Source organism: Tachysurus vachellii, chromosome 16 (assembly GCF_030014155.1).
Source record: "Tachysurus vachellii isolate PV-2020 chromosome 16, HZAU_Pvac_v1, whole genome shotgun sequence".
NCBI lineage: Eukaryota > Metazoa > Chordata > Actinopteri > Siluriformes > Bagridae > Tachysurus > Tachysurus vachellii.
Window position 1 is genome coordinate 4318065 of NC_083475.1, and position 72089 is coordinate 4390153.

Here is a 72089-nt window from a genome sequence, read left to right on the forward strand (position 1 = left end):
ACAGTAAAAATTACACACATGTATTGACCTCAACAAAATAAATGATTAGATACCTGAAAATGGCTTTGTTGAAATGAAAAGCAAAACTGTCAAAAAATCACCTTTTGAGTCAATTGTCTAATTACAGTTGTTCAATTTGTCTCTTGAATAGCAAAAATAACAAGCATTATCAAATATATGTGATATTTGTTCAATGATCTGCTATGGTCTCCATATGATGGCTTGTGCACAGCACAAGCTCTACCAGAAACTGATCCACTAATGCTTGCATGAGATAAGTTAGAGTGATCTAGATGTGTACCAGACTGGTGAATTTGTTATTTGGAGATAACAAATTTCTCTGCAAGGTTTTGGGCAACAGAATGAATAAAGTTTTAGAACAAGTCACTTAACCTGATCAGACAGATTGTGTCCCAGGAAGATGGATTTTGGATCATATTTCTGTTATCAGGGATATTTTGGATATCAGTAAGAGTCTTAACCTAGATTTTGGTCTAGAGTCAGTAGACCTAGAAAAGACTTTTGACCGAGTTTAGGGAATGTGCTTTTGGTTAGTAACATTTGGTTTTAGTCCTGATTGTGTTTCCATAATAAAGGTTTTATTTATAGTTTCTTGAGCCCTGCACTGAAACAGAATATTTTGCTCATCATACACACTTAAAAGTAAACCAAGTTGAGTTAAAAGTAAAGTTGATTGTCCATATAAAGACTGTAACTTTCAGAGCAGTGTATACTCCACTTTCAATGCACACAAAAGTAAGTGTAACCAGCCTAACTCTGGCTACTGCTATGTCTGCCTTGTGTAACAGAAGACACGGAAGAACTGGAACTGCTGCTGAACTGAAACACAGAAAAACAAAGGTCTCCAGGTCACATCCACAGGTGTGTGTGTGTGTGTGTGTGTGTGTGTGTCTCCTGCAGTGCTTGTCTTCAGCCTCCTGACATTTCATCTGTGCTTTCTCTAATCGGTTCTCCAACATGCGCATGTTCTGAACACACATGCACACAAACATGCATACACACACGCACACAATACACATCAACAAAGAAATACATTTCTGTCAGGACCACTTTGGCAAATGAGAATTTATTAGATGACAGCATACAGTTAGTGTTGGCGGTATGGTTCTGTTCTGGGCAGGAATCCACGCAGCGGGGAGAGCAGCAACTAGAAAATAGAATAGACCCCCCCATAACAGAACCATTAATAATGCATAGAGTTTTTTTTTTTTTTTTTGGCAAATGAAAAAAAAATGAATAAATGGATAAATAAATAATTAGAGAGAGAGAGACAGAGAAAAATATGGAGATTTAAGACGTAAACTGGTACAGGTTCCGGCAATGGTGGAGTTGGGGTTGGAGGAGAGAGTTTAAGTCGCAGCACCAGCGACACGCTAGAAAGCGGCTCAATGAATGGGAATTTAAATGGTCGGGTAATACGGATGTCGTAACCGGATTCGTGCGCGTCATGGACAGCTGATGAACGGCTGATGCACACTTGACGTCGTAGCCTGCCAGAACTGATGCGATACTTGATTTCTGTCAGGACCACTTTGTCAAATGAGAATTTATTAGATGATAGCATACAGTTAGTGTTGGCGGATTGGTTCTGTTCTGGGCAGGAATTCAATGTCCAGAGGAAAGAAAACGATGTTGCAGTATGAAGAAGACTCTGTAGAAGACTCTGGTTGCTCGTGGAGCTTGGTATTTGAACACGCTTTTGAAAGCTAGTACGTCCAGGGCTAATCAACAATCAGAGGAAGCATCACCCTGGCTGAGCAGATGGTGGCATATTTGCGATGAGTTTGTAGCTGTAGAAGATGAGGCTGGGTGTGAAGCATAACAGGGAAGCAGAATACACCCCGCAGCAGTAATATGACGACGGCATGTAGTATATACGCTAAGCTAGTGATAACAGGTAGGGGAAGCATGCGCCCTGTGGAAGACTCTAGTACATCTGGGGCTAGTCAGTAATCAGGGGAAGCATCACTCTGGGCTGAGCAGAAGGCGGCATATTTGCGAGAAGCATGTTGCTGTAGTAAGTTGAAGCCAAGTGTGCAGCGTAAAGGGGGAAGCATAATACGCCCCTGCAGCGGCAATATGCAACCTGCATGTTGTATACGCTATGCTATAGCGATAATAGGTATGGGAAGCATACGCTCTGTAGACGACTCAGGTTGTTCATGAAGCTTGATGTTCGAACATACTTTTGAAGCTAGTAAATCCGGGGCTAGTACACAATCGGGGGAAGCATCACCCTCGGTTGAGCAGATGGCGGCATATTTGCAACGAGCATGATGCTGTAGTGAGTTGTTTTTATTTCTTATTATACAACAAGCATGTTGTATATCCACTCAGCTATAGTGGAGGCGGCAAGGGAAGCATCACCCTGAGCTGAGCATATTTGCAACAAGCATGTTGCTGCAGTAAGTTGAGGCCAGGTGTGCAGCGTATGGGGGAAGCAGAATACACCCCTGCAGCAGCAATATAACAACAAGCATGTTGTATATACGCTAAGCTATAGTGATAACGGGTAGGGGAAGCATGCACCCTGTAGAGGAGCTGACATGATTGGAAGTTTCATATTCAGGCTTTCCTTTCAGCTCGAATATATGGAGTATAATGGAGTTTAAATCGCGTGGCAGCATCGATGGAGTTAAAGTCACAGCAGCAGCGACGCGCTAGAAAGCGGCTCAATGAATGGGAATTTAAATGGTCGGGTAATATGGATGTCGTAACCGGATTGTTGCGCATCATGGACAGCTGATGAACGGCTGATGCACGCTTGACGTCGTAGCCTGCCAGAACTGACGCGATACTTGATTTTTACTGACAAGATAAATATTATCAGTAAGGGGGGCATTTCAGGTGGGATGATTGACAGGGGGTGGAGCAAAAATTGTGACCTTTTGGGGCTCCACATAAATCGAAGTCCACTTCATTCTGTGGATGAGGAACACATTACTGTTACTGAACACATTCAATTTATATATTTGTATGAGTGTGATGTGTGTATGTTAGTGTGCTTTCCTTACTGTGGTGACCCCATCAGTCAGCAGGTTAATTAGTAAGTATTGTAGAAAGAAATACAATCTGGTTTTATCCAAACCTTCCTGTCTATCTGAGCCCAGTGTTTCTCTAATATCTTTTCCTCCATATTCAGAGTTGATGCTACTTAGAACTCAGCCTGGTGAGAATGAACTAAAACACATAACAGTAAAACTGTACACTGACATTCACTCATTATTAGTTTATCACAGGCATTACAACTACACCATATTATTAATGGTAACGATTTAACAGGTTAAGACTGCGGGTTAGAAGGTTTTTATTTGTAGGAGAAAAGCAGTGTCATTACATCTGAACACCAAGGGTTCACCTGAAAGTATTTCTACAGTGTAATTCTATGTGAAACCAATGAGAAATGCTCCTGATGTGGCAGAAGAAAGAGACACTTGAGACAAATATGTGTTGAACAAAAATAAAGATAATTTCCTGATTGTTTAGCAGCAATAATAAACTGTACATTTATTCCAGATAATATAATGGACCTGCCTTAGCTACATACAATTGAAATGACTTGACTTTGTACCATCTAGTCAGGAAAGTAGTGCCTGTATACAGCTGTTTGAAATCCATTTTTGCTCATAGGAATGAATAGACAAATATTTCAAAGGATATGCAGACCAAACCACACATACCACAAACCTGAATCTTCACAAGTACATACAGTAGTACTCACCCCATAGAGATGATCATAAACGTCTTAATAGTTGAACTATTTAAACCACATTTTATTTGCTTCCGACGCCCATGAAAACTTCATCACTTCCTTCCACATTGCTGTGTTTTCTTTATCTAGGAAACTCTTCACCATTTTGATTCTTAAGCTTTTCATTCTTATTAAAGAGTCTAAAAGTCCTAGTCCTCCTTCTTTCCTCCTTCCTATTAATGTATCATATGCTATTTTTGCTCTCACATTACCCCATAAAAAATTCTAAACAATCTGTTTGATTATTTTGTATATTACCAAAGGCAATGGTGCTACACTCAAGACATACAGTACATTTTTTGAAACATTAACACATTTATTGACTGATGTTTTTAAAGGGTTTATGCTTTTTCTTAATGGTGTATTTGCTTTTTCTTAATATGCTTTTTCTTAATATGTTCCTGTGTGTCCTTCAATTCAAGGGGACTGTTGGACTTGAATACTTGAACAATAATAATTGAACAGGTGAAAGACAAATATACAAAAGCGAGGACATCATTGAACTGCAAGAAAAAAACTGGAGAAAATGTAATGGATGAGAGATGAGATGGATGACAATTAGACGCATAAGGGACAGGTGTGCAGAGGCGGGAAGGAACAGACAAGGGCGGGGCAGACACATGACACACAATGTAAACAAAAGGCACATGGCCAAAGTCCGGGCCAGATCCTGACAGAGGGATTTTGTATAATAATGGAGCTGTGAAGTGGGGGAGAGGAGGGGCTTTACTGATGAGGGAGAATATTTTTAAAATGAGTAAAACTGCTCTATAAAGATAACAAAGGGAAATGTATGGTGTAGAAATAAATTATGAGGGCAGAAATTTGGTTTTAGTAAATGTACATGACCCAACAGATGAAAAAGAAAAGAAAGAATTATTTAATCATTTAAGAAGTATTTTAAAGAAGTATAAAGAAATAATAATGATGGAGGACTTTAACAGTGTTTTCAGTAAACTCTATATGGCATGGTATATACTCTATATGGGATGGTTTTTAAATCAAATACAGAGAGTAAAGAACTAAAGGATCCAATGTGTGAAAACAATGTGATAGACATGTGGAGAGAAAGAAACAGAGGAAGAAACACATTTTCGAGAAGGAATATAGTGGAAAACTCTGTATGCAGGACAAGAATTGACTTTATTTTATTTTTAAGAAATGAAGAAAGCTTTATAGACAAAATCAGAAATGAAGAAACAAGTTTGAGTATCATAAGTTTCTTTTCGAGGGAACTCGACGCTGGGAACGATTCTGTGAGGAAGTTGTGTCTGAAACTCTGTGCACACACGCCAATTTAATGACTCGGAAAGGACACGTGACGGAGTGATTACCTGCCAGTAAGTCCATATAAGGGCGTCTACGTCACATTACTCCAGCTTCTTTGTCTTCAGGAAGTGCTCTGTGTATGTATGTCAATTGTTTGTCCTTTCTGTCAAGTGCATTTTAGGGAAAGCTAAGCGAGAAAACAATGATATGTTGCAATCTAAGCATTTTAAGAGATGCGTGTATCCGTACCCCCACTTTATCATGGGGGACGACACCCACTCTCTTTTTTTGTTTAGGAGAGGCGCATGCCCGGTCGGCTTTCGAGGGAGCCAGCTGTGTGCATTGTGAGGGATTCCCTCTACGTACTCTCCGATCTTGCCTGACTGTATTCTCAGCTTCGGCTGTGCCTCGTGGTTCGGGTCATGAGGCGGCGCGGCGGCTTCGATCTTGGGGTTCGCAGGTTGAGTTGGCTGAAACGGAGCAAGAGACAGGTTTTTCACTTTCTCTGTCCCTCTCCCCTAACTCCGTTTGCTCGGTTTCAGGAACTCACGCTGCGATTTCTCCCGACCCGTAAGAGAGCATGCTGCTTTCCGTTTCGGGATCTGAGGAGCTCGATGTGGGCGGGGAGGGGCTTCCCCCTCTGAACAGCTGACACAATCAGCGGCCTTCGAGGAACTCCTCGAGGCGGTGACACGCGCTGAGTCTAGGTTAAAATTAGATTGGCCTGAAGAGGAAGTTAGTGGGTGAAACGACTGGAACAACAAAACAAGTGGCTACGAGACTTGATAGAGACCTGTGACTCTCTCACTAAGCTCGAGCTGCGGTTAATCAGATTAAAGGCGGACGAGGGCGAGAGAGAGACTTGTTGGAAGTGGGGTTAAGGCGGCGGCGGGGTAGCATCAACTGTGCTGAGACTGGAGAGGATGGAAGCAGGTAGTATGGATGATGAAGATGATTCTTCAGTAATTGATAGTGAGGGATGGTCACAGATTACGGATTCAACAAACAAAAGGAAAACTCGAGATTCTGAGTCAGATGACAACAATACACAAATAAACAATAAACAAAGTAAGGAAAATTGACAGAATACAAAGTAATGGTTGCATTTTCTGGAACAGTTGAAAACATTAATAATCCAATGAAACTTACAAAAATAATCAAAAAATCAATTGGATATATTAAATCAGCAAGATATCTGTCAAATAACCGTATCCTCCTTTTTTGTGTTGACAAAAAGCAGCAAGAGATTGCACTGAAGATCAAAGAGCTTGGAGGTAAAGCAGTCAACTGTTATGTACCGGGGGAACTTAAAGGAGTGATTATGGGGTACCTGTATCCTTATCTGATGACGTTTTAAAGGCACAGATTGCAAACGAAATGGTGACAGATGTGAAGTGTCTGCTTTCTAGCAGAAATGGTAAAAAAGAGGGAAGTACTACTGTTGTACTAACTTTCAGTTGTAAAAACTTACCGGAACGTGTTAAACTTGGATATGTGTGTTATTCGGTACGACCATTTGTTAGACCAGCATTGAAATGTTTTAATTGCCAAAGATTGGGGCATGTTGCTTCTGTCTGTAAGGGGAAAAAAAAGATGTTGCAGATGTGGCGGAGAACATGATTATGGAAAATGTGGAGAAGGGGTTGAACCTAAATGTTGTAGAGGGCCACACAGTGCAGTGTTTATAGGCTGTAAAGCCCAAAAACAAGCAACGGAAGCAATGAAACTTAAAACAGTACAGAATATATCATATGCTCAACCAGTCAAGCAAGTGCAAGTGACAAATGGAAATCTTGAGGGAAAATATAGTAAATCAGTTTAAAGACACCTGCAGTCATAAATGTCTTGGGGATGGAAACTTGCTTGTGGTAAACAAAATTAATTTTGTGGCATTTATAGCCAAAGTCATTAATTGCTCAGCTCAAACAGACAAAAGAACTGAAAAGCTGAAAATTGTTATAGCTGCAGCGGCTCGGCATCTTGGTATTACTGAAGTGTCAGTGGAACAGATGCAAACGATACTAGGACAAACTGAAGGAACAGCAGGGAAGGGTGATCCTGTGGGTAGTCAGAGTAGTAAAAGTAAGATATGAAAATATTAGTGGAATGCGCGAAGTTTGATTGCGAATGGGCAAGAACTTAAAAGATTTGTCTACCAGCTAGCAGTTTTACCAGACATTATATGTATTCAGGAGACTTGGCTTCATCTGCAGTTGAACTTTTGTATTCCGGGCTACAAATTGGTTAGAAAGGATAGAGTTGGTACAAATGGAGGAGGATGTGGGACATTTATTAAAGATGGGGTGACTTGTAGAGAAATAATAATAGATGTCTTAGGGGAATGTGTTGTTGTAGAGGTGTGGACTCAGGGAGGGGGATTAAAGGTGGTAAACTTTTATAATCCTTGTAATCAATTAACTCTAGAGGATTTAAATATGATAAGAATCAAAGCTGGAGGAAATTTGATATGGTGTGGTGATTTTAATGCACATAATTCACTCTGGGGTAGTACTTGCACTGATAAAAATGGTAGGGTAGTAGAAGAGTTTATGAAGGAACATGCTTTAGTCTGTTTACGGGAAGGGTACTAGATTCAAAATAAGGGATTCTTCAATGTCATGTATTGATCTGACAATAGTCTCTGAAACTATAGCTTTAGAATGTAAATGGGAAGTACTAGAGCAATCTACGTTGGGAAGTGATCATTATCCAATTTTATGCAATGTGGGATTGGAAATTTATCAACAAAGTAAAACAATGCCAAGTAGATGGAGATTTGGTAAAGCCGATTGGGATAAATTTAATAGGTTATGCATTGATGGAATGGTGAATCATAGCTTAGATGATGATATAGATGTGTGCTCTGATCAATTAACTTCGATTATTATAAATGCAGCTGAAGAATCCATTCCTAAAGCGAAAGGTAAGGTAAGACTGAAAATTGTTCCATGGTGGAATGATGAATGCACTAAAGCTGTTAAAGATAGAAATAAGGCTTTTAGAGAGCTTAAGAAAACCTTAATACCTATAACTTTAATTAGTTATCAGAAGAAACGGGCTCGGGCAAGGAAGATAAAGCAAGCTAAAAGGAAGTATTGGCAATCATTCTGCTCCACAATAGGAAGGGAAACCCTAATAGGAGAGGTATGGGGTATCCTCAAAAAAATGGTTGGGGTTTACAGAACTCAGAATATACCAGTACTAGTAGATGAAGGGAAAACAGCAGTGACGCAAGAAGATAAAGCCGAAATGTTAGCTTCCACCTTTCAAAAGGCACATAGCTCAGATATCCTAGGAATAAACTATAAGAGACAGAGAGAAGAAATAATTAAGCAAAATGGAGATATTTATAATAAAAAACGGCCAGTAAAACAGCTTTGGATGCTGCTTTTAATTTATGGGAACTTAAAAGAGTTTTAATGAGGGTTAGAAGTACTGCTCCCGGGAAAGATAGAATCTGCTATATTATGATAGAATCTGCTATATTATGATTAAACAGATGGATGATGTAATACTTAAGGTACTATTAGCTCTGTTTAACAAAATTTGGAGGAAAGGACATTTACCGCTATCTTGGAAACAAGCAATGGTAATTCCGATTCACAAACCAGGGAAAGATGCTACTATAGCAGGAAATTATAGACCGATAGCTCTGACATCTAACCTCTGTAAAATAATGGAAAAAATGATTGTTAATGGACTATATTATGTGTTAGAAAGCAAAGGATTAATGGCTCCTTATCAGTATGGCTTTCGACCAGGTAGATCCACCCTAGATGCACTAATTAGATTAGAAACTGATGTTAAAAAGGCGCTGGCAATGAAAGAGGTGTTAGTGGCAGTATACTTTGACATCGAAAAAGCATACGATATGATGTGGAGAGAAGGAGTGCTGTTAAAGTTGCAAAGAATGGGAATTGAAGGAAGATTTTATAACTGGGTGTTAAGTTTCTTATTCGGACGATCAATGCAAGTCAAGGTAGGAAATACAGTTTCTGAAATGGTGGAGGTTTTATACAGCTTTATACGCAGATGATGGAGCAATGTGGAAGAGGGGAAGAAATGTGAAATATGTAGTGGAAAAAATTCAAGAAGCAATTGAGATAGTAGAGAAGTGGTCATTGGAATGGGGATTCAGATTTTCTATATCCAAAACATGTTGTCAGTTTTTTACTAAAAAGAGGATTGCAGAAAAAATGAAACTTTATTTGTATAAACAGCCACTAGAAAGAGAATCAAATTTTAAATATTTAGGTTTATGGTTTGACTCCAAATTAACATGGAAAATTCATGTCAAATATATTGAAGAGAAATGCAGCAAAGTACTGAATTTAATGAGATGTATAGTAGGCCAGGAATGGGGAACTGACAAACAATCTATAATTAACATATATTGTACTCTCTTAAGATCCGTTTTGGATTATGGATGCATGATATATGGATCTGCATCAGATAGTATGCTTAAAAGGTTAGACTTAATTCAGGCACGAGCACTGAGATGTATTACTGTTACGGTGCAGGACAAAGGCGAGTGAGGATCCAAATGCAGTTTAGAGTTTAATAGTCCAAAACACAAGAAACAGATGAACAGACAGGCAGACAGAACAAGGCAGCAAACAGGGCTAACAGGACACAGGAACAGGCACACCAACATCCAACATCAGACAACGACCAACACCAGGGAAGTGAACAAACAGAGTATAAATAAGAGACAAGAACCAATCACACAGCAGAACTAATTAAAGACAAAGACAAGACACCTGAAGGAGAGAAGGAGTACAATTAATGTCCATGGAAACCAAAGAGTGGGCGGAGCAAACAATTAACCACAGGAAAAGACAGCAGACAGAAACACAGACAGACTCATTACAGAGCCCCCCCCCAGGAGTGGATTCCAGACACTCCAACGCAGAACCGGAGGGTGGTGGAGGAGCAGGGGCGGAACAGGGGGCGGGAAGGTGGGCCAGGTCCAGGTGGCGGTAAAGGGCAGGGCAGAGCCGGCGAAGCTGGAGGCCAGGGCGGAGCCGGCAGAGCAGGAGGCCAGGGCGGAGCCGGCAGAGCCAGCGACCAGAGCAGGACCGGAGACCAGGGTGGCGAGCAGGACCGGAAACCAGGGTGGCGCCGCAGGCAGAGCCAGCGACCAGAGCAGGACCGGAGACCAGGGTGGCGCCGCAGGCAGAGCCAGCGACCAGAGCAGGACCGGAGGCCAGGTTCATGCGCTTCAGCAGGTTCATGCGCTTCAGCGGGTTCATGCGCTTCAGCAGGTTCGGGCGTTTCAGCAGGTTCAGGCGTTTCAGCAGGTTCGGGAACCTCAACAGGTTCATGTGCTTCAGCAGGCTCGGGCGTTTCAGCAGGTTCGGGCGTTTCGGCAGGTTCAGGCGCTTCAGCAGGTTCATGTGCTTCAGCAGGTTCATGTGCTTCAGCAGGTTCAGGCGCGTCGGCGGGTTCAAGCTCTTCAGCAGGTTCGGGTGCTTCAGCAGGTTCATGTGCTTCAGCAGGTTCGGGCGCTTCAGCAGGTTCGGGCGCTTCAGCAGGTTCGGGCGCTTCAGCAGGTTCGGGTGCTTCAACAGGTTCAGGCGCTTCAGCAGGTTCATGTGCCTTAGGTGCTCCAGCCGGTGCCGTAGGGATGCCGGCCGCCCGAACCGGCACCATCGTGGTGTCCTCCAGCTTGGCGATCAGCCGGTTCCCCCGGACCTCGCCCGAGCTTTCCGGTCTGGCCCCCATGTGGACGGGTTCGGTCACCGGCGTACACAGGCCTGGGTCGGGCCGAGGTACCGTAGGGGCCTCGGGCGTCTGTGGCTGGTCTGGCTCCGCAGCCAGGGGACCCTGATGCCTACTGCCCCCCCCCAAAAAAATATTTAGGGCCGGTGTCCGACTCTGTCCTGTGCACGGTTAGGGAGGACCCGCCCAGGAGCAACGCTACGTTGGCCAGGTCCGAGAAAGGCCCCACCTCTCGGCCCAATGGCACTAGGTAGCGACGCCCGTCCTTCAAACCATGCCTGAACAGGTCCTTGAGGGCCCTCTCCCCAAAATCCACCTGATTGGACAAGTCCAGGAATACCTCCGTATATTCCTCAATAGGGGAATCCCCCTGACACAAACAAAACAAAATTTCTGCTGGATCCATGTGGTTGGTCGTTCTGTTACGGTGCAGGACAAAGGCGAGTGAGGATCCAAATGCAGTTTAGAGTTTAATAGTCCAAAACACAAGAAACAGATGAACAGACAGGCAGACAGAACAAGGCAGCAAACAGGGCTAACAGGACACAGGAACAGGCACACCAACATCCAACATCAGACAACGACCAACACCAGGGAAGTGAACAAACAGAGTATAAATAAGAGACAAGAACCAATCACACAGCAGAACTAATTAAAGACAAAGACAAGACACCTGAAGGAGAGAAGGAGTACAATTAATGTCCATGGAAACCAAAGAGTGGGCGGAGCAAACAATTAACCACAGGAAAAGACAGCAGACAGAAACAGGACAGAAACACAGACAGACTCATTACAATTACAGGAGCAAGTAAAACAACTCCAATCTCAGCATTGCAAGTGGAAACAGGAGAGTACCCGTTAGAATTAAGACGCCAAAAATTAGCTGTCACTTACTGGATCAGTTTACAAGGGCATAAACACGAACATTATACTAAGGCAATTATTGAGGGGAGTTGGGAGACTATAAACCTAACAGGAAATGGTTTTGCTTGGAAAGCAAAGGAGTGGGCTTCAGGAATGTCGCTAGATAACATACCATTTTCATTAACGGCAACTATTTCCCCAATACCCCCGTGGTTTTTAGCCAACCGGAAGTTGATTTGTTAATTCATGAGCGTGTTAAAAAAGGAAATATTGATATTAAGAACTATACAATTGAATATATTAGAACAGTCTATTATACATTTCTTCCAATTTACACAGATGGATCAAGATACCCAGAGATAGGTCGTACTGGATCAGCATTTTATGTTTCTGAATTTAAAATAGGCAAATATGGGAGATTGACTGATGGGACCTCAGTATATACTGCTGAACTGATGGCAATTCAGATGACACAGTTGGGTGGAAGAGGTGACGCCAAACAAAGTTGTGATTTGTTCAGATTCAATGGCTTCACTTATAAGCCTACTAACTTATCAAACAGCTAGATCTGATATTTATGTAGAAATATTGAATATTTTGTATAGACTAAAGCAAATTGGAGTAATAATTAAATTTGTGTGGGTACTGGCTCATGTAGATATACCAGGAAATGAAAGATCGGATAGAATGGCAAAGGAATCACTTAAACTGAACTTCCCCAATATTACTGTAGCATTAAGTAGGACGGAAGGGAAAAGTATCATTAAAGAAGCTTGTAACCAGATATGGCAAATGAATTGAAATGAGTGTAAAACGGGAAGGCGTTTATATAATATACATAAAACCGTAAGACAAAGTAATATGATACTAAATTTAAGTAGAGAGGATCAGGTTATTTTATCAAGACTAAGGATGGGACACATTAAACTCAATTCTACACTTTACATTATAGGGAAACATGGTACGGGACTATGTGAATTATGTCAAGTAAAGGAAACAGTTGAACATGTGCTGGTTTTCTGCCCCAAGTATGATCTGGTAAGGAATGAGTTAGTAAGAGAGCTACAGGGAATAGGTTGCAAAGTATTTACAATCAATAGCCTTTTAAACATAAAGCCTGGAACCGGGAAAATTATAAGGCTAGTTTTAAAATACATTAAGCATAGTGGTCTTAGAAATAGAATATAGACATCTTGTGACGTACTGCTAGACTGAAATCACTTCACACTCCAGCACAGGTGGTGGCAGTATGCACCATAAAGTTGGTATGCGACCCGCCAATAAATCCAAAGAAGAAGAAGAAGAGGAAGTTAGTGTCGTCTGTTCTAAGCTAGACGACCGCTTTATAACTTCAGGACGCAGGCCACCTTCACGCGGGCGGCTGCCATTTTTCCCAGACCTCCATGCCGAGGTGTTGAGGTCTTGGAGAAATCCATTTTCAGCGCGAATTTTTTCTCCTGCCATGTCTGACTATTCAGCCATTTTAGGGCTTGAAAGCCATGGTATGGGGCGATGTCTGGGATTGAAGAGATGCTTACGGGCTATCTCTCACCTACATTGCCCGTATGGAGGAAACCTGCCTTCCATCCAAGCCTTGTAGGACTACTTGCCCTTGTGGGTAAGGCCTACATGGCAGCAGGCCTACCAGGCTGACCTGCTGACAGAGTTAAAAAAAAAAAAAAAAGCCCTCCTAGCTCACTCAGGGCAGTAAGGAGGGTTAGTGTGGCTGCCCGTGCCCCCCCACCCCCACCCCGTAACTTCTCTTGCTCCTGAGGAAAGGGGCCATAGAGCATGTTCCCCTCCAAGAGCAGGACTCCGCCTTTACAGCCGATATTTAATTTTTCCCAAGAAGAACGGGGGGCTGCGTCCAAAGACGATCGACCCTACACTGGATTGTAAAATATAGTGAGAAGTGAGAAGTGAGAAGTTGTAGCTGAGAGGATAAAAGGATGTGATCTAAGGCTGTAGCTATCGAATATTTTAGTAATCGAATATTCTACCGAAAATTTCATTGATTAATCGAGTAATCGGATAAAATGTATTTTTGTTTAATTAAAGAGTAATATTAAATATACAAGAGAAGATAAGATGGGAAGCGGTAGAAGATGGATGGATGGAAGATAAGATGGGTCTCTTAAAATGAACAACTAATTGGTTTTCTTTTTTAGAAAAATCAAGCATTGTGTTAGTTCAGGCAGGCCACGTCCTCAAGCATGCATCAGCTGATAATCAGCTGTTCATGACGCTCACCAATCCGGTTATAACATCCATATTATCCGACCCTTTAAACTCCCATTCATTGAGCGTCTTTCTAGCGCATCGCTGCTGCCGCGATTTAAACTCCCTCCTCCACTTAGCCGGAACACGTTGTTCGTGTATCAGTTTACGTTATAATTCTTCATCATGTATTTGTTTTTTCTTCTCTCTCTCCTGCTTTTTCTCTATTTATTTATTTATTTGTTTGTTTGTTTGTTTTTCAAAACATGTAAGTGAGCATATTTAATACTGTGCATGATTAATGGTTCTGCTGTTATACGGGGGGTCTATTTTATTTTCTATTTGCTGCTCTCCCCGCGCTGTCCACGCATGCCCACGGATGGGCACATGGATTTTTGCCCAGAACAGAACCATACCGTCAACACTAACTGTATGCTATCATCTAATAAATCCTCATTTGACAAAGTGGTTCTGACTGAAATGAACTTTTATTATTTAAATGCATAGTATGCAATGCATACAACAATATTTTCTATCAAAAATAAACATTTAGATATTACCCATTGTTTCTCTGACTGTACTTGTACTGTGAACAATGACAAAGTTGACTGAGAAGAATTAAGTACATTTAAGTGCCAAACATTCTGGGTTTTATATGAACCCTTTTCTGAGATGCAAAAACAAAAAATTAAATTACTTTCAAATTACTTTTTTAAAGTATCAAAACTAAGGCATACATTAAAATAAATAATAATAATAATAATAATAATAATAATAATAATAATAATACAAAAATACTGCCAAGTCATGCAACTTAACTTTCAGAACTAAAAGATTCAAAATCTACAGCTCAGGCACAACATAAGCCTTTGCTGTCTTCTTGGGATGCTTTGAGGTATTTAAGAGACAAAAAACATGGACAGGAACTTGGACCTAGAGTCCATGCATGGTTTCACACAGAGTGCTTTAAGCATATACGTATATATATTAATCAGAATATAAAAGTCCTCTCTCTCTTTCTCTCAACGTGTGTGTGCTTTAAAAGTCTTTAAAGTGATGTGAAGTCTTCAATGTGATTGCAATGAAGAAAGGTAAGAATATCAACATGCTCAGAACTGAGTCTTGCCCTGCGCTTTGAAGCAATGTTTCCTTTGGACATTTTCCGTCGTTGTCTCCTGTTTGTTCTTTCTCTTTGCTCATTGCCATTGTTATCCATTCCATTTTGCAGCCCAAGAACATGGTGTGAGCTTTAAAATGAATTAAAAGAGGCTTCGAGGCAGATGAATTTGCGTCGAATAATTTTTGTAATCAAGTTACTTGAATTACTCGAGGAATCGTTTCAGCCCTAATGTGATCAGTCAGTTATTGTTATGGATCTTCTACATCTGAATATGAATGATTCAGCTCCCAAACTGCTGGAAATGTGGGACGTGTTCTAATGCTTCACCACCATAACTGATTTATCCTGGAAAAAAGGTCTGAGGAGAGACTCCTGTCATACACCAGACGTGGTGAGTTTATTATCCTTAATGCTGAAAAACACAACAGGACAGAATTACAGACAAATTTAAACACATTGCTTATGAACAACAGAAGCATAAATACACACATTAGATAACATTTTACAGCACACAGTGAATATTACTCAATATCATACAGTAAAGAGACAGTAAGTCAGTAACTCACTGTAGTGTCTTCAGTTTATAGTGTGGATCCTTCAGTAGGTCAGAAAGCAGATTCACTCCTGATTCTCCTGGATAATTATTGTTCAGATCCAGTTCTCTCAGGTGTGATGAGGAGTTTGACCTCAGAGCTGAAGCCAGAGCAGCACAGCCTTTATCTGTAATACTGCAGTAACGCATCCTACAAGAAAGAAAACCTTCTTACACTTAACACACTCAGTTTTAGTACTGAAAACATGAACTACACAAAATCTTTATATACAGTACATTTACTCTCCATCTCACACACACAACAATGACAATATATCAGATCACTACAATTACAGTTACTAGAGAGGAGAACTGGATGTTGTAGTGTTTATTAAAACTGTGTGTGTGTGTGTGTGTGTGTGCCTCAGTATCTCCAGTGTACAGTGTGGATCCTTCAGTCCATCAGAGAGCAGCTTCACTCCAGAATCATGCAGTAAATTGATACTCAGGTCCAGTTCTCTCAGACTGGAGGAGTTTGAGCTGAGAACTAAGGACAGAACTCTACAGCTTTCCTCTGTCAGGTTACACTCCCATAGACTGGAAGACAAATGAAATATCAGAACACTGATCTCAAACACACAAACACAGCCATAATCCAGCTAAAGTTGAAGATGTAACAGAAATGTCAGTGTGTTTGTGTCACACACACAAATCAAAGGACAGGACACCACATCAGCACATTTACAGGAGCAGGGACGTCTTTCTGCACTCCACAATCTCTCAGCTACAATTTATTATAACACCATTAGGTCATGTACATAACACACACATGTGAGAGCGAGCAGCCTACAAACACTCTGATCTGTGTTCAAGTTTCTACAACCAACACTGCAGATACAGTGCATTTTATTACAGAAAATAAAGTATTATAGAAATTATTCCAAATTATTCACCCAAATATTTATAAATGAAAATCATGGAAATTGCCAGGAGTTCCTAAACCTTTGCATACAACTTTTTTGAGTTAATTTTTAACTCCATGTTCAGCATCAAGTGCTATATTCATGGCAGGAGCAAAAGAATAAACAATAAATAAACAAAAATGCACAAATCAATAAACATGTAAATGAATATGAGTTGCACAAAAAAAAAAGGATATTCTTAAAAAATAAAAAAAGTCAAATATTTCACCTTGAGCAAGATGAGCATCTTTATGAATGTTTTTAATTAATCTGTGCTAAACATTTTTAAGCTCAAATGATACTTATTTGTTATAAATGTTATACATTTCTCTAAAGTCATTAAAAGAAGATCAGTTCAACAAAAAGTGTTTTAGAGTATGCAGAGTTCTACATGACTGTCTAATCTTATTTCCTGAAGGTTTTGTAATTTAACAGATTTAGCATTACACAGATTATGGAGTCTTTAACTACATCCCATAATAACCTACAGTCCTCCACCATGTTGCTGTTAAAGCTAATAAATTCCTCAAATTCAGTCATAAACTTTAATAAATATGCTTTTTTCAGCAAGGAGGAGTTATATGTCTATCTGGTGTCTTACTTAGACAAACTGTTTAAAGAGGCAGAAGAAAGAAGTTGTGGAGAGGAGAAAAGAATATCACTTCTCAAGATCTGTGATTAGCTGAAATGAAAGTGTACACACACCTCAGAGAAACCTGGTTACACACAATCTGGGCTAATAACAGAGAATATAACAGAAAACACACAAAAAACACCTGTAATGAACACGGAACAGAGCGGACCCAAACGCAGGATAGCATAAATAAACAGGGTTTAATGACAGAACACAAAACAGGAACACAGACTCGAGACGGGACTAAACAGAACTAAGACCACAGTAGATGCCGCGCTGCACGAGGCAACGCGGCACAATTAAATACAAAAAAGGACAATGACACAATAAGGATCAGGTGTGAAGACAGGGAGGAGCAGACGAAGGCGGGGCAGACACGTGATGAGAAACGTAAACAAACGCATGTGGCCAGAGTCCGGGCAGAGTCCTTACAACACCAATAACTTTCACCCAAACTGTGTATTATACAACAAACCACTAAACAGATGAAATAAACCCACAGCACCAATCTTTCTTTAAATGAGACAGTGCTTTTAAACAATATATAAGGTGAGTGGATCCACTACTCAACATAACTGAGGAAGCTGCTGTTCCTCACTAAACAACACACACAAACACAAACACTAAAGACAAGTCAGAACATGAAAAACACAAACAACAACAAAAATGTAAACTAAATAATAACCCGAGACTGGACTGTGACCAATATGGACCACTCAAGAAGATTCCAGTCCAACAATGTAAACTAACCAATAACTTGTAAGATAGATCGACCTGTGGAATAAACCTACATACTGTACAGTGAAATACAGTACAATGGAATGACCAAAATAAACAAGCTTCCTTAACAGTAGCATTCAAGGTTTAGCTGAGGCCTGCTTTCTAAAGTTACATGGAGCTGAGCATTCAAGTTCAATAAAAAGTCAGTTCACTGTAGTGTTTATAAGAAGGTGGTCAGTTTTCTTCTCTGTAGTTACCACAGCTAGCCTTAGCAAGTCCAGTAAAGCACAGTCAGCCCAGTGTGCCAGAACCAGCTAGGCCTATAATGAACATTTATAGATGAGTGTATCAAGCATTCTTATTGTAGCAGGCCAAAGCTAGGAATTAACCTACTGTATAGCCTGCCTGAACTACGTTATGAATAATAAAAAAAAAGTTAATTCACTACACTATGAGGTATGAGACCTGGCTAGTTTAAAGTCCATTCATTCATTCATCTTCTACCGCTTATCCGAACTACCTCGGGTCACGGGGAGCCCGTGACTATCTCAGGCATCATTGGGCATCAAGGCAGGATATACCCTGGACAGAGTGCCAACCCATCGCAGGGAACACACACACACACATTCACTCAATCACACACTAGGGACAATTTTCCAGAGATGCCAATCAACCTACCATGCATGTCTTTGGACCTGGGGGAGGAAACCGGAGTACCCGGAGGAAACCCCCGAGGCACGGGGAGAACATGCAAACTCCACACACACAAGGTGGAGGCGGGAATCGAATCCCAACCCTGGAGGTGTGAGGCGAACGTGCTAACCATTAAGCCACCGTGCGCCCCTCAGTTTAAAGTCCAGTATGGACCAAATTTTGAAAAAGGCTGCAGCTCCACACTCAAAGCACTGTTAGCCGAGCGGTCCATGGTTAGCTTGGCAGTCGATGCTCTGCTCTCATGTCAATTCAGAAATCTTTCCACGTCATTGGAAGAACTAAAGGTGCAAAAGGGATCTCTGTCTGTAATTTTCAGTGTGGCAGAATAGAGTAGGAACATATAATACCTTTATCTTGTGCTGTGGACATGGGCTGGGAGAAGACCAAGCATCACTTCACCATGTAGTTAATATACCAGGGGTGAAACAGACTGTTCTTCCTCACTCAAAAAATCTTTACTTGTCATTTGTGTGCATACAGTGGACTTTCCTCAGAAAGAAATTACTTTGCTCACATAAACAGTCATTTAAAGAAGAATGAAACTGTCCATTGCATGTTTTCAGTTTGTGATTTCCAGTCAAATGTATATGGAACTGTTAAATCACATAAAAACAGAAAACACAACCAATATTCGCTAAGTTATCTTAAGCCTGGCATAGTAACCATCTCTGAACAATTACAGGAGCCTGAAGATGTTGACATTTGTGAAGCCAGTGATAATTTTAGCATTGTGTAAACTATTGAATATTGTCTTGATGAAAAACAGAGCAGCACCTTTCAGAATGTTCGAATATTAAAATCTCTGCAGTGGGTCTTTGCCAAGAAAGACATTGTTGACAAAGTAGTTGATAATCAGAAAACAAGAACTAGTTCAGCACATCATGAGAACCATTATTATAGGACATTTCAGGATGGTACCTTCTTTAAATAAATTAATATTCTGTCTGGGAAAGACTTAACAATATTATTGACACTATATGCAGATGATTTCGAGGTGTGTTACACATTGGGCACATCCCAAAAGGAGCACAAGCTTTTTGCTGTTTACTGGTTTTGAGCAATTTTCTCCCTGGTTCCCACTCATGCCTTTTGTCAATCTATTTGACACTTCTGTGCAAAGGTGATCATTCATTTACATTTACAGCGTTTGGCAGATTCTCTTATCCAGAGCGACGTACATAAGTGCTTAAATCTCTATCATTGGATACATTAATGCTGGTTCACTAGGTTACATACTTAAGATACCATGAGTTTAAAACATTGTACAAAGTTACATTATTGGTTTTTTTTTTAATAAATGCAAAAGAGAGGGAAAGAAGTGCTAGTTGAAGTATTTCCTGAATAAGTAGGTCTTCAACCGCCGTTTGAAAACAGCCAGTGACTCAGCTTTCCAGACCTCTAGGGGAAGTTCATTCCACCACCTTGGTGCCAGAACAGAGAAGAGTCTTGTAGTATACTTGCCTCTTACCCTGAGAGATGCTGGAACCAGTCGAGCAGTGCTTGTAGATCGGAGGGTGCAGTGCGACTAGTAATGAGGGCTTTGAGGTAAGAGGGAGCTGGTCCATTTTTGGCTTTGTAGGCCAGCATCAGTGTTTTGAATCTGATGCGTGCAGCTACCTGAGGAGCCAGTGGAGCCTCCCTGCCAGTGGAGGGATCGCAGCAGCGGGCTGGTATGCGAGAACTTTGGCAGGTTGAAAACAAGCCGTGCCACTGCATTTTGGATCATTTTTAGAGGACATTCGACATTAGAGCAAGATAAGTTATTCATTCCTTTTCTTGGAACCTTCCTTAAAGGTACTCTTCATTGTGCAGCAGCAGACAACAGCTCATGGCATGGCTGACTTTGTCTAAAGCTTTTCCATTCATTCATTCATTCATTCATTCATCTTCTACCGCTTATCCGAACTACCTCGGGTCACGGGGAGCCTGTGCCTATCTCAGGCGTCATCGGGCATCAAGGCAGGATACACCCTGGACGGAGTGCCAATCCATCACAGGGAACACACACACTCTCATTCACTCACACAATCACACACACTACGGACAATTTTCCAGAGATGCCAATCAACCTACCATGCATGTCTTTGGACCGGGGGAGGAAACCGGAGTACCCGGAGGAAACCCCCAAGGCACGGGGAGAACATGCAAACTCCACACACACAAGGTGGAGGCGGGAATCGAACCCCGACCCTGGAGGTGTGAGGCGAACGTGCTAACCATTAAGCCACCGTGCCCCCCTTCTAAAGCTTTTTAGGATAATTAATTTGTCAATTTTGTTTGGGGAAGAGTTTGGATGTCCAGTCAAAAAAAAGTTTGGTCTGGTGCACTTAACCTTCGCAATAAAGATCTTCTTTAAGAGCATGTGAAATAAATACAGGAAAGTGGCAGAAGCTGTTGTGGAGTGAAAAGTGAATGTGTTTTTACTAAGTATCTTTCTCATTTCAACGTTCTATCTGCTTATCTTCCAGATGTGCTGCATGATGTTTTTGAGAGTGTGGTGCCTGTTGAACTTGTAGATGCTTGACTTTACATATATCAAAGAAATACTTCACACTGGAAAGCCTCAATAAATCTGTTATCCAATTCTCTTACAAGTGGGAAGACTGAAAGAACAAGGCACATGCAATTCCTTGTACATTTTAAAGGCAAAACACACAACACTAAACACAGACAGAGATACCAAGAACTCATTCCTGATGTCAAGCTTCAAAAGGACCATCTTTTGGAGAATTACACTGAAATGGTAAAATCATTTGGTCCTCTTGTTGGTTTATGGGCCATGTGCTGCGAAGCAAAGAACAGCAATTTTAAGCAGATTGTGTGACACACAAATTGATTCAAAAACATTCCCCTATTACTTGCTGTAAAATATCAGCTAATGATTTCATACCACGTGAAATCTACTGAAAAATGTACACTGGATGTTTCTGATGCCTCCACAGTTCCTCTTGATGTTTTGCAAACAGAGGTAGCCCAGGTGATCAAAAATAAGTACCCAGATATGCTGGAAGTACATATTGCTAAGAGAGTCTCTAGCAAGGGTTTTAAATTCAGAAACGATATGATCCTGGGACATGAAACAACAAATGGCCTCCTTGACTTTGGAAAAATTGTCCAAATTTGTATAGTTCAAGTGACATTGTGCTTCATAATGAGATGATTGTGTGGATGGTACAAGAACACTTTAGGGCATTTGTGCTTACTGCATTTTCAACAATAGTGATATTCTTTGTAGAACATACTGATTCACTGTTGGTCCTTTGCATTTGGTGACTCAAACACTTAAAAAGCACCCTTGTTTTATTATGCAGTGGATGGAAAGCCAGTTTAAAGTATAAACTTGGCAACTATAGAACAAAACTAAGAAACATTGGCCATACAGAAGTTACAGTAAACTCGCTCAAGCAGAAAACAGACGGAATTTCCAGGCCTGCATATCATGTACAAAAACACAAAACTACTGCACGTCCTTCCCACAAGGGGAAACACCCAAAACTCTTGAAGCGATCAGAGTAACACTTTTGTCTGAAATAATAAAGAAGAACAATAAAAAAATGTATGAATGCTCATGACCAAGACTTTTTCAATTAGGAGGCATGAGGTGGTCAAGGAATCGCCTCTTATAGCAGATTTTGTCAGGACTCAGCCCGGACTTTGGCCATGTGCAGTTGTTTATGTTTGGTGTCACATGTCTGCCCCACCCTTGTCTCTTCCTCCCCGTCTCTGCACACCTGTTCCTCATGTGTCTGATTGTTATTAGTATTCAGTTGAGCCCCGTTGCCTTGAGCAGCGTGGAATCCCCTGTTGTGTTTTGTTGTCTTGTCTGTCTTGAGTCCGTGTTCCAGTTCTGTGTTTTATTTTAGTTAATAAACCCTGTTTTTTTTTTATGCTATTTTGCATTTGGGTCTATTTTATCCCATCGTCTCGTGACAGAAGGATTCCGCCATTAAGAAAAAAACATTAAAAAAACATTAAGACCCAGCAGGATAGCAGCAGCTCTGTGGGAGTATTTTTTTTTTTTCTTAGACTGTTTTTTTTTTTTACCCTGGACATTTGTTTTTTGTTGTTTTGGTGACCGCATTTTGTTGGTCCGCATTTTGTTCTGGTGAGGGACACCGCTCCGCTTCTGGTTCTCCGCGGGGGGCACCACCTCACTTGTTTTGCGGCCCATGTCACCAGCCCGAGTCCTTATTTTTTTTTTTCGGTGTCCTGTGACATTGCCTCGCACCTGTCCGGTGGAGGACGTCACTTCACTTCCAGTTTCCGTGGAGGACGCCGCCCCACTTCCTGTCCGCGGGGGGTGTTGCAGTCTCGTGTTTTGGCCTTGATATTTTTGTTAATTTTTTGCTCTGAGGAGGAGAATTTTTTTTTTCCCCGCCCTCCTTTTTTCCCTTTTTTTTTCTTCCCCGCCCTCCCCCCCTTTTCTGGTTTCTGAGATGTGGTTCTGGCTGCGGTGCATTAGGGGTTGTGCTCGGCCCTTCTGCTCGGCTGTGGACTTCGCTCGGCCCTCTCTTGCTGCGCCGCCATGTGCCTTGCTCCCCCCACCTGCCTCGCCATGTGCCTTGCTCCTCCCACCCTCCTCACCATGTGCCTTGCTCCCCCCACTTGCCTCGCCATGTGCCTTGCTCCTGTCACCCTCCTCGCCGTGTGCCTTGCTCCCCCACCCTCCTTGCCATGTGCCTCACCCCCCCCGGACTCCGTCGGGACTGTCAAGACAGATTGGCACGTCGGGAGCCGCGCCTCGAGGGGGGGGTACTGCCAGGACTCAGCCCGGACTTTGGCCATGTGCAGTTGTGTATGTTTGGTGTCACATGTCTGCCCCGCCCTTGTCTCTTCCTCCCTGTCTCTGCACACCTGTTCCTCATGTGTCTGATTGTTATTAGTATTTAGTTGATCCGTGTTGCCTTGAGCAGCAGTCGTCTTGTCTTGAGTTCATGTTCCAGTTCTGTGTTTTGTTTTAGTTAATAAACCCTGTTTTCTTTTAGCTATCCTGCATTTCAGTCTGTTTTATCCCCACGTCACTGACAGATTTCAAAACCAGATGTCCTGTTCTTTTCAGAAAAGAAGAGGTAGGTGAACATTTTTAAGTGAATATTATTATACATATATTTTAAACTTAATGTGTTTCATGGTAACAGTTATTCTTTGTCTATTATAGGTTTTTGCAGAATTTGAGCGAATAACAACAGTACCACTGTACCACAAATGGTGTTGCCAAGATGGCTGTTTACTCTTCAAAATGTATAAAGATGTTTGCAAAGCATATGTGTCCTTGTGCAAAGAATTAAAACCCTAATCGTTACCACAACACAGGTATTTCTGCAAAAGTGGCACATCTTTGAGTTAGAAAAGTTGTTAAGTGTCTTTGCTCTTTGTCTTTTTTAAATAAAAATACTGTTGCATTCAGAAATTTAAGTAAATGTGTGTCTTTGATTTGGAAAAAAATGTAAAAGCTATAATTCATTAATACACTGATGTAAAGCAAGAGTGTATACCCAAATCTCTGTGTCTATCTTAATGAAGACCCTAGCAGACGGTCTGCTAGGGAGTATTAAGGAGTGTATTAAGCAGTATATGGTAAGAAAATTTGCCTTGTGCTTTTTGTTGTACAATTATGTGAAATGCTGTAGTAAAGTAAAAGGGATCGTTTACCCAAATATTGTCATTCAAATTGATTCACCCTTATGTCATTCAAAACCTGTATATGACTCACCTGTGAAACACAAGATATTTTGAGATGTCTCAATGGTTTTGTGTCTACAGTATATAATGGAAGTCAGCGGGTGGCATGAAATGACATGAGGGTAATGAAAGAAATGTCATTTTTGGGTGAACGAGCCCCCTAAAGATTATTTCAGCTTTTACCCACTCTCATGTTATTCCAATCCTGTTTGATTTGCTTTCTCCTGCAGAACATGTTTGAACTGTACAACACTGAACCCCATTGACTTTTGTGTCCATTGTACTGTATGGGCACATAACCACTGAGACATTTCTTAATATTTTTGTCTTCTACAGAATAGTTATATATAGGTTTTAAATAACACAAGGGTGACTAAATCGTTTAACACACATGAATTTTGAATAACTGTATCATTGTAATTCTCCTCTGTAGGATAAAGATGCGCCCAGGACTCAGGACTCGATCAAGAAGACTGTGTTGGGATTGTTTGTTATAAAAGGTTCAAACATTGAAGATTGCCCAGTAGATATTGGAGTGATATTGGAGGGTGTGAGAGTTCTTGAAGATCTCAACAATGTAGTGTATGTCACAGCCAAGCTGATAGGGCTGATATATGCACTGAACTTGTGCTGCCCTACAGAACTCAGGTATACTTTTGAAGCACTACAGAAGTTGTTTCTGGAGCTAGATGGCAACAACCAATCTAATAAAGTACAAACGCTAACACTATACAAAGAAAAGCATTTGTGTGTGAACTTGAAATAAAAAACTTTGTGTTAAAGTTGAACTAATTGGATGGAACCACTGTCAATAATCTAAATGAGGTGTTTGAATAAGATGTTCTTATGTTGGTTTAGTGAAAAATATTTGAAGAGTTTTTAAAAGATGAAAACGTACAGACAACTGAACCATTTTAAGTTAAGGAAAGTAATTATACTTATTTGACTAAACATTAATAATTCGTTAGTTTCCTAATTCAGTTTTGTTGTTAAAACACAAGACTGTGGCATAGATTATACAAAAATCTTAAATATTAATTAAAACTAATAAGGTGAACCACTGTCCATAATTTATTTGAAGTTTAAAGTATATTTTTTTGAGCATCAGTGATGAAGAGCTCTTTCTTAGCAGCATAAAGAATGGCTCAGAGGGTTGTATAAAGAAAAAACATTGAATATCAGAGTGAGATTTTAATGTGTCTAACAAACAAATGGTCTAACCAGCCATCATGTTCAGTCAGTCACGTGACTCCCCCTGTTTTAGACACTTTTGTAACTGAGTGCAACAACACAACCATTGGTGGTAAAAAAAAAACACACAGAATGGTATGAAGTGTACTGAGTCCAGTGCTGTAGATTCAGGTGATACAGAGTGACACAACCCCCTAATTAGAGCTTAATTACTGTAGGACTATAATCTTTTATCCTGTTTCAGTGATGTGTCTGGTGTACGTCATCAGCAGTCGTGTTACAGACACGGTCACGTGTGTAATGAATGTGACCGAGGTGGATTATTTACTCTATTATCATTTTTATCTAAAATGTGTTGGGAGGAGAAACTAAAAGTTGATAGATTGAGCACACATTGTATAATAAAAAGTACAAATTACACAAAAGGACAGATGACAGAACTGAAAGAATAGTGTTTTTTAGTTTTGTAAACAGAAAATCTGTAATTTTTGTGTGTGTTTGTTATTCAGAGGAAATGCAGCATGAACCCAGTCAAGCATTACAGACTTAAACGATTAAACAATAAACAATATACACCTCTAATATAGTGTGTGTGTGTGTGTGTGTGTGTGTGTGTGTGTGCGTGCATGCATGAGTGTGTGTGTCTGTGTGTGTCCGTGTGTGTGAGTGTGTGTGTGTGAGTGTGTGTGTTAATGTGTGTGTGTGCGTGCGTGTGTCCGTTTGTGTGTGTGAGTGTGTGTGTGTGTGTGTGTGTGTGTGTGTGTGTGTGTGTGTGTGTGTGTACTGTACCTCAGTTTCTCCAGTGTACAGTGTGGATTCTTCAGTCCATCAGAGAGCAGCTTCACTCCTGAATCCTGCAGTTTGTTGTTATTCAGGTCCAGTTCTCTCAGACTGGAGGAGTTTGAGCTGAGAACTGAGGACAGAACTCTACAGCTTTCCTCTGTCAGATTACAGTCACACAGACTGGAAGAGAAATGATGAAGTGTTTGATTTATTTCTCTGATAGTGAATTGTGGTGTTTCCATCAGTGAGAAATAAAGTGTCTACCTGAACACAAGGTTCTAATGTCAGGATAAAAATATAAAATGAACATCTGTGTACAGATGTGACAAGTAAGAATGCGCATCACAGAGAAAAGGATCCTGCGATTTCTCACCACATCACATTCTCTAGCGCCGAAAACACATGACCAATAGAGTTAAGTCGTGTGTAATTCTCTGTCACATATACTGAAGCCAGTAACATGCTTGGTTTCTTTAATTCTCTCAACTTTCAATTTATATACTTTAGTCGTATATACATCTTTGTGAACTCCTGTGCAGGCATGTTATTCTGTACATCTAAAACCATGACCATTATGTATATATATATATATATATATATATATATATATATATATATATATATATATATATATATATTCAGTACTCTCTGTTACAATATTTATATACTTCAAACTTTCACAAATGGTGTTTAAATAGTCTGTGTACGTTTTACTCATTATTTTATATATATATATATATATATATATATATATATATATATATATATATATATATATATATATATATATATATTCAGTTCTCGCTGTTACAATATTTATATACTTGAAACTTTCACAAACGGGGTTTAGATAGTCCCCAGTTCTGAGCTGATGGCACTGCTGGACATCTTCTGATTTCGAAGGGTAATAAGCTTGATGTGTCCTTCATCTGCTGCACTAAGTTTCCTTATCCTTACCATTGCCCGTTTCTTTGTGCTTCTTCAAAAGAGCTTGAACAGCACATCTTGAAACCACAGTCTGCTTTGAAATCTTTGTCTGGGATAGACCATGTTGATGCAGCATATCTACCTTGTGTCTTGTTGCTATGCTCAATCTTGCCATGACATGAAACTGTCTTTCACAACCTCACCTTAGTAGCAGAGTTTGGCTGTTCCTCACCCAGTTTTAAGCCTCCTACACAGCTGTTTCTGTTTCAGTTCATGACTGGGTTTCAACCTATGTGTGACCTTGATGATCATTAGCACCTATTTGATATAATTGGTTGATCATACACCTGACTATAATCCTACAAATCCCTGAAATTGTGAAAGTGTAGCTATAAGAATTGATGCTGGTTTGAAGGCAAAAGGTAGTAACACCAAATATTGATTTGATTTAGATTTTTTTTTTTTGTTTGCTCACTTTGCATTTTGTAAATTGACAGACATTATTCCTCAAAATTTAAAGGTGTGTGTGTGTGTGGGTGTGGGTACCTCAGTTTCTTCAGTGTACAGTGTGTATCCTTCAGTCCATCAGAGAGCAGCTTCACTCCGGAATCCTGCAGTTTATTGTAACTCAGGTCCAGTTCTCTCAGACTGGAAGATTTTGAGCTGAGAACTGAGAACAGAACTCTACAGCTTTCCTCTGTCAGATTACAGTTACGCAGACTGGAAGAGAAATGATGAAAAATCAAAACACTGATCTCAAACACACAAACACAGCCATAATCCAGCTAAAGTTGAAGATGTAACAGAAATGTCAGTGTGTTTGTGTCACACACACAAATCAGAGGACAGGACACCACATCAGCACATTTACAGGAGCAGGGACGTCTTTCTGCACTCCACAATCTCTCAGCTACAATTTATTATAACACCATTATTATAAGAAATAAAGATATGGTGATTAGAATTATTCCTCAAAATTTAAAGGTGTGTGTGCGTGTGCGTGTGTGTGTGTGTGTGCGGGTGGGTTTGTGTGTGTGTATGTGTGTGTGTATGTGTACCTCAGTATCTCCAGTGTACAGTGTGTATCCTTCAGTCCATCAGAGAGCAGCTTCACTCCTGAATCTTGCAGTTCATTCTCACTCAGGTCCAGTTCTCTCAGACTGGAAGATTTTGAGCTGAGAACTGAGAACAGAACTCTACAGCTTTCCTCTGTCAGTTTACAGTTACGCACACTGGAAGACAAATGATGAAATATCAGAACACTGATCTCAAACACACAAACACAGCCATAATCCAGCTAAAGTTGAAGATGTAACAGAAATGTCAGTGTGTTTGTGTCACACACACAAATCAGAGGACAGGACACCACATCAGCACATTTACAGGAGCAGGGACGTCTTTCTGCACTCCACAATCTCTCAGCTACAATTTATTATAACACTATTAGGTCATGTACATAACACACACATGTGAGAGCGAGCAGCCTACAAACACTACACTCTGATCTGTGTTCAAGTTTCTACAACCAACACTGCAGATACAGTGCATTGTATTACAGAAAATAAACAATTATACAGCTGTACACTACCAGTTAATAACATAACAATACTAGTCGTACTTTACAGTCAGTTATATGTTGGATTTCACAGAGAGACTAAAACAGTTGGTGTGTGTTCTCTGTGCTCGTACAGGTACAAATCTGTCACCTCCAGACCTCTGATTTTACATACACACTGGTTCAGGTGTTTGGTGTGGACCTGAGTACAGGTGGAGTGTTCACATACATCCAAACAAATCCAAACTAAAGAGAAAGATTATATAAACGATTCTTGATTATGATTTACATTTTTTAGGAACTAAAAAATCTATCATCTATCATAAACAATGTAAATAAAGGATACTAGAAAGAACATTGTACTGTTTACTACAGATGTCACTGTTACTTTTTCAACACAACTTAGTGAACCCTTCTTTCTCCACAGAGTAAATGGGATCATGTCTTTCATGCCTCCACAACTGTGAAGTGAATGTGGGATTTTCTTCTCAAATCTGAGCACCTTCCCTGTTTACAGAGTGATGTCACATCAGCACGCCTGCATGCAGCATCAGAAATAAATAAGTCGTCAAACTTCTTACCTTAAAATGAGTTACACTGTATATACACAAGTATTAGGTTTAGATGGGTCAGCATACAGACATATTCGTTTGTTAAATCTAAAACACTGACTATACACATAGCAGGGAAATCTAACCCACCTTGTAGGTAAAAATCTAACACAACACTACCACTACTGTGTGTTACACTAAAGGATTTGTGTACGTAGGTGGGCTTCAGGTGGCTATAAGTGACAGGTACTTCCTGAAGAGTGTAGTGTATATTGTATAATACACAGTGTGGAACTAGCTTTAAACAGCACAACCTCCCCAAACCTAGCAAGGTACAGTAAGTGAGACGTCCGACTCCAAGGTAGCTGTCAAAATCAAAACACATCAGTTAACTTCAACAATTTAACTGTCAATATGGTACAGTTCAGTATTTTGTTCCCAAGTGATATCAGACCTCAGAGTCTGTAAACCTTTAGCCCAATGTGTAATATTTTATAAGTACTTAATGATGAACAGAGAACAAAACCAGTCTGTTATTAACGTTGTACAACAAAAATATAGATTAACTACAGCTGCTTATAAATACAAATACAGTTCACAGCTTAAAATCTCCAAAATCCACAGAAAGAAAGAAAGAAAGAACGAAACCTGAAGTCTCTTCAACAATAACGGTGATAAACCTGACTGACCGTCACATGCAACCGTTTTTGTGTTCACCATCTGTTTTTACCACATCCACCATCTTCTGATGCAGTGAACCAGACAAAAAATGTGTTGAATGTGTCGAGGTCCAAAATGATGTTTGATGTTTTATTTACCACGAGCTCAGTCCTAGGTAAAGTTTAGGAATAGTGCAGACTGAAGTAGACTTTTGTTTTTCAGTCATATTGGGGTAAATTTTTTAAAAAGAATTTATGTTTTATTTTTATTAGAAAGAACAATTAATGAAAAAAGCCATGACAGAGTGAATCTCCCAACAATACTGTGTCACACAGAACAAAGGATGAGGAACTTAAACATAAAGAGATACTTGAAGGACATTAGAGTGTTTTAATATTTACTCTTTATATTTTCTATTCATATTGATCCCATTTTGTCAGTCGTATGTTTTTCTCATCTGTGAGATTTTGTTAAATGTCACTTTCAAAATAAACAGAAAAGAAAAAGTCTTTGTTATGTGCCAAGGCACCTATTTTGCAGGTGTGTTTTAAATGCTTTTGTTACAGTGGATTAATAATCTGTAATAATAATAATAATAATAATAATAATAATAATAATAATAATAATAATAATAATAATTAGTAATCTGCAGCGTACGGACACCATCATAAAAGCGCGAACGTCGCGTCAACTCTTTGTTGGGTTGTTGGTTGGTGTGTTGTGAGAGTTGTTGGGAAGTTTTCTGCTGTGTCTTGTGTCGTTGCGATTTATGTTGTTGGTGTACAATATTGTTCTACATACGGGGCTGGAAGAGGTAAGAAGGATTCTTCCGTGTCTAGAGACCTCAGGTAAGGGGCAGTGCCTCCTGTATTTTACTTAGCGAGGCAAGTATAGCGGAGTTAGGATTTTGGTTTCACTTTTGTTTGAAGATAAGCGTGACTAATATAAAGCAGTGTTAGGCAAGCGGGTTTTGACTTTCTGTTTGCTTCTTTTCTTTGGCGCCGCCGATTTTCATGCAATCCCGCCTGTTGTAGACGTACAAACCATTTGTATATAATTGTGTATATATTATTGTAAATATGACTACCACTTTGTACAGTAAAGAAAAAACTCTCCACAAGCAGTGTGTCCTTACTGTGTACCTTACAAGCATATGGCATTACTGTTGTCAGCAATTTATAATAATTATCATACAGAACCAGTTAGTCTTCATCCATTCACAGCCACATTGGTCATCACTAGTTGCTGAACCTGAGAACTCCCTAGACTTAACTCGGGGTCGTAACAGTCTTTTACTGGTGTTTAGTTCAGAAACTAAAAGTTGATAGATTGAGCACACATTGTATAATAAAAGTACAAATTACACAAAAGGACAGATTACAGAACTGAAAGATTAGTGTTTTTTAGTTTAGTAAACAGAAAATCTGTAATTTTTGTGTGTGTTTGTTATTCAGAGGAAATGCAGCATGAACCCAGTCGAGCATCACAGACTTAAACAATTAAACAATATACACCTCTAATATAGTGTGTGTGTGCGTGCGTGCATGAGTGTGTGTGTCTGTGTGTGTCCGTGTGTGTTAGAGTGTGTTTGTTGTGAGAGTGTGTGTGTGTTTGTGTGTACCTCAGTATCTCCAGTGTACAGTGTGGATCCTTCAGTCCATCAGAGAGCAGCTTCACTCCTGAATCCTGCAGTTCATTGCCCCTCAGGTCCAGTTCTCTCAGACTGGAGGATTTTGAGCTGAGAACTGAGGACAGAACTCTACAGCTTTCCTCTGTCAGATTACACTGAAACAGACTGGAAGAGAAATGATGAAGTGTTTAATTTATTTCTCTGATAGTGAATAAAGGATAAAAATATAAAATGAACATCTGTGTACAGAAGTAAGAATGCGCATCACAGAGAAAAGGATCCTGCGATTTCTCGCCACATCACATTCTCTAGTGCCGAAAACACATGACCAATAGAGTTCAGTCATGTGTAATTCTCTGTCACATATACTGAAGCCAGTAACATGCTTGGTTTCTTTAATTCTCTCAACTTTCAGATTATATACTTTAGTTGTATATAAATCTTTGTGAACTCCTGTGCAGACATGTTATTCTGTACATCTAAAACCATGAGCATTATATATATATATTCAGTACTCTCTGTTACAATATTTATATACTTCAAACTTTCACAAATGGGGTTTAAATAGTCTGTGTACGTTTTACTCATTTGATGTCCTATTTATGGCTATAGTAAGTTATGAGGACACAGAGATCCAGACCTCTGTCATTTTTAATTATTAAATGGTCTTATATAATAAACTACCAAAAACAAAAAATGTTGAAATGATGGGTGACTAGAGAGAGAGAGAGAGAGAGAGAGAGAGAGAGAGAGAGAGAATTATGAAATTATTTAAAAACAATGCTATGTGAATATATTTAGAGGATAATTAATGCTTCATGTTGTAACCTCTCACATTCTAAGCTCCTATTCAGTCTTTTATAAGACTTTACAAAATGTAACAATCTTAATTTTATTAAACTCAATAAGCCTTTATTTAATAAATGTTAAAAAAAAATGCCTTACTGATGTTTGCTAACGTATAGCTTTAATAATGTGAGAAATCTCCGCACTAGTTTGTTGGATAAAGTAATGAAATATATTCCTAGTCATGCATAAAACAGTGACTGTATGAAACTTTAGCACATACAGTGGCCGAGTGGTGTGAGGTGTTGAGTGTGTACTACTGTATGTGCAGCTTTGTCACCAGAGACCTGGGTTCATTCTCAATAAGTTATCATCCTTTTAATATTGTTTATAAATATAATGATTTAAACTCTGTTATAATTGCATAATGTTTAATGCACAACAATACTGAGGGGCAAATAGTATCTGCCACTATTTATAAGTACCAATAGCATATAACTACTATTTACACTTAATATTACCAATAAATGCTATAAATCATTAAACTTTAATAAATATAAGGAATAATAAAGTTAACAAATGGTAAACTTAAATCTGTAAACAAGGCTTGATACTGTGGCTAGTGGTTTTCAAAGGGATAAATAAGACTAACTAATCCTACTTGACCAGATCTGAGCCTCGAACCAACACAGGTCCAGTATGGGAGACGGGCTGCTCTCTCTCTCTCTCTCTCTCTCTCTCTCTCTCTCTATATATATATATATATATATATATATATATATATATATATATATATATATATATATATATATATATTCTATAGAAGTAGATTCTAGATTCTATATAAGTTCTATAGAAATAATTATTCCTCAAAATTTAAAGGTGTGGGTGGGTGTGTGTGGGTGGGTGTGTGTGGATATGTGTACCTCAGTTTCTCCAGTGTACAGTGTGGATCCTTCAGTCCATCAGAGAGCAGCTTCACTCCTGAATCTTGCAGTTCATTGTAACTCAGGTCCAGTTCTCTCAGACTGGAGGATTTTGAGCTGAGAACTGAGAACAGAACTCTACAGCTTTCCTCTGTCAGATTACAGTTACACAGACTGAAAGAGAAATGATGAAAAATCAAAACACTGATCTCAAACACACAAACACAGCCATAATCCAGCTAGAGTTGAAGATGTAACAGAAATGTCAGTGTGTTTGTGTCACACATACAAATCAGAGGACAGGACACCACATCAGCACATTTACAGGAGCAGGGACGTCTTTCTGCACTCCACAATCTCTCAGCTATAATTTATTATAACACCATTAGGTCATGTACATAACACACACATGTGAGAGTGAGTAGCCTACAAACACTACACTCTGATCTGTGTTCAAGTTTCTACAACTTGATGTTTGGTGTGGACCTGAGTACAGGTGGAGTGCTCACATGCATCCAAACAAATCCAAACTAAAGAGAAAGATTATATAAATGATTCTTGATTATGATTTACATTTTTTTTAGGAAATATAGATGTGTAAAAATCTATCATCTATCATAAGCAATGTAAATAAAGGATACTAGAAAGAACATTGTACTGTTTACTACAGATGTCACTGTTACTTTTTCAACACAACTTAGTGAACCCTTCTTTTCTCAACAGAGTAAATGGGATCATGTCTTTCATGCCTCCACAACTGAGAAGTGAATGTGGGGTTTTCTTCTCAAATCTGAGCACCTTCCCTGTTTACAGAGTGACATCACATCAGCACGACTGCACGCAGCATCAGAAATAAACAAAGTCAAACTTCTTACCTTAAAATGAGTTTCACTGTATATACAAAAGTATTAGCTTTAGATGGGTCAGCATACAGACATATTCGTTTGTTAAATCTAAAACACTGACTATACACATAGCAGGGAAATCTAACCCACCTTGTAGGTAAAAATCTAACACAACACCACCACTACTGTGTGTTACACTAAAGGATTTGTGTACGTAGGTGGGCTTCAGGTGGCTATAAGTGACAGGTACTTCCTGAAGAGTGTAGTGTATATTGTATAATACACAGTGTGGAACTAGCTTTGAACAGCACAACCTCCCCAAACCTAGCAAGGTATAAGTGAGACGTCCGACTCCAAGGTAGCTGTCAAAATCAAAACACATCAGTTAACTTCAACAATTTAACTGTCATTATTGTCTTTTCTTATGGAACACACTTTAGCCCCAGTATTAAAAAAAAATGTGTCAGAAACAATCATAATACACCTTTCAATTTATTGTTTTTACCCAGTATTAGACAAAACAAGTTAGCACCTAATTCACCTCAGTAACTCAGTTATAAAACTCAACTTAAGCTAAATACAAGACCATATCCAATACAATTAAGAAAATCCAACTCCACTCTTTCCAGTATGGTACAATTCAGTATTTTGTTCACAGTGAAATAAGTGCTCAAGTGATATTAGATCTCAGTGTCTGTAAACCTTTAGCCCAATGTGTAATATTTTATCAGTACTTAATGATGAACAGAGAACAAAACCAGTCTGTTATTAACGTTGTACAACAAAAATATAAATTAACTACATCTGCTTATAAATACAAATACAGTTCACAGCTTAAAATCTCCAAAATCCACAGAAAGATCGAAAGAACGAAACCTGACGTCTCTTCAACAATAACGGTGATAAACCTGACCGACTGTCACATGCAACCGTCTTTGTGTTCACTGTCTGCTTTCACCACATGCAGTGAACCAGACAAAAAACTGTTTCTATAATTCAACTACAACAGATTAACAAAAATCACGATCCAAGAACAAGAATGTGATCGGTCATTAACAGTTTGGTGTCTTTGTTGAGCTCCAAGAAGAACAAAACAGGACTTTTTAATAACAGCGGTCACGACACTACTCTCACCTGTGACTATTATTCATCCTCTCTTTTTTTACCTGCTTGTACACTTGATAAGCAAAGAACAAAATGAACCCATCCTCTACAAACAGATCAGTGCTAGAGAAAGAAAATATTCATCACTCATCTGAGTTAGCTTGTTTCTAACAAAATAAAAAGATAAAGCTGAACATTTTCCCACTTTGTCTGTCCAATGTGTCGAGGTCCAAAATGATGATTGATGTTTTATTTACCAAAAGCTCAGTCCTTGGTAAAGTTTAGGAGTATTGCAGACTGAAGGAGACTTTTGTTTTTCCTTAATATTGGGGTAAATTTTTAAAAAGCATTTATGTTTTATTTTTATTAGAAAGAACAATTGAGGAAAAAAGCCATGACAGAGTGAATCTCCCCACAACACTGTCACACAGAACAAAAGATGAGGAACTTAAACATAAAGAGATACTTGAAGGACATTAGAGAGTTTTAATATTTACTTTTTATATTTTCTATCCATATTGATCCCATTTTGTCAGTCTTATGTTTTTCTCATCTGTGAGAGTTCTGTTAAATGTCACTTTCAAAATAAACAGAAAAGAAAAAGTCTAAAGAAATGTCTTTAGTTCTTAAATGCATGCAGTTATTTTGTATAGATGTTTTTACATCAATTTTAGAGAACACTAAATGTTTCATGATTCATATATAAAAGCTATAAAATGACTCATATGATGTTATAAGATTTTGTCCATGTGGCCCAGACCTCAGTTCAGATATAACATGTTAGTGTAAAAAGTGAAACAATCTCCTGTAAAAGTACCAGAGGTTTGTTTAAAGATGATTAGAGTAACTATTAACAAACATTAATCCAAACAGTGCAGTTCAGTGTTACATTAAAATAATAAACCATGCAGTAATACATTTATAAATAAAAATACTCACTCAGCTATTCTGGAGGCTTTGACCACTGGCAGCAGCCTCAGAAGACATTCATCTGATCGATCATATTTCCTCAAATTAAACACATCCAGCTCCTGTTCTGAGTTCAATAACACAAACACCAGAGCTGACCACTGAGCAGGAGAGAGACTGGTTCCTCTGAGACGACAGAAACCTCCACTGTTCAGGTAAGTTTGTACTTCCTGCACTAGTGAATTATCATTCAGTTCATTCAGACAGTGGAACAGATTGATGGATTTCTCTGTAGATGGATTCTCCCTGATCTTCTCCTTGATGTACTCCACTGTTTCCTGTTTGCTGTGAGATCTGCTTCCTGTTTGTGGCATTAAGTCTCGTAAGAGAGTCTGATTGGACTCCAGTGAGAGTCCCAGAAGGAAGCGGAGGAACAGGTCCAGGTGTCCATTCTCACTCTGCAAGGCCTTGTCCACTGAACTCCTGAGGAGATCAGACAGGTTAGAGGTTTGATGTTCTGTTACATTTCTGCTGATGAAGGAGAGAAACGTGTATAAAGCAGCAAGAAACTCCTGAACACTCAGATGAACAAAGCTGAAAACCTTCCCCAGGTTAAGACCAAACTCCTCTCTGAAGATCTGGGTACACACTCCTGAGTACACTGACACATCTCTGACATCAATGCCACACTCTCTCAGGTCTTCATCATAGAAGATCAGGTTTCCTTTTTCCAGCTGGTGGAAAGCCAGTTTTCCCAGTGCCATGATATTCTCTCTGGTCTGCTGGGGATCAGGGTCACATTTCTGATGGTACTTTTGGTCCTTCTGTTTGATCTGAAAGATCAGGAAGTGTGTGAACATCTGAGTCAGAGTCTTGGGGATCTCTCCACCCTCTGCTTCACCCAACATTCTCTCTAGAACAGTGGCTGAAATCCAGCAGAAGACTGGGATGTGACACATGATGTAGAGGCTTCTTGAAGACTTCAGGTGTGTGATGATATTATTGGCCAGTCTCTGATCACTGATCCTCTTCCTGAAGTACTCCTCTTTCTGAGGATCACTGAAGCCATGTACCTCTGTTACCTGGTCTACACACTCAGGAGGGATCTGATTGGCTGCTCCTGGTCGAGAGGTTATCCAGAGGAGAGCAGAGGGAAGCAGATTCCCCTTGATGAGGTTCGTCAGCAGCACATCCACTGAGGCTGACTCTGTCACATCACACAATCTCTCATTCTTCTGGAAATTTAGAGGAAGTCGACACTCATCCAGACCATCAAAGATCAACACCACTTTGTAGGAGTCACAGTCTATTGATTCTAGTTTTCTTATTTCTGGGGAAAAATGATGAAGAAGATTCATGAGACTGAGATTTTGCTGCTTCATCAGATTCAGCTCTCTAAAGGGAAGTGGAAACATGAAGGTGACGTCCTGATTTACTTTTCCTTCAGCCCAGTCCAGAATGAACTTCTGCACAGAGACTGTTTTTCCAATTCCAGCAACTCCTTTAGTCAGCACAGTTCTGATGGACTTGTCTTTAAAGAGGTCATTACAGTTGATGGGTTTCTCCTGTGTTGCTGGTCTCCTGGACGCTGTCTCAATCTGTCTCACCTCGTGTTCATTATTGACGTCTCCACTCCATCCCTCTGTGATGTAGAGCTCTGTGTAGATCTCATTCAGAAGTGCTGAGCTTCCATGCTGTGGGATTCCTTCCTTAATTCTTTTAAAATTCTCTCTCAGCTTGGACTTCAACTTTGGCTGATACACAGAGGTGAGTTCTAATAAACAAAGTAATAACATGTTTTAATGCAAAATCACTGAGCTCAATATAAAATTTTAATTTATTTCAGTTCCTGCTGTTCATCCTGATTGATGTACTAAATATTACTGAAGGATCAGGACCATTGTACAAGGTAACCACAAGCTGGACCATGAACAGAACAGAAAAGCAGCAGATTTACATGATACTAAAATTAAATTTAAAACTAAAAGTGTTCATATCTAAACCTTTTTCCTCTCTCTAAAGTGAACCTGATGGAATAAAGTCATGACAGAGCTCTTACTGTTGTACAGTGTGTTAGCGAGATCTGAGTGGTTCATGTTCTTCAGGACATGCAGTGTGATCTTCAGCGCTCCCTCTCTGACACTGTGCAGATCCTCCTCATCCTCCACCTCCCTCTCAGTGCATGCTGGGTAATCTGGACTCAGTAGCTTCCTAAACCTCTTCAGCTCATTCTTTATCAGAGTGATGACTTTGTGTTCCAGCTCCTGGGTAGAAACACACAGGAACAGATCCAAACATTATCATATTACAGTGACAGATGCTTGTAATTTACAAGTAGAAGTCTGGGGGCACGGTGACTTAGTGGTGAGCACGTTCGCCTCACACCTCCAGGGTTGGGGGTTCGATTCCCTCCTCCACCTTGTGTGTGTGGAGTTTGCATGTTCTCCCCGTGCCTCGGGGGTTTCCTCCGGGTACTCCGGTTTCCTCGCCCGGTCCAAAGACATGCATGGTAGGTTGATTGGCATCTCTGGAAAATTGTCCGTAGTGTGTGATTGTGTTAGTGAATGAGAGTGTGTGTGTGCCCTGCGATGGGTTGGCACTCCGTCCAGGGTGTATCCTGCCTTGATGCCCGATGACGCCTGAGATAGGCACAGGCTCCCCGTGACCGAGGTAGTTCGGATAAGCGGTAGAAAATGAATGAATGAATGAATGAAAGTAGAAGTCTCTTTTTATTATCACATTTAAACTTAGAACTGAAATACTGATTACTCATATAACTGATTACCAATAATGCTGCTGCACATCAAAACATTACAAGGGATCACAAAACACATTACACACTAAAACACACACACACACATGCACACACACACACACACACACACACACACACACACACACACACACACACACCTTGAATATGGATTCCAGCTGATTTTTCCTGATGTTTGATTTCTTCATTTGTGGTCTGTGAACAAACAAAACACATCATGTGATTATGGACGTATTGGATATATATGGATGTATTCATAGCTGCACAAATCACACACTAATAAATACAGAGACAGATATTTAACACTATCCTCTTAACACAATACACTGATTTCAGGATTTCCTAACTGACACCAACTTGTTTAGAAACAAATGTTTGAATAAATGAATAAAATCTTTATATTGTCATTAATGTCCCAGGTGTAAATGTTCTTCTGTAGCACCACAGACCCTCCAGCTCAGGGACTGCAGACTGAACTGAACTCTTAAAGCAGTTTTCCTCACTCCCAGTCCGAGAGCTGCAGCACTGCACAGTTTAGTGTTTTACTGCTTCAACACCTGATAAAGCTCATGAAGGGCTTCATAATGAGACGAGTGAGTTTGATCAGGTGAAACACTGCTGTAAAACACCTCACTATACTGACCTCACATCAGTAGAACTCTCTCTTTCACTGAAGTTAAATAGATGATCCATTGACGCGTCACTCTTCATGGACACACAGCTGGGTTCTGGTGAGTCTGATCTCTTTCTCTTCATCATTCTAGAATTACAACAGAAATATCAGCAATAATTAATACTCTGCTGACTCAGCACTGTTAACTGCTTCAACACCTGATAAAGCTCATGAAGGGCTTCATAATGAGACGAGTGAGTTTGATCAGGTGAAACACTGCTGTAAAACACCTCACTATACTGACCTCACATCAGTAGAACTCTCTCTTTCACTGAAGTTAAATAGATGATCCATTGACGCGTCACTCTTCATGGACACACAGCTGGGTTCTGGTGAGTCTGATCTCTTTCTCTTCATCATTCTAGAATTACAACAGAAATATCAGCAATAATTAATACTCTGCTGACTCAGCACTGTTAACTGCTTCAACACCTGATAAAGCTCATGAAGGGCTTCATAATGAGACGAGTGAGTTTGATCAGGTGAAACACTGTAAAACACCTCACTATCCTCACTAATACTATGCTGATCATCATTAAACACCAATAATTTCATCTTTTTAATTCAGATCAAGTCTGTACACTTATTCAAACAGGAGACAGGCCTCATAAGTCAGGAATTACACTGATATCAGGAGTCCCAATCACAGCTAACTGACTAAGCTGGGTCTTAAAGCCTGTAGAGTTCACTGACACAAAGCTATGCTGCTCTTATGCTGCACATTACACAGTCCTTTTTACTCTTCTCTCAGTGAATGATTTGTCTAAACTGTTCTTAGATCAGATCAGTGATATATTCACTGCTATTAAACACCTTAAAGCAAAGTTGAGTTCCTGTGTTGACTAGTGAGTGTTTAGAGATACAGATGAGTTCCCATGAGACGGTGTGTATTTATTGCTGGTGAATGTAAAAGTGAGTCACCTTTCGTCTTTCTTTAAGTCCTGTTTTCCAGACACACTCATGTTGGAGGTCATGTCTCCTACTCCAGATTACAGCAGGACACACGTTTACTTCACTCCATCGGTGTGTTAAATTAAACCCTGAATCAGCACAGAGTTCACTTACAGGAAATAGTCACGTTATCAAGTTATAAAACAACCTGTGTACATTAAAGCTTTAGTACAAACCCACAAAACTCTTCTGCATCTAGAGTCAATTCAGTGTGTTTATATATTAGAGCTTTAGATACTCACTGTGTTTTTACTCCTGAAATCTTTTATTTTTCACTCGTCACAAAATGGAGCTGCTGACTTTCGCTTTCACTACAGTTTATACTGCAGAGGGGGGGAGGGCAGAGACACAGATACACACACACACACACACACACACACACACACACACACACACACACACACACGAAGTACTCTATGCTCCAATCCAGCAGGTGGTGGAAAAGAAAATGCATCTTGTAGTTGAGTTGCCAACCGCAATTTAAACAACAGGAGATAGACACACACACACATACACACACACACATACACACCCACACACACACGCTTTGATGAATATGATTCTTTTTTTTTTTTTTTTTTATTGAAATCTTTTTATTGAGGAAATATCACAAACAGTCAAACAGTTTACAGGTATTCCCCTTAAATTTTTGTTATTTTAAAACACAATAAAACAGTAAGTAAAGGAAAAAAGGCATAAACAGGAGACACATGCAATAAAAAAAAAAAAAATAATAATAAAATAAATAAATGATAATAATAAAAAAAGATAAAATAATATAAAATAAAAAAATAAGTACGGGGGAAGGCAGAATCAATCACATTGTAGTGTCTGTAGCGATTTATAATATTCCATGAGAGCGCCCCATTTATGGTGAAATTTTTCAGGGTTACCCCTGGCTGAAAACCTTATCTTTTCCAGTTTAAGCAATGACATCACATTCTGGAGCCACACAGAAACTGAAGGTGTTTTAGAGACTTTCCAGAGAAGTAAGATGCACCGTATAGCCACAAGTGACGTAAATGCCAATATATCAGCCTGAGCAGAGTCAGTTAACACAGAGTTAACTGGGAGTCCAAATACAGCTAAGAAGGGATCCATATGAACCTGAATTCTAAGAACTTTTGAGAGAATCATGGAATACTGGCTCCAGAAGTTGTGAAGTCTAGGGCAGGAGAAAAAGATGTGACCAAGATTACATGGGGTACCGTGACACCGCTCACATTGATCGGTTATCTGTGGAAAAATTTCAGATAAATGAGACCTTGAATAATGAACCCTGTATAATACCTTAAACTGAATTAGTTGCAACCTTGCACAGGATGTGCTGGAACAAATACATGATAATGCCTTTTCCCATCGCTGATCTGAAAAAGTTATTCCTAGCTCCTGTTCCCAAGACCTCTGAATTTTAGCTGTTGAATAGGTGTCTAAATCCATTAACTCTTTATATATTATTGATATAATAGATTTCTTGTTGGGCTTAAGAGACAGCAACTCTTCCCAAAGTTGAGTATTAGGAAGTGAAGGATGGGAAGGGAAGAGAGACAAAGCACAGTGCCGAACCTGAAAGTAGCGAAATAAATGAGCAGCCGGGAGATTCATTTCAGAGGACAGAGTGGAAAAACTTGAGAAAAGGCGATCTTTATACAGGTCTTTAAAACTTTTAATGCCATAGTTTTCCCACTGTATATAGACAGCATCAGTCAGGCCAGGGGGAAATAAGTGATTTTTCGTTATAGGCATTGTGGTTGAGGCTGAAGCAAACTTGTAATTATTCCTGAATTGCGACCAGATTTTAATACTGGACTGAACCACAGTATTCTTTGTGGAAAAAATATGGATTAATTGGGAGGGAAGATGTCAGTAAAGCATTTAAAGAAGAGGAGATACAGGACTGGTCCTCAAGCCTACAACATAGCAGTTCTTGTGATTGAAGCCAGTAAGTCAATTTGTGAATGTGAGCCGACCAATAATACAACAAAAACTTAGGTAAAGCCAGACCGCCACTAAACGTAAATCTCTGCAAAAGTAATTTCCTCACCCTGGGATTTTTACCTCCCCACAAAAAAGAGGTAATAAGTTGGTCCAGTGTTTTGAAAAATTTTTTGGGCAAAAATACAGGGATACACTGAAACAGAAAAAGTAGCCGAGGCAAAATGTTCATTTTAATGGCGTTAATACGACCAATTATGCCCCTTTTCCACCAAAAAGAACCGGGTGCTGGTTCAGAGCTAGTGTTGGTGCTGGTTCAAAGTTGGTTCCACTGGCGAACCTTCTAAGAACCGGTTTGCCTTTCCACCGGTTAGAGAGCCATCACAGTATACAGTACGTGTCACGTGTCCCAGCAACTTTAGCGCAGCAGCGGCAAATACAAACACAACAATGGCGGATGTTGCTTTACTGTTAATGCTCATGGCATTGTGAACCTACATTAACACCCAAACGCGGCGAATCCAACGTGTACGTTCAGCTCCATGTAATCTGTATAAACAGAGGTTGTTATTGAGAAAGTACATAACGTTATTTTGTCATTAACACAGAAAAAAGTTAGCCTTATCATGTAGCTACTTATTATCATGTGTGCTGATAACGTATCATATCACGGTAAAGTAAAAGTGTATTAAACATTAGTATACTTAAGGTACATTATCAAATGTGCTAACAGTAGCCCCGCCCACAGACCCTGACGCAAGCAGTTCTTAAGTCTAGACCAGCAGCATTTTGGTGCTACTTAAGAACCACCTGGTTCAGAGCCGGTGCTTTGGCTGTCGAAAAAGAAAGAACTGGTTCTAAATTAGGCTCTGGCTCCGAACCAGCACTCAGACTGCCTCGGTGGAAAAGGGGCATTAGAGACAAAGGGAGGGAACCCCACCTTTGAAAATCCGACTTGATCTGGCTAAGCAATGGGGAGAAATTAGCCGAATATACAGTAAGGAAGGCAGAGTCTGGGTCATGTTGACTCCTAAATATTTGAAACCTGAAGGACTGAATTTGAAAGGAATATCAGACTGTTTCAGTGTAAGAGCCAGAGAATTTATAGGATAGCATTCACTTTTAAGTAAGTTCACTTTATAACCTGAAAAAGAGCCAAATCTCTTCAACAAAGATAAAATTGGTGGAACACTTGCCAAAGGATCAGAAACATACAGTATACTGTAGAAGGAGATCATCTGCATACAGTGACAATTTCAGACCAATATTATAGTGGGATACTCTGTGAAATGAAGTGAGTGATTGCAAAGCTAACGACAAGGGTTCAATTGCCAAAGCAAAAAGTAAGGGAGAGAGGGGGCAGCCCTGTCTAGTGTCACGTGACAAAGTAAAATAGTCGGAAGAAATCTCATTTGTGTGGACGCTAGCCTGAGGGGAATTGTATAACAATAGAATCCATTAAATAAATCGGTCCCCAAAGCCAAATTTATTTAGGACGGCAAAAAGATAGACCCACTCCACCCGATCGAAAGCTTTCTCGGCATCAAGCGAGATGACTACTTCTGGACTAGTTAAAGAGTGATTAGACAGAATGACTTTCAAAAGTGTGTGAACGTTAAAAAATAACTGCCGTCCTTTAATGAAGCCATTCTGTTCCTCTGAAATAATAGAAGGAAGGATTTTTTCAAGGTGCCTCGCTAATACCTTGGCCAAAATTTTTACATGACTGTTGAGAAGGGACATAGGTCTATATGAGGCACAAGATGTAGGATCCTTATTCTTCTTTAAGAGAAGCGTGATGACTGCCTGAGAAAAAGTGGGAGGCAAAGAGCCACGATCTAAAGATTCATTGTATACTAAAAGAAGAAGTGGAGCTAAACGGTCTATACATTTCTTGAAAAATTCAACAGGGAGCCCATCTGGGCCTGGTGCCTTACCATTATGCATAGCTTTAATAGCATGCATAACCTCTTCTAATGTTGGGGCACATCTAAATGTTCAGCCATGGTGGGGTCAACAGTAGGCACTGCCAAATCTTTGAGAAAAGAAGCCAAATCAGATGTATCAGCTACAGATTCAGACTTATACAGAGATGAATAATAAATTTTAAATACATTATTTATTCCCTTTGGCTCAGAAACCATTTTGCCAGCCTTGTCTTTAATTTGAGGTATCAAACGGGAAGCAGCCTGGCACTTCAACTGGTGAGCCAAGAGCCTACTAGATTTATCACTATGCTCATAATAAATTGCACGGGAAGAGGAGACGCTCAGCTTCAGTTGTTGAAAGCAAGTCAAATTCAGTCTGTAGCTCAAGTCGTTTCTTTTGAATGCTGGGAGTTGGATTGGCAGCCATTTGCTTGTCTAAATCATAAATGTTTGTAGTCAGATCCTGAAGCTTAGTTTTGCGGTCTTTATTGGAATGCACAGAATATGAAATAATTTGACCGCACATATACGCTTTAAGAGATTCCCACAGCAATGAAGATGAGACAGCATCACTCCTATTAAAGACTATATATTCATCTATTGCATACAAGGTAAAAACATTAAATGCCTCGTCTGACAACAACAAAAAATTGAACCTCCAGGGTGAGGCAATATGCAGCTGGCCCACAAATTTGATATTAACACTAAGTGGTGCATGGTCAGAAATAAAAATTGCGTGATAGTCAGACTCTGTGACTTTAGGGATTAGGGAATTGTCAATAAAAAATAATCAGTATGTGAAAAAGACTGGTGCATCTGAGAGTAAAAGGAATATGTCCTGGCACTAGGGTTATAAAATCTCCAAGGGTCTACAAACCCATTTTTACTCATAAAATCCGAAATGGATTTGGACATAGAAGACTGGGTCAGGGTTTGAGGGTTTGAACGGGGTCAATAACACAATTCAGATCACCAGCTAGTATTAAAAGATGGGTGTCAAGGAAAGGGAGGATACTCCACAACTTGTCTGTAAAACCCAGATTATCAAAATTCGGAGCATATACATTGACCAATAATACAGGGTTATTACAAAGAGTGCCAACAACTATTAGGTATCTCCCATTTTTGTCAGCCACTGTCTTTGAAGGAGTTAACTGAACTCTTTTATTGATCAGAATAGCCACCCCTCTGGCTCTACAATTAAACGTCGAGTGAAACACGTTTCCTGGGGGCACGGTGGCTTAGTGGTTAGCACGTTTGCTTCACACCTCCAGGGTTGGGGGTTCGATTCCCGCCTCCACCTTGTGTGTGTGGAGTTTGCATGTTCTCCCCATGCCTCGGGGGTTTCCTCCGGGTACTCCGGTTTCCTCCCCCGGTCCAAAGACATGCATGGTAGGTTGATTGGCATCTCTGGAAAATTGTCCATAGTGTGTGAGTGAATGAGAGAGTGTGTGTGTGCCCTGCAATGGGTTCGCACTCTGTCCGGGGTGTATCCTGCCTTGATGCCCGATGACGCCTGAGATAGGCACAGGCTCCCCGTGACCGAGGTAGTTCGGATAAGCGGTAGAAAATGAATGAATGAATAAATGAATGAAACACGTTTCCCACCCATGGACACCTGAGTCTAACATGGTCCCTGTCCCGCAAATGGGTCTCCTGCAGAAATATTACATCACTCTTCAGGTGCTTTAAGTGTGAAAATATTTTGGACCGCTTACTGGGGCTATTCAATCCTTTCACATTCCAACTCAAAAATAGAATACCAGTCGAATCACCACACTTTTGACCTTGAGTGCTGGCCATAGCTAACAGACTTCAGTTTGGAAGTAGGCTACACATTTAAACAAGACATTCCTCCCACCCCCATAAAAAAGAAAAGGGAAAAAAGCTCATGTACATGCGCTGACACACAGACAAAGTGAAACAGACATAAATGTGAACAAACATGAAAAGTGAAATGAAATTCACAAAACATTGGACCGTGTCTACTTCCCACCCTCCCCCACCCGCACCGCAGATTTTCCCATCCCCAAACGACAGAGACAGCAGTGCAAACTCCCAAGCAGAGCAAAAAAACAAACGCTTACGACTGTATAGCTAACCATAATCTATAAAGAAAGCTCCTACAGAGCCATGTCAAAATAAAAAGAAAATTGTAAGGCACAGGTGTAATTTTAAGGCACGTATACAAAATGTTATAACCCCCGACACTCACTGGTAGTGCGGTAAAAACTGAGTTAAATAAAACAGAAAGTTATAATCACACTCACCAACAGAGTCATGTTGGGCCAACCAAATTTGTAAATAAACAATATGCAACCCTCATATAATCAGTCTATTTTGTAATTTTGCTAATAAACGCCTTAGCTTCAGCTGGCGAAGTGAAGTCGCGCTGCACTCCCTCGTATGTGATGCGTAACTTGGCTGGATGGAGGATGCCGAATTGGACTCCTTCGATATCCCGTAGCTGGCGTCGAACCTCATTAAAAGCTGCGTGGGCTCATGCTGTTTTAGCGGTGTAATCAGGGAAGACGGAGATGGTCATGTTGTGTAGTTTAATCCGCTGTAGCTCCCTGGCTTTCTTGAGGATATTCACACAGTCTGTATAACAGTGGAGCCTTGCTACTCTCGCGTGTGGACGTTCGCTCGGCTTGGGTTTGGGAGCCAGGGTCCGGTGAGCACGATCCACAAGCGGTTCCTTCTCAAGTGTAAATGCCTCCATCAAGAGTTTTGACACATACTCTGTGGATGAATTATTTGATTTTTATTATATTTTATTATTATATTGTTACGGCGTGACCTAGATTCCAAATCATCACATTTGCTCTCCAATTTAACCAGTTCTCCAGACATGTACTCCACTTTAGCACGGAGACAGTATGCTATCGTATACAGGCTACAGTATGTTATCGGTGCAAGTGGAGAGGGACTGCTCCATCTCTGACACAGTGTCTTTGAGTCCGGTATAGCTTTTCTGCATAGCGGAAATATTGGAGGAAAGATCGGATTTCAGTGCAAGCAGCTCAGATTTAATCAAGGAGAGTTTGTCACCTAACGCTGCGTGAAGTTCAGCTTTAAATATTGCTGGAATTTCTTCACGAAGGGTGCAGAGAAGTTCGGTCCTGAGAGCAGTAACATTAGCATCGTCCAGCGTGGCCTCTAGCGACGACGAGGTCTCACCACGACGCAGGGATGCAGCGCTGGCAACAGGCCGCAGGTGAGGCTGAGAGGCATTTGCACTTTTATTGACTTTGGGTGGCATTGTAGTCGCCGAAAATCAAAATAATTCTTGTTCAAAACAGGCTTAGAAAAACCTATAAGCTACCAAAAGTGAGCAAATCGTGCCTAAAAATAATGGAGAAACAAACTCTGTAGGAGCGAAGCTCGAGGCGACCTACTCCATGCTTAGCTAACCCGGAAGTCCGATGAATATGATTCCTTACCAAAAATGTTCTAAAATGGTCTACCTGGTCATGCAGACGATCTTTCAAAAAGGGGACATGATCCAATGTTACAAATATTTTGTAAGTATTCAATAACAAATTTAATTTGAAAAAAAGATTTGAGATTACATAGTTTATCACACATACCACAAGCATCCAGTGTGCTCCAAAGTTAAAGGCGCACAACCAAATATCCTCTAAAGGAGATTTCATCTATGGGATGATAATTTGACTTGCATCATGTAGTTACATGTTATGTATTATGTTATGGTTATGTAATTACCATCAACTTTTGGATTACTTAAATACCTTTATCAGACATCCAAAAAAAGGCCAGAAAAAATAGAGAAGTTGACCCAGCTACTCACAGCAGATGCACTGGTTTCTGTTTAAAAAAAAAAAAAAAACAACAAAGCAGTAAGAATTCTGAAAAATTACAGGATCTTTTTAAAAGTACACTGACACTTTGCACATATTTTGCTTTTGAACTGGATGGTGTAGGTATACATCAATGACCTGTGAAGAGAAAATGTTAAACAACCTATTTTGACTTTAAACCACAAGTAGGCTAATTTTAGTCTTACTTACTTCATCTGACAGCCAAATAATAAAAATGCATGTGAAATGTACCTGAATACACTCCAGGTTCTGATCAGCAGCCAAAGCTTTCACAACTTTTTGACACTTGTTACATTCTAAGATCTGAAAGATATACAAAGTTTATATCATCTCTACACCATTGCAAAAAAAAAAAAACAAAGAAACAAACAAAAAAAATATAAGACATTTCTTGTTTTATTGATGCCAGTGTGTTCTCCAATTGGAGAAGAATGAAAATCTTCAAACACATCCTACTCTTCCTCTCTGTTCATAATAACTCGTCTTCTCCCAGACCAGAGAGCTCCATCTATATTACATTTTTAACAGCTATAAGAAATATGTTAACATTATACCAGATTATTTATCATTAAATCACAACCCATTATTTAGAATTTGGAGGCAAATCTCCACAGGTTTTGTCTCTGTGACTTGTCATGTCCTTCTGTGTCTGACTGTGAAGATAGACAATTGTAGATTTCCTCCCAATTCTTTTCCATAGCTGGAAACATACAGATTCAATATTAAAATTAATATTAAAAAATACAAGTAATACAATAGTAGCATTACTTCTTTGTGATAATGACAAACAAACTTATAGTGGTTAATGTCAACTAATAAAAGTTACCAAGTTTATAAGAACATTATTATCATATAAAAACAACAACACTACCCCTCAGTTCACTAGTCGATTGTTAAATGTTTTCTTTCAAATCAAATATAATGTGGAATAAAAGCACAAAAACTATGAAACACTGATAAATCCACAAGTCACTAGCAGTAGTAGAATGGATGTATGGGCAGGACGCTAAGATGGAATGCACATGTGCAGAGGGACGCTAAGATGGGTAGGAAATAATGATGAGTAGGATGAACTGATAGAACACCGGCTCATGGCTCGAATCCAGCTTCGGCTTTAGACGACAAAGAAATGGAGGTACAGACCGCTGAAACAGATAAACTGCGTGTCATTTTACCTTTCCAAAATCAAACACTGTGAAAAAACTGAGTATTTAGTAGAATCTGATCATCTAGCAGTGACAGTCAAGTTTAATATGCACAGCAAATTCATGAGTGTTAAATTCCCAGTGTCACGAGTGTGCCATTTCCCTCAGAGAAGTGGTGAGTAAAAACGTTAAAAAGTTAACACGTTATAGACATTTGGTATGGAAATATAACTATATATGGACAGTTGGTAATAAATGTATCATATATGGCGACAAATTTTAACAGATTGCTTGTCATTGCTTGTGTAATTGCTTCTGTAGTTTCTGTTGTTTAAAACTATATAGAAAATGTTATGTCGGTCCCTGGTGTTTTTTTTTTTGTTAACTTTAATGTATAGTTTATATTAAACAGCCAAAACAAGCAAAGACAATTGTCAGGCACGCGTAACAGTCGAGCCTTTAAGCAGGAAGCATTTTCAGGTGGCAGTTACTCTCGCTTCTGAGTGTGAGAAACAGCAGCTGGAGAGTAAAGGCATTTTATATACTTTCGGTATGGAAATATAGCGCAAAATGAGCAAAGGGAAGCATCGTCATGCATGCACAACAGCGCAGGGAAGCATCTGACTGTGAGAGAAACAGCTGCTGTAACGCTAACAAGCAACGTTACATGTTTTATAGACATTCTGTATGGAAAATAACCATATATGCACTATTATTGTAGATGTAGCTACCAAATTATAACAAATTATTTATCATTTGTGTCATTGCTATATAGGAGTCAGTAAAACATTACTGTATATAACATTAATGAGTATATTTAACCACCATACATTGCTGTACTCCATTTGAAAGTTTTATAGAAACTGCTAAGTGAATCCATGTTTTCTGTATTAATTCGTGTTAAGGTGCCAAATCGAGTAAGGATGAGTAAGGCTGGTCAAGGCACGTATCAGATTGAGCAGTGCAGCATTTACAGCCACCATTTTCCCTCTGAGCAAAAAACAGCAGCTGGTGAGTAAAGACTCTAAAGTTTGCATTTTATAGGTTTATGGTAGAAATATAACTTTTGTGTTTCGCAATAAGCTTGCATTTGTTAACGGGAGCTAACAATGAGCAATACGTTGATAGCATTTATTAATTATCTGAGTTCATGTTATTTTTCAACATTTACTAATACATTTTTAAAATTGGAAGTTGTAAGAATTAACATTAATGCACAATGAAGTAACATGAACAATTGTATTGTTATTAAATAACATTAAAGATTAATGAATGCTGAAAAACTTATGTTAACTAATGTATTTACTAAAGTTAACCAATACAACCTTATTGTAAAGTGTTACTGTACCTAATTAAAGTGTTACTGTAAATTTGTTGTGTAATTGCTAACTACATGATGATGCAATGCTGTTCAACATTTTATAGAAACTGAACACAAAAAAATGAAACCCATTAATCCATATTTAGGCACACATCAACTGGATCATTAGAACAATTTTGCAGCATTTACAGCCGCCTGAGACGTCACAGAAACAGCACCTGGTGAGTAAAGATTTCCGATGAGATGGTGTAAAGATTTATTGTTTTGTTTACAATTTACTGTAAACATGATTTATTTACTGGTTTGAGGTAGAAATCCTAATAATTTAACAATAATAGTGTTGCAATTTACTAGCATGGATTAGCTGTGGTCATTAACCAAGGACTGAAACAAACCAACGTAACCAGAAATATAATTTCGTAGCATTCAATTTCATAAAACACATTCTCACTTGTGAAATGTAATTCCTTGCTGTCTGAGTTTTCAGATTTCGTTTGTTTGAACATACAAATGCAGCACAAAAGTCTGGCATTGTCCATGAATTCGAAGTACAAGACCCCTGTTCCAAGATGGCGGCGGTTTTGACGCATGCTTAGAACCCCAAGGCGACATCTATATATCTATGAGCTAATCCATGCTAGTTACCCATTACCCATTTCTCCGACTGGTGCTGTGTGGCTGAGTTCAGTCTCCGTCTATTTCCAGCTAGCATGCTACGCTAACTTCAGTCAGCATTCTTGGCTAATGGAGATGAATCTTAAGTTTGTCCAAACATACTGGTTCTGGCTGTTAACCCCGATTGTATCTGATGAGCTGGGACGTGACAGGAAAAAAACAGAAATGGTTTACAGCAACAAAAAAACGGGAACAAACCTTTTCAGCCAGGCCCTTTACTCTGCTCTCACTTGGCTATGTCCCTTGAAGTACACTAAATACTACGGACTTATGGATTTATTTTGTTTGTAGATTCCGAAGCTCTTAATAAGGAAATTAAAAATTGACCCATGCTTTTTGGCTTAAAGGTGAAGACCCAACTTTATGTATGTTCTGTAAGATTTCCTTATCTGTCAAACATATTTTATTAGATTGTCCTGGACTTAACACATGCAGAATGAAGTTACTTTACTTAAGGACATATTTAATGAGATTATGCCTGGGATTTTTTTATTGTATGTTAATTAAAAAAATGTATAATATGACTTGCTGTTTATATTTGTTTTGTTTTTATTGTGTTTATATATTTGTGTTTTTGTAATTGAATTTTTGCCATGAAAATAGCTTTTGATTGCTGACATGGCATTAAATAAAATAATCTGAATCTGAATCTGTTTGTAGATCCCCAAGTGATAAACAGAGACGTCAGCATTATATTTTGAAAAAGTAGCTTATCTTAATATACAACCTTAAATTTTCTCTGGACTCAATGATAAATACATGTCTGTCTGTTTGAACGAAACCAAAAAAAATAGAAAATCGCATTTATGACGACTTATTGAACATTGAAGCTGATGCATTAAAGCGGAGGGGGTCCCCTGTTCCTAGATGGTGGCGCTATTGACGTATACGTTCCAATGAACTGCCGTAGCCAAGGCAACATCTAGTGTATATGTCTATGTATATCTATGAGCCACTCCAAAGTGGGCCGACCAAGACAAAACTAGACAAAACTTTCGAGCTCTCAGCATTAATGTTAATTATACTAGAGTGAACGTTACAGGATTTTTTTTTCTCGGTGCAGCAATACAGTACTTTGGAACAACTTTGTTTTTTACAAAGATAAAAAATGCCAAAATCTGCACAAAAAATGATTGAATGCTCAAAGCACAGAAGCGAGCAACGATAGCACAATGGCTAACACTGATCACGACTACGATGATGGAGTGGCTAAACTACATGGAAAATGAGGAAGAATTTCCTCCACTTCCAATAACTACTAGCAAGCCATCGGTAGCTAAAAAACCAACATTTTCCAGCAGTAAAAATTGTTTTAATTCGGATGAGATTGTTAATAGGCTGGCAAATCTTATTAACACCAGATGTGATGCTCTGGAAGAGATGGCGAAGTTGACAAGTGCAGAAATCAAGGATTTTAAAGGGAAAATGGGTGGTATGGAAAGACATAAAGAGAAAAGTGAACAGTCTACAGTACCTTGACCTGCATGAATCGCGTTTCTGATTTGGAGCGTTATGGCAAGGTCTTCCACCCACTTTAACACAGGGGTTAATTACACTGATTCCCAAACTGAAAAAAGATAAATATTTTATTGACAATTGCCACCCTATCTGTTTATTAAACAATGATTATATAAAGTATTGAATTCTATAATTGATGAATCACAATAATAGACTAGGTTTTCAGTATCTAGAGGAATTAGGCAGGGAAGTCTTGTAGTACCATATCTTTTTCTGTTAGTGAGTCAGCTTCTCTTGGCTCACATCACTTCAAGTCCGATGAAAGGCATTAAAATTATTGATAGAGAGTTAAAAGTAACTCAATTAGCCGATGACACAACACTCTTCGTTCAAGATGAAAGCCAAATTTCTGTAGCTATAGATTTGGTAGATGAGTTCTCAAAGGCATCTGGTGTGTTTCTGGATCTGAATAAATGTGAGCTTTTGGCCATCAAAGAATGTTCTGAGACTTCTTACCTTAATATTCCCATAAAAACTGAAATTCAGTATTTAGGATTGTTAACCAATAAAGATCAACATAGAAGATGTTCGAATAATTTTGATGCTATAATTGAAAAAACTAAAAGAATTTTAAACCATTGGCTTATAAGGGATCTTTCGTTAAGGGGTCAAATTCTGATTACCAAGGCAGAGGCTATTTCTCGATTAACTTATGCAGCATTGGCTTTACATCTTGATAAAAAAGATTGCAAAGAGATTGACAAAATGTTGTAAAACTTTGTTTGGAAAAACAAAACGCATTATATAAATAAAACGGTTATTATGAATGTTTATGAAAAGGATGGCCTAAATTTTTTGAATTAAAGCAACATTAAATAATACATTTAAAGTTAATTGGCTTAGACAGATAATAAGAAATGTCAACTTTTTCCTTAGTTGCAATTACGATATTGACAAAATACCAGTAAAACTAGCTAAGTTTCATCGCCAGGCTTTTCTTTCATGGTCATTGATCTACAGTACAAGCACAATTTTTCACCGCATCTGTAATAATAAGGACATTGTGTATGAGCGTAAATCTCTTTTTCTTGAGTATTGGTTTAAGAATGGCATAATTCTGGTAGATCAGTTGTTTAATTCAAATGGTTTTCTTTTCACTTTTGGTGAGTTTTTTGCTTTTTACAAAATCCCTGTAACACTTTACATTACACTTTGGATTATGCCAAAGTTTTTGATGCCATATCTCCTAAAATGTGTACTTTATTTAAATATCCAACAAGAATAAATACTCAACTTTGGTCCCTACCTAATATTGTTAATACCTATGAAGGTAGGATATGTTTGTCCTTTAACTCCCACAATAGATGTATAAGAACTTTATTTCAAAGAAATATTGTATCTTTGCCTTATGTTCATTCTTTCTGTAACCGGTTTACAGATGATATTGTTTGGAAAAAGGTTTGGCTACTTCCAAATCAGTATTTAATTACAAATAAAATAAAGGAAGTCTCATTTAAACTTATTCATAGGATCTACCCAACAAAACATTTTCTTGTGAAATTTAAAAGCGATATAAGACACAAATTGTTAATTTTGTAATAACAGCTTAGAAACTGTGGTTCATTTATATTCAGTGTTGTATAAAGTACTAGAAAGCAATACTTGAGTTAAAGTACAAGTATCGTACTAGAAAAAGACTTTTGTAGAAGTGAAAGTTACCTTTTAGGATATTACTCAAGTTAAAGTCTTAAAGGTGCCCTTCCACACAAAACCGTTTTTACTTGTATTTTTTGATATGTGTTAGGTCCATATGTGTTTGTGTTGTGTCGTGAATTTGAAAATGAACTGTTACCTCCCTGGTCAGTTCTAGCCACTTAAAAGAAATAAGGGGAGAAATCAGGTCAGTTGGAAAAGCTGGTCAGTCTGACGTCAGAGTGACCGAGCTCATTACTATTCATGAGCTCTCCCACTTGAGACCGCTCCCCCAGAATTCGTGTAGCTCAGTGAGTTTCCTATACAGCAAGGATGGCTGAACGTCAATGGGCTTGTGAAGAAGCCATTCTGCCGCAATTCAAGGTGATTGTAAAGAAATTTCCTCTAGCCTAGGCTACTTATTGTGTGGGTGAATGAATAGTCATGCTCTCATATCCTAGCGGTTAGCCAATCGGAGCCAAGCAGCATAGCTCATTTGAATATTCATGAGAACTGGCGCAAATCGAGCTGAGTCTTCCTGCAGGCTTTCTATACCACACTAGAATGGCTTGAAACAAGGTAACCAAGGCATTTTTTCCACAAAAAAATTTTAGAGTCCACGGTAAACTTCAGACATTACCACAAAAGTAATGAAATACGTGTGACAGGGCACCTTTAAAGTATCTGATATATACTGTACTTAAGTATCAAATGTAATGTTTTGATATTTAATGTACTTAAGTATTTGAAGTAAAAGTAAAAAGTAAAATTTCAGTGATTTTCGGTTTGCATAAGAGGCACTTCATGCGGTAGGAAGAATCTTTCATTCCAATGTACAGAAACAGTTCTTGCAAATACGGCCACAGGTGTATAACCTTATCTTCTTCACCCTGTTCACCACTATCGTCGGGGTGGTCGTCTACGACAGCGTTGGCCAACCCGCGGCTCCCGAAGCGCATGCGGCTCTTTGCCCGGTTTCATGCGGCTCTTACATTCATATCGAAGTTTGTATTTGTGTCTTTTTAATGTGCGTGTTCGCTTTGCTTGAGTTCAATACGGTATTTTCATCAAACGCGCATGTGAGTGGGGTGAAAATACCTCAAAGTTTCCCAGTAGGAGCAAGATCATTTGAGTAAACAATTTGTGTCAAGTTCGCTCTCAAAATGGCAGGGGAAAAAAGGTGATGTTCATCTGTGCCCATGTGTATGATGTGGCTCATTGCGGTAACATGGTAAAAAATGTGGCTCTTGGTCTCTGACTGGTTGGCCACCCCTGGTCTACGATAATGGGAGGTCCTCCAGTAGGTGCTTCCATGGCAGTCTCAGTTGTGCTTCCTCCTCCTTTTGGCAACATTACGCTGAAATAGAGCATGTGGAGCATAATGCAATCTAGGAGCAGTGATTCGCCAAACCCCCCTTATTGCAGTCGCACACATTTCTTCTGATTTTATTTTGTAGTAATGAGTAACGAAGATGCTTAGTGGAAATATAGCGGAGTAAAAGTATACATTTTATCTAGGAAATGTAGTGGAGTAAAAGTATACATTTTATCTAGGAAATGTAGTGCAGTAAAAGTGAAAGTTGACATAAATTTAAAAAGCAAAGTAAAGTACAGATACGTGAAATTTATACTTAAGTACAGTAACGAAGTATTTGTACTCCGTTACATTACAACACTGCTTATATTGGTACTGCCCACTTGTAAAACCCTTTTGGGAAAATGTTTGTGATTTAATTGTTAAAAATATATTGATGTTAATTTTGCTTTATTTTGGAAAAATGTACTTTTTGGTGTTTTGATGAATCAAAGAGACTACCATACTACCAATAGTATTTACATAATAAATCTGATCCTTTAGTTAGGGAAAAAAATTCACCACAAATCATCATGAATGTGATTTTCATGTGAATTAGTTTTTTTTTTTTTTTTTTGGTCCGTTCCAATGGTCAGACATGTATTTACTGTATCATTGAGTCCATAGAAAATTTAAGGTTTTGATATTAAGATGATCTACTTTTTCAAAATATAATGCATAGTGCTAGTAGGCCTAAGTGTATTAGTTACATTCTTCCAAGTTGAGTAAACTTCAAATTAACAATCACTACTTACCTTAGCCTACTGTATGCAACATTGCTAGAATGGTGTGACTATACATGTTCATTTTAACATTTAAATTGTATAATATCATTAAATATGTCCTTAAGTGAAGTAACTTGATAAAAGAGCATTCTGCTTGTGTTAAGTCCAGGACAATCTAATAAAATATGTTTGACAGATAAGGGAATCTTGCAAAACACACATAAAGTTGGGTCTTCACCTTTAAGCAAAAAAAAAACATGGGTCAATTTTAAATTTCCTTATTAAGAGCTTCGGAATCTACAAACAAAATAAATCCATAAGTCCGTAGTATTTAGTGTACTTCAAGGCAGAGTAAAGGGCCTGGCTGAAAAGGTTTGTTCCCAGTTTTATGCTGTTTTACATCGTACTGAAATAACCCGACCAATAATTATATAGTCGTGGACAGAAGAAAAACATGTGATTCAGGTGGCATTGTGCGTTAGAGCATCTGTCACATTTGTCCTCGACATCCGGGTAAATTTGAGACAATCTATATTTAGAAAAATGCACCCTATAAATGACCTTAAACTGGATGAGTGCGAGACGAGCACATGAGACATTACCAAAGCCATTTACAACACTATCCCACCACCCGTCCCCGAGCTGAAGTCCCAGTTGGTGGCAGGTCCCAGAGGTGGCTGGCAGGTAGCCCATACAATGATGTCAAATTAGCAAAACTGTTAAAAAATCCCTCTGTGTAAAAGTCAAGACAACAGTGTATACCTTTGCTTTACCACACTGAGAAAAAAGAATCCAGACATGAAAAAGATAATTACTACATAACGGACCTAAAGGAGAAGCAGTTACACAAAATTGTAAACGTTTCCTAAATTGATACCAGATTTTTAGAGTATTAAACACAACAGAATTTTTAACATATAAAGAAGTTTTAATTGGAAGAGAAGAGAAGATGAGGAAGAACATGACTGGGCTTCTAACTTACACCATGCTAAATGAGGTGACTCCACCCAGCACCGTATCTTATGAATGTGTGCTGCCCAGTAATAAAACTGAAAATTTGGTAGTGCCAGACCACCGCTAGACTTACATCTCTGGAGTAATGACTTACACACCCTGGGACATCCACCAGACCAAATGAAAGCATTAATCGTTTCATCTAATGAGTCAAAGAAATGTTTAGGTAGGATCAACGGGATTGTTAGAAATAAAAAAAATACATTTAGGCAGAACATTCATTTTTATAGCATTAATCTTCCCAATCAGAGACAAAGGCAGACTATTCCATCTCTGAAGGTCAGACTTCATTTTAGTTACAAGTGGAGTAAAGTTTGCAGAAAAAAGACCTGAGAATGTACGTGTCACATTAATACCAAGATATCTAAATCCAGTGGGACTGATTTTGAAGGGCATGTCCAGATGCTTAAGTTGCAAAGCAGTTGTGTTAATTGGATAACATTCACTCTTCTGAAAATTTAATTTATATCCAGAAAAGGAGCTGAATGTATCAAGAGTGGACAAGATACCAGGCAGACCAGATACAGGGTCAGATACATAGAGTAACAAATCATCTGCATACAACGATAGTCTGTGTTCGATGCCAATCCTAGTGACGCCTTTAAATAAAGTAGAAGATCGTAATGAAATGGCCAATGGTTCAATGGCCAAGGCAAATAAAGATGGAGAGAGAGGGCAGCCCTGATGTGTCCCACATTTTAATGGGAAATACTCTGAACGCACATTGTTTGTCTGAATGCTGGCTTGAGGCGATGCATAAAGTAATTTCACACAACTAATAAATTTATTACCAAAACCAATTTTTTAATACAGCGAATAAATACTCCCACTCTACCCTATCAAATGCTTTTTCGGCATCCATTGAAATCACAATCTCAGGTACCGTCTCGGAATGTACAGTATGAATAATATTTAAAAGAGTACGAGGGGGGGTTGGAATCTCTCTGTGGACAGCTGAATATCCAGAAATAGTGGTGCGTGATCTGATATTAAAATACTTGAATAATCAACGGCAGCAACAGATGAATTCAAGCTGTTATCTGTGAAGAAATAATCTATTCTTGAGTATGATTGGTGAACCTGAATTTTTTAATTAAAGGATTACGAACTCTCCAAGGGTCAACCAACCCATTCTGATTCATAAAGTCCGAAAAAGATTTTGACATAGCTTACTGAGATATTGGTCGTGAACTAGATCTATCTAGCACTGGGTCAAGTACACAATCCAAATCACCTCCAAAAATCAACAAATGAGAATTTAAATCAGGTATGTTACTAAGTAATCTGTTGGCGAATTCAACATCATCAAAGTTAGGTGCATAGACATTTACCAGCAGCAACTTTGTTTGCATTAACATGCCTACAACCATAAGATATCTGCCATTTTTATTAGCAATAACATCAGTATGTAGAAACTGAATATTTTTATTGATCAAAATAGCCACTCCTCTTGATTTTAGAGGATTCCTGCAGCCTATAATGATCTTTAGATTTGAGATGAGTTTCTTGCAAAAACACTATGTCGGAATTAAGCCATTTCACGTTTAGATGGACTACTCATGCCACGTATATTCCAGCTAATGAAACGAACAGATGGGCCTACACCAGGATTACCGGAATTCAACTTAACAGTACACTGCAAAAAAACAAAATCTAAGAAAGTAAAAAAAATCTTATTTCTAGAAAATATGTCTTGTTTTTTGCCATAAAAGATAAAAAGTCTTATAAAATACATTGCACACTAGCTCATAAATCTTAATTTAAGAAAATTGGTCTTCTTCTTTCTTGACAAGTAAATGTTAACTCCTTTTGAGGTAGATTTTACCAGAAACAAGTGAAAGCTATGAAGTGCAAGTTTTGGTGCATGTTCAATTAGATTGTTGGGCTAATTTTAAGAATAATACCACCCCTAAAAACTCTAATGTCAAGAATCTTAATTAAGAAAGGTCAAAGATTTGTTTTTTGTTGTTGTTTTAGTGATCTTTTGTTTGTGTCCATTCATGTATTTGAAAAATCATAAGACAAATTGCTTGTGTGAATATAAACACTTGGTCAAAAAGTGGTTTTATTCTGATTTATTATATTACTTATCAATAACAGTAACAGATTTATTTATTCCTGGGGCTGTCAAAACAGACAGCACTTAAGAGTATTAAAGTTTATCCAAGGAATATTCTGGGTAAGCTAATTTTGACCTGTACTTTGGATTAATGTTACCCAAAGTAACATTAGCAACTTATGAGCAACTTATTCTTTGAAGCATGAGACCCAAGTGGATTGCAAATTTCAATTTCATCCGAATAAAGGATTATCTGTAAAGCAGAGGGTCTAGATGAAAATAAAGGGTGTGAAAGCATTAGTTTGCCATCTATGATGTCATAAAAATATCCACTGCTGCATTTTTCCAACATTTATCATGGCAAAGATTTTTGGATGAGACAATAATTGTTCTAAACTCTTTATTGGGGGTATATAATGGAAACATTTGTTTTTTTATTGCGAGGTCTCTTTGTTTTTCTCTTTTCTGACAACATACTGCTAATGTGACCGAAACCTCTTCTGCTTCCACAAAATTTATTTTTTCTTTTATGACACTGTCCTGTCTACACTGAAAAAAAAAAATGCTCATCTCGAAACAAGCAAGATATGCTTAAATCTTGTTAACATGTACTAGAATAAAGCAAAAAAATCTGCCAATGGGGTAAGCAAAATTGACTTGATAAGAATTCTTGAAAATAGCATAAATATCTAGTCACTAATAAATGCCATTAGATCTTAAAACTAGACAAGAATGTTTTTCTTTTTTTGCTTACCCCATTGGCATATCTTGCTTGTTTCAAGAGGGGCATTTTTTGCAGTGTGTGTATATATATATATATATATAGATTAGACCAAAGGTCACACACACACACACATATATATATATATATATATATATATATATATATATATATATATATATATATATATATATATATATATATATATATATATATCATGTTGAAACTGCAGCAAATGGATCTTTAAAGGACTCAAAGAGTCCCAAAGCTCTTTCACACCGCATTACCCTAAGTTGGACACTTTCATTGGCCGTACAATCATTACTGCAAGGGCTCAGTACAGCCTTCACTGTATCATTGGAGGGGACTGATACTCTTAAGGGTGCATCTGTGGAAATGTATAGTGGACACCCCTCCGCAGTGACTTCGCAGCCTGAAGGATGCAGAGGGACCTGCATATCTTCAAGACGGGGAGAGTGTAACCCGAGTAATCAGGTTACTAATCAGAAGGAAAGTTGTTTTGTCCAATCACGGCTCTCATTCCAGTGATTGGCTCTCCTAAGAGCCAATCTTTCATAAGCCAATCTTTAAACAGCACTTTCCTAAGCCCCGCCCACGGCGCTGCTGCATGGGCATCGGGAGAGAGAAGGAGGAGGAGAGACAAGATGGCGCAGCTACCACTGTGAGCGTGAGAGGCGGAGAAATTGAGTCAGAGGGGGGAAATTCAAACGAAGCTGTTATACAAAGTGGTATTCAAGAACGTTTCCACGTGTGGAGAGAAAGATTGAATGCAAACAAATTCACATTTCTGGAAGGATTACAGTGATATGAAATTGTCATCGGAGTGAGAAAACGATAAGTGATTATTTGAACGAGAAGCCGATGCAATCCAAAGGAGAATTGGAATATTGAAATGAGCTTGTTGGGATATATGTGCCATATTTAACTCTTCTGGAGAGGAATCGTCTGGTATTGGACGTGATTGAATGTGCACGAATCTGATTCACCGTTACACTGATGTGTTAAGAAATCATCATGGTAAGAGGATTCCAATTTTTCTTGTTTTTGGACACAAAATGACTCTTGTTCGTCGAACTCATTCTATTTTTTTTTTTTTTTTGCTACCAAAAAGGAGAGAACTTGAACTGATCGAAAGAGTTCAACAACTCTTTGTACTGATTCATTTGATTCACAAACTTTGGCTAACTGAGTCGTTTGTTCCATGTATTTTGTTCAGTTGAATCAATTAACGTATTTTCGTATTTTCATATTGTGATCAAAATGTTGAGTTTAAGAGAGAAAATTATTTGTTTCAAGAAATTCTGAACCATATTTATTTTGTTATTGAATGTAATATTTTCTTGAAGGTTACATTATTGTAAATTTTATACATTGTATATAAAGTGTGTGTGTGCGTGCGTGCGTGTATGTGTGAGTGAGTTAGCCTTGGAATCAGTTCATCCTGCTGGATTTCTTTAAGAGGAGGTTGTTCAATAAATGTTCAGAAAAACTTGAGTTGTTTGTTTATTCATTTAGTGCATTATTATGTTTCATTATTGGGGTGTTTAAAGAATTGATCTATTTTCAGGTTATTCTTCATCTTTGAAAAAAACAAGGTTAAATATTCTAGTCTTAATGCATTCTGCACTGAAATTACTTATTATTCAGAGCTTATAAAAAGTGAATTGCATTATTATAAGCATGTTTGTCTAGTTTAAAGACTTGTCTAGTATTTTTAGTGACTAGATTCAAGATAAAATATTCTAGTTTTAATGCAATTTGCACTAAATGTATGTATTATTCAATTCTTATAAAAAGATAAAACTGCAGTTTTAAGCATTTTTGTCTAGTTTTAAGATCTAATTGCATTTATTAGTGACTAGATTTATGCTATTTTCAAGAATTCTTATCAAGTCAATTTTGCTTACCCCATTGGCAGATTTTTTGCTTGATTCTTTACACTTTAGCTAGATTTAAGCATATCTTGCTTGTTTCAAGGGGGGCATTTTTTGCAGTGTACTCATTTAAGTCCACATGAACAGTACCAAATGGCCAGGACCACCCCCACACACACACACCCATGAACATATACACACCCCGAAAAAAGAAAAGAAATAGAAGAAGGAAAAAAAGAAAGAAAAGAGGAAAAAAGTCTCCAAAAGGTAGACAACTATACAAGAACAAGAGAAAAAACATTGATGCTACGGGATTGTGACATCAACTTGGAGAATAGCGTGAAACTAAGCTGCAGTAGAGAGATGGATAACTCCCACAGAGTCTTAATACTGAACAGTAAATTCTATTAATGTAAACCCCATTATATAAACAGGAAGTAAACACACACCGATATTACCGTATTACTGCAAAATAAAACGCTACCCAATGTTCATCGTTTTTATATACTTCTTGGCCTCTTCTGCAGAGACAAAGCCTTTTTCCACACCTTTGTATGTAATCCACAGACGAGCCGGAAAGAAAAGACCATAACGAACCCCTTCCAGTCCGCGCAGTTGCCTCCTGACCTCGTTAAAGGCGGCCCGATCACCGGGCCACCTTGGCCATGTGTTCGAGGAAAACAGACATCTTTATTTCACCCACAGCATCTTGTTGTCTCTCTCTGGCACGCCGTAGAACATTCTCACAGTCGCTATAATAGTGAAACCTGGCAATAACAGTGCGCCGTCGCTGACCGTGTTTGGGCTTCGGCTGAGAGGTTCTATGTGCTCGGTCTATCAGCGGTGTTTCATCCAGTTTAAAAGCTTCCTTCAGCAGTGTAGAGACAACTGTAGTGTTAATGACGGTATCCTCAGGAATCCCGGCTATCCTAATGTTATTCCGTCGCAACCGAGATTCAAGGTCCTCACACTTACAGTATTTTGCAGGGAAACAAACTCTGTGGTTAAATGTGCGAGTTTGTTTTTAAGCTCAGCTACATCGTCAGTACAGACGGAGAGAAAATCCCCCATTTCTCCCACTGTACCTTTGAGTGCGGCCAACTCTGCATCTGAAGCGGCCTTATCGTTCACCAGCTGTGTTTTTACTGACTGTAGGTCAGCTCTAATTGTGGACAAATCATCACCCAGTGCAGCACGAAGTGCAGTCTTAAAAATCTCAGCAATGTCTTGCTTCAGGGACTCCGCATCAATTACCTGGGCGACTTCCCTGGGAGAGGTGGAACTGCGGGGTGAAGACAGAGCCCCAGGGTCCGGGGTCGCTACCTGTGTAGCAGGCCTCAGTTGTTGGGTCGTGGTGGCACAGGTTTTAGCTGTTTTACCAGCGATGATATTATGTCCAAGTTGTGAAAAAAGGCTTTAACACAATATCCTACGGGTGAATATATCAAAAAGGTAATCCAAATTGCGATATAAAATAACAATTAACATAAACTTTGTAGGAGTCTCAAATCACTCGTCTTACTCCATTGGCTGCTCAACAGCGCCCCCAGATTTTCCACATTTTAGCAAATTTTATACATCTGTACACTTTGAACACTGTCTCACTGTTTTCTCCTTAAACATACTGTAGGCTTTAATTCTACACATTTTAACAAGAATAATATGTGAAAAATCTTCTGCAAAACTCAGTACTGTCTCACTGTTTTCTCTTACGATTTCAAGTAAAACAAATACACTGTAAACGCACTTATTGTGTTCAAGAACATACCTTTTACAAATGTCTAACAAAATTTATTTGTTCTAATCTGTGTCTTTAAAACTGCTTTCTGATTTCTTCTTATTATAAGCACACTGTAAAATACAAAAAATAAAAGCATTGCCTATAAATGAAATTAGGTGGCTGAAAAGTCTCTCTTGCAGTGTGTGCCTCCTATAAAGTGAAGAAAAATAAAGCATTTATTTTAAACGAGATCAATAATGAAAAACGTACAACATGATCAGTCCTGGAACAAGTGTATTGTAACAAGCGAGCGGTGTAACATCATTGAGGAAACATAAGTACCACCTCTTGAAACTTACCTCAAGTCAATACTTACAAAAGAAGTTTATTTTTCAGGACATGGACCTTGTTTGACAGCTTGTTGGCATCTAGCTCCATAAAAAGCTTTGAAAGTGTTTCAAATGTGTATCTAAAGTCTTGTGGGTAGGCCAAGTTTAATGCATAAATTAGACCAAGCATCATAGAACACGCTTTGGCAACATTGTTTAGGTTTTCAAGTATTTTGATGCCTTCAACTATGATGCCAACATCTTGGTAAGGGTCTGAGGCATGTGCCTTTTCAGGTTTGATGACGTACAGTAGATTCCTAGGGTGGTGTTGCGCATCGAGGTTTGGGCTTCATCATGTTCAACATCCTAAAAAATTCAAATACAAAAATATGTAATTACATAAAATCCAGGTGAAAGGGGAATTGGTATTAGAGATATGTTTAACAGGCTTAAATTACCATGTACTCCTTCACAAGGTTTGAGGGGTCTTCATTCACATAAACAACGAGGGCTTTTAGGATGCATTCACGTCTTTATTCGATGGGGACATCCTAAAAAGTTTGAACAAAAAGACATTATTGGCAGTTTTCTTATTCACAATTGCAATTTTTTTAAATTTTGTCTCTATATTGTTCTAATTGTAGATGCATAAATCCCAACTCTGATGATACTGAAAAATATGGTAAAGCTATACACAAGCCTTGATATTAAAAAAGTTTACAATTTTTTAAGAGTTCAGATGCAATACTCTCTAAATCCACCTTCTTTTCTCTAAAGTGGCTTATAGAGGGTTTTGCATTTGAACTCAGATATGTCAGGCTTTACATGCATTTCACCGAGTAAAAAAAGATCATTCAGCCATTATTTATCTTCCCTCAACCATTATTACCTTTAGTGTTTTAATTGAGAGAAAAACATGGTTTCATAACGTGAGGCTGAGTGCATAATAACTGAAAGAGAGAGAAATATTGGAAGATTTAAAATGATGAGTTTAGAGAACAAACCTGATCCATAACATCCATGACAGGATGTTGTTGATCTTCTGTCTTGCCGCTCCTCTTTTCTTTCTGAAAACACAGATGAGCTGAATTGAGAAATGATCAAGCCGGCTCATGAATTTGGACACCAAAGGGATCGTTGTAATCCTACTGAATTCCACAGACACCTAATACAGTTTGAAAACAACAAATCACTATAGTTAGTGTTACATTTGCGACAGTCCTTACAGTGTTATAATATACTAACAGTATGTCTTCACCAACACTTACAGATCACATACATTACCACAAATGAACCAACCAAATAAACATGAATAATCCTTCAAAATTCAAATTACAACCATGTAAGTAATTATAGCTGACGTTACAGAGACTTACCTCATTAAATAGGGCTGGACGTCTGTTCTTAAATTCACCAGTGAAAGGCAAATCTTGGAAAATATTACATAGGAACAAAAACAGAATGCAGAGTGACTAATAATAATGTGAAAACAAAGTAAATTACACACGTAAAATACATCTGGAAATTATGTAATCTGTAATTCACAATTCTAATCTTTGAAAATCTAAATATAAATGCAAATAAGTAAAGTATCTTAACTGTGTCTCCGCATAGACACAAAACGAACCGAACAAAATGGCATTAATCAGAAGAGAAAATTGAACCACACGCCATCTGCTGATCAACGTGCGGTACTGCAGAAGCAACACAACTTTGTTTCATTCATTTAACGTAAGTTAATTGTGTAAATTTGAAAATTACTTTTCAAAAAATATTTTAATTTTAATGCACAAACTTAAGATAATAATATAATTCAAAAGTATTTATATTCTCTGAACCAACAAAAGCCGTGTTTCATTTTTTTTTGAGTGTACTACATCTCAAAGTGGGTTGAGGCCTTCCCATTGAAAACCAAAACTGCAGCTGAAGTTGCAAAACAACTTTGTTCTATTATCTACAGACATGTCTGCCCTAAAAGAACACTGAGCGATCAAGGATGAGAAGTTGTTATGAGAAGTGCTTTTTAAAAGTACAAAAATTAGTTGCAAGGGGATTTTTGCAATTGTTTTGCATTCTCAAAATATATATTTTACAGCAACCTATAACCCCAAAAGAATGGCGAGATTGTACTTCTAACCCATTGGTCACATTTTACCAATTTGCCTATTCCACCAGTTTGTTATTTGCATAAGCTGGTTTGACAGGTTTTGCTCTCTTTCATCATCTCGTGTTCGAGATCCACCTATGGGAAGGGCATCCGTTCCTGACCTCTACAGAAGCATCCAATTGCACCAAGTCTGGCTTGACAGGACGGAGCGCGTGCCAAAGGCAGGTAAGGTAACGCCCCTTACCCGAGTGCATAATGCACCTGCTCGTGCTTCCTTTCCACAGTTAACATTCGCTTCTCGCGACCTCTGCTACTACCTCACAGCTCCCTGTTTTTTTTGGACTGCACTTTTTGTTTTCAGGAGGACATATCGTTCGATCAGCCTCCGCCGGACATGCTCATCCTCAGCCAGGTTAGCTTCGCAAGCCACCCACGCTCGCACCCCCCTTTTTTTCTGTAGGCTGCCCGCCTGCTTTTTTGCCTTTTTTCCTAAGGCGCTTTCTAAAGTGGCACCAGCTACTTCGGTGGACAACCTACAGATGTGGCATTTAAAAAGGAGCGTCTTTTGCTGCAGCATTCTGCAATTAATGCCGCAGTTTGCCGCGGTTTACCGCACTTCTGTTCGGGGGGACTATCTTAGCAATCACCTTAATGTGTTTCGCTTCACAGAATATCCACCAGGTGGCGCATAAGAACCCTGTTTCTCTTAAGCACTCACAGGTTTTTTAAGATTGTATAATATGTTTATATTATTAATTTACATTTAAAAAATAGATTTTTTATTTTACTTCACATTACATCAGAATTGTGAGAAAACATCCACAATAAAATATAATTATAAAGACGTATGAAACATTCTTCTTATTATTATATATTGCCTACATTTACTCAAATAATAGCAATGTAAAATATAAAGGAATTCACAGTTCACGTTAGGCGTAACATAACATAAGTGACATTAAGAGATTTTATTAAGTTACTTCAATCATTTATTCTAGAGATATTTATAGAAATATCTCTAAAATCATTTATTTGCATTGCCTTCTGTATTGCATTCGTTTTGTACTTTTACAGGTGCACAAAATCTAGCCATGGGGGTCACAGTCCAGTGACTTCTGTGCCGGTCCCAAGCCCGGATAAATAGAGAGGGTTGCGTCAGGAAGGGCATCCGGCATAAAACATTGCCAAATCTAAACATGCGAATTGTCAGTAAGAATTTCATACCGGATCGGTCGAGGCCCGGGTTAACAACGACCGCCATCGGCGCCGTTGACCTACAGGGCGCCGGTGGAAATTGGGCTACTGTTGGTCGAAGAAATAGAGGAGGGAGGAGAGTGCACAGACAGAGAGAGAAGAGGAAAGGTAAGAGTGTAGGACTGAGAATAGGGACTCTGAATGTTGGTACTATGACAGGGAAAGGTAGAGAGCTGGCTGATATGATGGAGAGAAGGAAGGTGGATATACTGTGTGTACAGGAGACCAAGTGGAAGGGTAGCAAGGCTCGTAGTATAGGAGCAGGATTCAAGCTGTTTTATTATGGTGTGGATAGTAAGAGAAATGGGGTAGGTGTGGTCCTGAAGGAGGAGTTTGTGAGGAATGTTCTGGAGGTGAAGAGAGTGTCAGACAGGGTGATGAGTCTGAAGTTAGAGATTGAAGGGGTGATGTTGAATGTTGTTAGTGGTTATGCCCCGCAGGTAGGTTGTGAGTTAGAGGAGAAAGAGAGATTCTGGTGTGAATTCGATGAGGTGATTGAGAGTATTCCCAAGGGTGAGAGAGTGGTGATAGGAGCGGATTTTAATGGACATGTTGGTGAGGGGAACACAGGTGATGAGGAAGTGATGGGCAAGTTTGGAGTTAAGGAAAGGAACCTTGAAGGACAGATGGTAGTAGACTTTGCTAAGAGGATGGACATGGCTGTGGTTAACACTTATTTTCAGAAGAGGGAGGAACATAGAGTGACTTACAAGAGTGGAGGTAGGAGAACACAGGTAGACTACATCCTTTGTAGAAGAGGCAATCTGAAAGAGATTAGTGACTGTAAAGTGGTAGTGGGAGAGAGTGTAGCCAGACAGCATAGGATGGTGGTGTGTAGGATGACTCTGATGGTCTGTAAGAGGAAGAGGTCAAAGATAGAGAAGAAAACTAAGTGGTGGAAGCTGAGAAAGGAGGAATGTTGTGAGGAATTTAGACAGAAGTTGAGGCAGGCTCTGGGTGGTCAGGTAGTGCTGCCAGATGACTGGGAAACTACAGCAGAAGTGATCAGGGAGACAGGGAGAAAGGTGCTGGGTGTGTCATCTGGAAGGAGGAAAGAAGATAAAGAGACTTGGTGGTGGAATGAGGAAGTTCAGGATAGTATCCAGAGGAAGAGATTAGCCAAGAAGAAGTGGGATACGGACAGGACTGAAGAGAATAGACAGGAATACAAGGAGTTACAGCGCAGAGTGAAGAGGGAAGTGTCTAAGGCCAAGCAGAAGGCATATGACGAGTTGTACACTAGGTTAGACACTAGAGAAGGAGAGAAGGACTTGTACAGGTTAGCTAGACAGAGGGATCGAGATGGGAAGGATGTGCAGCAAGTTAGAATTATTAAGGATAGAGATGGAAGGGTGCTCACAAGTGAGGAGAGTGTACAGAGGAGATGGAAGGAATACTTTGAGTAGCTGATGAATGAGGAAAATCAGAGGGAAAAAAGAGTAGAAGGGGTGAACTCTGTGGAACAGGAAGTAGATAAGATTAGAAAGGATGAAGTCAGGAAGGCTTTGAAGAGGATGAAAAGTGGAAAGGCAGTTGGTCCTGACGACATCCCGGTAGAGGTCTGGAAGTGTCTAGGAGAGGCAGCAGTGGAATTTTTAGTTTGTTCAACAGGGTTTTAGAAAGTGAGAGGATGCCTGAGGAATGGAGAAGGAGTGTGTTAGTGCCGATCTTTAAGAATAAGGGTGACGTGCAGAGTTGCAGCAACTATAGGGGGATAAAGTTGATGAGCCATACAATGAAGTTGTGGGAAAGAGTAGTGGAAGCTAGGTTAAGGAAGGTGGTGAAAATTTGTGAGCAGCAGTATGGCTTCATGCCCAGAAAGAGCACAACAGATGCAATTTTTGCTCTGAGAATGTTGATGGAGAAGTATAGGGATGGTCAGAGGGAGTTGCACTGTGTGTTTGTAGACTTAGAGAAAGCGTATGACAGGGTGCCAAGAGAAGAGCTGTGGTACTGTATGAGGAAGTCAGGAGTAGCAGAGAAGTATGTCAGAGTGGTGCAGGACATGTATGAGAGGAGCAGGACAGTGGTGAGGTGTGCTGTAGGTCAGACAGAGGAGTTCACAGTGGTGGTGGGACTGCATCAGGGATCGGCTCTGAGCCTCTTCCTGTTTGCTATAGTGATGGACCAGTTGTCAGAGGAGGTCAGACAGGAGTCTCCTTGGACGATGATGTTTGCAGATGACATTGTGATCTGTAGTGAGAGCAGGGAGCAGGTGGAGGAAAACCTGGAGAGGTGGAGGTTTGCACTGGAGAGAAGAGGAATGAAAGTCAGTCGTAGTAAGACTGAGTACATGTGTGTGAATGAACGGGAGGGAAGTGGAACAGTAAGGTTACAGGGTGAAGAGGTGAAGAAGGTACAGGAGTTTAAGTACTTGGGGTCAACAGTCCAGAGTAATGGAGAGAGTGGGAAAGAAGTAAAGAAGCGAGTGCAGGCAGGTTGGAGTGGGTGGAGAAAGGTGTCAGGAGTTCTGTGTGATAGGAAAGTGTCAGCAAGAATCAAGGGGAAGGTGTACAGGACAGTGGTGAGACCGGCCATGCTGTATGGTTTAGAGACAGTGTCACTGAAGAAGAGACAGGAGTCGGAGCTAGAGGTAGCCGAACTGAAGATGTTGAGGTTTTCTTTGGGAGTGACAAGATTGGACAGGATTAGGAACGAGTACATCAGAGGGACAGCCCATGTTGGACGTTTGGGAGACAAAGTTAGGGAGGCAAGATTAAGATGGTTTGGACATGTTCAGAGGAGGGAGAGTGAGTATATTGGTAGGAGAATGTTGGACATGGAGCTGCCAGGCAGGAGGCAAAGAGGAAGGCCAAAGAGGAGGTATATGGATGTAATGAATGAGGATTTGAAGCTAGTGGGTGCAAGTGTTGAGGATGCAGAAGATAGGGATAGGTGGAGAGAGATGATTCGCTGTGGCGACCCCTGAAGGGAAAAGCCGAAAGAAGAAGAAGAAGACAGGTGCACAAATACTGGCTCATTTTAATTTCATTAAGACACTGCTGTGTTCTGTATTGATCGATGTTCTGTAAATTTGTACTTAATTTAATGGTCAAAATGGTTTCAAATCTCCTGCCTTTGAAATATACCAGCCTGTAATTGTGCATTAACTTTTGTGCCTCTAGAGTGAAAATAATTAAAAATTTTATTGAGGTTTATTATACCAAATATTAATGAGGTTTATTATACCAAATATTACAAATTTTTTCGCAAAATATATGTTAATATGTTGTAAACAAGTTGGTGAAAAAGGTGAAAAAAAAGGCTCTCTCATATACTTCATTTTTTATAAGCAGTCAAAACAGACAAGGTCAAGTTGACTCAGCGCTCCTAATTTGTATAGGAATTCAGACGAGGTCTGCAGGAGGGTTAAGTTATGCAATATCGACCCATTCAGAGCCGATCGGCCCTATACGCAAGTTGCGCAATTATTACGATATTATTATTAAATAATTAAATTACGAAAGGGCCCTAGGGAGGTCAGGATCGGCTCTGGACCCATTTTTTATTGGGTACAAGTTATAAACATTCATCTGAAATACCCTTTAAGTTATGCAGTAAATAGCATTTAAACAAAGTAACTGCAAGAAAAAGCTTGTGCTTTGTATTAACCATTTTTTGATTACGTAAAACTTTCCACTTATTGCTGTAAATTTAAGTTGGTTATATCAACATATGTCAAATTAAGTTATGCAATATCGACCCATTTTTTATAAGTTATAGGGTATTTCAGATGAATGTTTATAAGTTATGCAGTAAATAGCATTTAACACTAGATTTACTGACTTTTTTTATTTTCTGGTGCGAGCCCCAAGGTGTGATTCCCCCCTGTTGAGATTTTCACAGTTATTCAGCTCGATTCTCCTCCTGCTTTTGTTGTGCAAACACACCCATCACCCATGAGGCCTGGCACATTTGCATTTGTTCACTCAGAGTAGCTCAGATCCAAGTCAGGCCATACCTCTGTGTGTGACATGGAAATCTTCAGAAATGTCTGCCGTCTATACAAAATAGTCTGTTTTATTTATAATAAATTGTGTGAAAAAAGATTGAAAAGTTGCTAATACAATGACTTGTGCAGACCTGGTGTCTATTTGACTCATCTGGAAAGTTTAATGTGTCATAACTTGGGTTTCCTTCCACATATTTGCCTGAAATTTACCAGGATTGTTCCAAATTATGAACTTTGCAAGTAAAATTAATTTTGTCTATTTTCGTTGGCAATGAACATACAGACACAAAAATGCACACATAAAATGCACGCACACGCACAAACACAGTCAAACACTGTTCAAACCATTGGGCATTGCATTTCAGTTGGCCTCAAGACAGAGCAAAAGCTATACATTTGTAAACATTTCACAGACACACGCAAGCACGCACACACACACACACACACACACGCACACACATACAAATTGGGCATTGCATTTCATTAGGCCTC

At 39.1% G+C, this 72089-nt stretch overlaps 1 protein-coding gene across 9 annotated transcripts; it reads right to left on the minus strand.

Annotated features, from left to right (window-relative positions):
* Positions 1 to 14312: 14312 nt before the first annotated feature.
* Positions 14313 to 40832, minus strand: LOC132858822 (NACHT, LRR and PYD domains-containing protein 3-like). Of its 9 annotated transcripts, XM_060889316.1 has the most exons (15): positions 40714 to 40795; positions 40442 to 40560; positions 39765 to 39881; positions 39491 to 39607; positions 38988 to 39042; positions 38134 to 38338; positions 36105 to 37848; positions 33217 to 33390; positions 31496 to 31669; positions 28167 to 28340; positions 27655 to 27828; positions 26188 to 26361; positions 15919 to 16092; positions 15530 to 15706; positions 14313 to 15375 (listed from the first exon to the last, which is right to left on the minus strand). In XM_060889316.1, the coding sequence occupies exons 2-15, from the start codon at positions 40492 to 40494 to the stop codon at positions 15339 to 15341; spliced, it is 3549 nt and encodes a 1182-aa protein (XP_060745299.1). In that variant the 5' UTR covers positions 40495 to 40560; positions 40714 to 40795; the 3' UTR covers positions 14313 to 15338. The 9 variants fall into 9 exon arrangements, with proteins under 9 accessions (XP_060745299.1, XP_060745300.1, XP_060745301.1 ...); XM_060889317.1 differs by lacking the exon at positions 40442 to 40560 and having other exon boundaries at positions 40714 to 40832; XM_060889318.1 differs by lacking the exon at positions 27655 to 27828.
* Positions 40833 to 72089: the final 31257 nt, after the last annotated feature.

Excerpts from the sequence above, each read along its gene's own strand:
- LOC132858822 (XM_060889316.1), bottom strand. The coding sequence starts at position 40,494 with ATGACCTCCAACATGAGTGTGTCTGGAAAACAGGACTTAAAGAAAGAC. Across the intron at positions 39,882-40,441 it reads GACTTAAAGAAAGACGAAAG|AATGATGAAGAGAAAGAGAT; the intron begins GTGACTCACTTT and ends TTGTAATTCTAG. Across the intron at positions 26,362-27,654 it reads TGTACACTGAAGAAACTGAG|TCTGTGTGACTGTAATCTGA; the intron begins GTACCCACACCC and ends TTTCTCTTCCAG.